Below are 72,089 nucleotides of genomic sequence, written 5' to 3' on the forward strand. Positions count from 1 at the left end.
CGTCTCAGACCTGAGCTGGATAGAACCGGGTGCACTCGGCCCCGGTCTCCCACAAACGACCCAGGTTCAGTAGAACTGGGCCGGCCAGGACACGGGTCAGACCTTGACCAGACGTGGACCAGACTTGGCCATGGGAACATAGAGCTGTGGAACATAGAACTGTGGGAACAAAAACACAATGATTCTTCTGGATTTGTGCTTTTTGCATGTTTTTCTGTTCTGTACATTGAAGGTAAACATTTGCTTTTTAAAAAAAAAAAAAAAAAAAATTTATTTATTTATTTAACACGATAGGAGCAGCGGTACCTGAAACGGGAAAATGACACAACTCCTAAATATTTAAAGCTTGTTTCATCCCTTACATTGTACATTATGTCGGTAAATTTAGTCAGCTAAGATTAGTTCATATGTAGTTTGATTTGTTCTTAATGGATCATGTGTTTCTTTGCAGGGTTCTGTGAAGTATGCTCTGTTTTCTGTAGATCTAGACAAAAGCCACCTCAACAGGCTCTAATACTGACTGGTTTTAATGTGGAACTCACTGACTTTAGATCGGAGGTCACTGAAGAAAGATTTGATACACATTCTATCGTTAATTCTCACTATTTCACATTTCGCAACCAGCCAGCATTTGGAATGAATTTATATTTATTAGAGACTTAAACGGGGCAAAGTTTCACTACTTTTATTCTGGCGTTTTTTGTTTTTTTTAAATTATCGACCAGTGAAACCAGATAAAACAAAACCTTTAAAACCCAGTGACTTCAGTTCATAAATGTTATTTGCCATAATTAATAGTTCATCTGTTTTCCATTCGTTCTTCCAATCCTGTGTTTAATCCATATTATTGTCAAACAGATCTGTTCATTAAATTACATCTGATAAAACATTAACCTCTTATTGCTGGTGTTGGTTTTACTCTTTAATCCCAGGTTTTATTTCTTTTAAACAAGTTGTTTTTTTGTTTTTTGCTTTTTTCTTCCGCGGCCTGGATCCAGTGTTCCCCGGCTCCATGTCGCCCCCTGCCGGGCCCCCCCCCCCCCCCCCCCCCCCCCCCCCCCCCGTCCTCTCCAGTCCCAGACATACCGCCTCCATTTTGCACCGACACCCGGCGGAGGAGCATCGGCTTGCAGCGCACTGTGCGGCCGGCGGAGGGACACGCTCTGGCGGCGGGATCGGCTGTGTGAACCGGCAGTTCTTCGGTTTCGTGGGGCCTGAATCAGCCTTTTCTCGGATGGCGGAGCCGCGGTGGGACGCGGCCCAGGCGGCGGGGGAGCAGTGAGTGGTCGGCGGCTGGTTTTGTGCGGAGGATCGGACTGGGCGGCGGATCTTCGGATGGTCAGGTACAGCTTTATGTTAATTGGTTTATCGGTGCCGCGGCTTCATCCTGCGGGACTCCGAAAGCCGCTTTGTATGATCTACTGAGGGGCCGCAGGCCGCGGCCGCAGCGCCTCCGCCGGCCTGGGCCGGGGCTCCGGAGACCGGTCCGCCGGACAGCATCCATCAGCCTCCGCACGGCTCTGGTGTTTGTAGAAGGGAGGAGGATAAAAGGGGGTGTGGGTGTGTGTGTGTGTGTGTGTGTGGGGGGGGTGTTACATAATGTGTGCGCAGAGGACACACGGACCGTCCGCCCGTCCGTCCGGGGCCGCAGCTTTTACGGCATCGGCCTCCGTCGGGACGTGGTCGCAGTCGGACGCGGCGTCCGGATGCTGAGGCCGGACTGCAGGTGCAGCAGGGCCGGGGGTGGGGGGTGGTTTGACCAACAGGAACCAGGTCAGACCAGTCACATGTCATATGGATCCAGCATCAGCATCCATTTAATAAACAGTTAGACCTGATCTTCAGATCCAAGTCCATGTACGATCCTGGTCCAACGTCATATCCAGGTCCAGATCAGATCCACGTCGTCTCATCTGTTTTAGTCACATTTTTTAGCAAAAAATCTGATAAATATTAATATTTTCACAAGGAACACTTCTGTCTCTGAGATGTTTAATGACATTTAGATGCTAAACTGGATAAAACTGAGCAGAGTCCAGGTCTAGGTCTGGGTCCACCAGGCCTTAAGATCAGGGACAAAACATTTTAAAAAATAACAAAACCCTCAGACCGAATAAAGTAACTTTACATTTGAAGAACAGAATGAAGACAATTTAATAAAGAACCTATTCGATGAATTGGTCTATTGAAGACATGAAACGTTTAAATCTGCTTTAATTGTTTGATGATAAATAGAAAAAAATAAACTGATGTAGCTTCAGAAATGAAGTTCATGTTTAGATGAAACTGGAGACATTTCAGTCAGTTTGTAAGTTTTATTCTTCCTTTAAATTCAGCTTTTGATGTGATCAAATATCAAACTGTTCAGTTACTTTTTATTTATCACAGAACCTGAATAAAATTTAGATTTTAATGATGTTGCATAAAGTCATCCTCTGTGTGTGGAGATTTATCCACATCCACTCATCAGGAAATGTTCACATTGACAGATCTGCATCAACCTGAACCACAAAGACTGAATCTGGACTAGGTCTGATTGATCTGGTCCATGATCTGAATCAGTTTTAATCCAGTCCAGTTCCATCCAGAGCTGTTCCAGTTTTCCTGTATTTTGCTGTGGTTTGTGTGTGTTTAGTGTGTGTGTATGTATGATGCTTTGTGTTGTATTTGTGCATTATTTTGGTCCATATGTGGTCCATATATGTATGTGAAGTAAATACTAGTCCACATGTTCCTAACTGTACATCCATCTGTGACACTGACCTGTTTCATTCATTCATATACTGTGGCCTCCTTTGTCCAACAGAGTTTTACAATGAATCCAAATGTTTTTAATTCTAATGTAACTCTAAAGCATCTGGGGACATCAGGCTCAAAATCTGGACCAAAACATCACGGACTCACACTGACTCTACACTGAACCCAACCTGTGCAGGTTAAATACAATAAAACCAACACTTCAGAGCAGACCCATGAACCATGTGGTTCACAAACAGGGTCGCTAGGCCCAGAAGGGGTCACATAGTGGCATCTATTGGATCTCCTACAGCAGAGGAATGATAACCTGACATGGACTGGTTTTCTTCATATTCTGGAAGAGTTGACGAACGTTGACATAAACAAAACCACATGGACTGTAGAGGAGACGGATCAGAACCAGAGCAGGATTCGGTGTGGATGTGGGTCTGTGGGGGTCCAGAACCATCTGGGTTTGGGTCCAGAGGAGATGAGGCCGGACCTGGACCGCGATGAGTCTGAGTCTGGCACTTTGTAGAGTCGTATCGTGTGACCTTCAGGATACAGGACTGGAAATGATGATGCTTAGGTGTTCACAAGTCGAGAAGCTGCTGGGGGTCATGGGGGGGGGGTCATGTAACCACCGCTGCTCTTTAATAACATTATCTGAGCATCTTCTTCTTGTTCTGTTGTTCATGTAGAACTGGCACAGTTGTACTTCATTCAGACGTTGTACCTGAGTGGAACATCTCACTAATTCTATTCATGTCTCATGATTAATTAAAGACAAATAGGATTTTTTTTTTAAATTTTACATTAGCATTCAATGCAAATAATTGTCTCTTCTGACAGATATGGTTGTAGTCGTATCAGGATCCAAATATGACACTGACGTTTGATTAAAAATGAACAGGTTCTATTCACATTATCCCGTGATTTGTTTCCAGAGACTGGGTCAGGGTGTAGGACCACTGTTCTGGTTCTGACCAGGTCAGTGGAGCAGGAGATCATCAACTGGATCTGAGAGGAGTCTAGTTCAGATGGCGCCTGAGCTGGTGCAGGTTCTATTCTACCAAACCTGTCCCTGGTGAACCTGGATCTGGTGGATTTGTTTCTGCCCCATTTCCTGTTTGTGCTGACATTAAATTCAGCCTCTGGGTTGTTGTTGTTGTTTGTGGGCAATGCTGTGAAATCCAACACCAGAGAGTGGACTGTGAAGCAGCACTGCCTTTACTGACCCCTGTTGATCCCGATGGTGGCTCAAATTCCTCAGGTTCAGTCTTTGGGAAACACAGAAGAACACAATGACAAAGGGCTGCATCTGGAACTGGTTCAATCCAGACCATATGAACCACAAATTTTATTTCCCTGAGTCCGTTTACATGACCATGTCAATCCAGTAACTGTTAGTAATAAGGTAATTGCAATAATCAGATCGGATGCATTTACATGCACTTCAGAAATACGATAATCGATAAACTCTGGTTTAGAAGTTTCAGTCCATTATTGTATTTCTTTTGCAGTTCGTATGAATGTAGTAATGGCAGAATCAAACTGCCTGTTATTGTCTTCAACATCACTTCTGTTTTCTATGATTTAATTGTTTTTCCACATGTGCAGATGTAAAAGAATGAAATAAATCAGATTAACAGGTATACATGCATGAAGACATCGGAGTGTTGGAGTGTCACTTTTTGTGTTAATCGGATTTTTCATAATCAGATTACTGCTGTTTTCTGATAAAACACATCAGATTACACTGTTTACATGATCACTAATAATATGAAAATTCCACAAACCAAATAATGATATGAGTTTTAGTGTGAATGTAAATGGGTTCAATGAGTTAATAATTATACGACTGAAGGAAACTGGTATGAATCTGAACTGGACATCGGCCTGGGCCACCAGAACCCTCAGATTAGTTTAGTTTATAGCCGATTGTTGGTCGAGAGAACAGATGTTAGCAGTTATGGGATGGTGGGTTTCCAAACTTCAAATGACAGTAAATGAAGTGAACAGTGAGTTATTGTTCAACAGGTTGAATGTGGTGTAGAACATCAGATTTATGAGACCTTCTCATTTGAGATACAAGATCAGTGTGCGGCTTTAAACTGTTTGGGTAAATGAAACCACAGTGATGGTGACGGGTGGCAGCACTGGTGTTGACGGGAGCCTCTGGTCAGATGATCACAGTCTAACAGTGGCTTCTTATCAGTCAGATGCACAACTCGCTGTCTGACAGACTTAGCAACACAGAGGCCTTGAACGCATCGTAGCAGCAGATCAGTAGGTTATCCCTTGAACTTCTTCTGCTTCATGTCATTTATGTCACTAAGTTCATGTTTTACTGAACTCAGATCAGTTTAATTCAATGATAAGAAACGGACAAATCTCAGAACAGAAGACAAGTTCATACGGGACAAAACCGAAAAGCTATTACTTTTACTATGTCAAAGACACAGAAGGACAGTCCAGTTTTTGCATCTGCTTTTAACAGGTTGTGGAACATGTTTTTTGAGTCGTCTGTTTGTCTTCTTTGCTGATTTTCGCTCAATTTCCTGATTCTTTTTTTCATTTTGGATGACTGTTCTTTTAAGACTCAGATTTAGTGATGTGAAAGGCAGTGAGTTCAGTCTTTAACTCTTTATTTGTGACATTTTTCACATTTACAGACAGACTGAGATGTTCAGGTTATAATGACTTTCAGAGTTTGGATCCTGATGAGACGGTTTGTTTGTCTTTTAATCTAATGTGGGTTTGGGTTTAGTGCCTTTAACCTGCAGAGTTTGAGTGAATTGACGATGTCAGGCAGTGAAGAGTGTGGTTTACACAGATAAATCATGTGGTTGATGATAAACGTCCACAGTCTGGTCCCAGATAGTTGTAGAACATTTGTTTCACTTCTAGTGTCTCCTGATCCAGGAGTAGCAGGGTCAGATGGTCCCTAAATATGACATTAACCATAAGAGCCCAGATCCAAAACTCATCGAAGCCTGCTGATGGTTTGGTTGTAGCTCCAGAGGTGGTTCAGGTCACAGATGGAAAGATGAGTGCAGTCAACTGATAACCACTGAGATGACCACAAGTGGAAAGACGACAGGAAAAACAACAGTTGGTCTCCTGAAGCCACATCAGGTCTTTCATTCAGTCACAGTGATTGATGTATATATGTATATGTGTGTGTGTGTGTGTGTGTGCGTGTGTATGTAGTTTGTCTGTTTTTACTGGATAATGACACAGTGACACATTCAGGTACAGGGTTTAGATTTTACAAAGAAAACTGAGTTCATGACAGAAAATCATAAATCATCACGAAAATCATAAATCATCTGTAACACTGAAAGGAAAAATCCAACATGGATGAACTATACAAACATTTACAAGTCTACCAACTAACAGAGTAGGAAAACCCAGTGTCAGTTGTGTGACGTCATTGAACCCTACACATATGGATGCCTGTTTACATACATGTACAAGTTGTGTATGTTCACGAGTCTTATCTTCAGCTCACAGATGGTGGTTTGTCCGGGATCAGCATGATGCAACTGATCTGAGACCTGTTCACTCCAAGAAAAAAAACAGACACATTTAACGTCCACAGGAAATTCAGATCACACACTGGAAGGTTTCTGATAGTTTATTCAGAATTTACTCACTGTTTGACTGTGTGGTGCATTTGGGTGGTCTATTGTGATGCATTTAGTGCTCTTTTTGTGATGTATTCAGGTATCCTGCAGTGTGCTCAAGTGCTCTATGATAAATTCTGGTGCTGTGTGTTGCATTCAGATGTCATGGGGTCTCTTCCGCATTCTGGTGTCTGTGATGTGTTCAGGAGCTGTGAGATGCATTCAGGTGATGTGTGATGCATTCATGTGCTCTATGATGCATCCTAGTACTCCATGATGCATTCAGATGCTGGGAGCTGCATTTAGGTGCTGTGTGGTGAGTTCTGATGGTGTGTGATACATTCAGGTGCTGTGTGATGTGTTCAGGTGCTGTGTGATGCTCTGTGCAGCTTGTGTCCCAGTCATCCTTCAGATGAGTCATGCTGCACCATGACAACAGAGGCAGGGAGTGTGTGTGATGTCATATGACCGCTGCTGCGTCTCTCCATCTGTGAATTCTGTGATGCGTGATGGAACCAGACTGTCTGCAGACCTGGGATCAGCTCCTGTCACTGCTTTCCTCCATCTGACACTAAACATCAGACAGAAACTGATCTCAGTTCAGTGATTTCATGACCTACACTCACTGTCACTGGATCAAACTGATTTCTAGGATTTACACGTCTGATTATTGAGAATGTTAAATGTGTCATTTCCATGGTGATGCTGATGATATCTTGTCTCTTTGTTTGGATGGAGGCGGAGTTCTGTGATGTGATGTAACAGTGACATCATTAGTTAGAGTGCCGTCACTGTTGGTTACCAACAGACCACCATCGAGCTGTAAAAACTGGGTCAGACTTCACTGCCAGGGTTTCCGTGGCAACAGGAGCAGTGGGTCACAGAGCAGGGAGGTACAGCTGTTTCTGAGGCAGGCTGGGAAATGTAGTTACCCCCTGGTGTAACGTTGTTGAGCTTGAGTTGAGTTTTTATGGCATTCTGAATCTCAGAGAATGTCAAAGGACTCATATAAGAGACAGTGAACGTCGCACAGGACCACCTGACGCCTGGTGACCAGCAGATTTCAGATCTATGGATTTCAGATCTATGGTGTGATCCAGGATGAGGTTTGAGGTCTGATGGCTCAGTGTTTTTCTTGGTTCTATCCTGGTCACATGTATCCTCCAACTGCTGAACTTTTTAAAGCCAATGTATGTTAAATAGATGGAAAAAGTGATGGTCACATGACTTCACTGATGCCTCAGAAACATGCCTTCATGTAAATAGTCAGGTGATCTTTCTGGAGTCTCTGGTTCAGACTCATGAAGGAGGTGAAGAACAGGAAGTTTCGTAAACCCTCTGCAGGTCCAGAGGTTTCCATGAGGAGCCTCACCAGGGTCCAGGTCCAGTTGTTTGATGTTAACCCTTTATGACCTGGAGCATTGGTGCTCTGAGTTGTGTATCCATTTTCAGATGGTAGAATTCCAACCTAGTCAGACAGATGAATATTTTTTTTCTTGTAAAAGAGTTGGAGCTCTGCTTCCATATTCGCACTGTTTCCTTCCACTGATGGGTTTGCTGTCTATGACACAACAGGAAGTGACCTCATTTTCCAGACTTGTAGTTTTTGGGTGGTAAACACTACTCTTGTGTTGTAGTGTCGCTTTTTATGGTCTTATTAAAGATATATTTGTTCATAAGTATCTGTCATCCTTAGAGACTTGACGTCACTGTTGTAAATAGTTCATTTTGATGCACATCCTGTCTCCCTGCAAAATGGGCACAATGGACATGTTATTTGAATTGGTGTTAGAAATTAGAAAAATGAGTGGATATCAAAAATTATCAAAATTTTCAAGGACTCGCCACATACAAGCATTTAATCCATCCCCCTCCTCCCCTCCCACCTCCGTCTGCCTCACAACATTCTTCCTCTCTTCCTGTCCCCCTCCCACAACTGAATCCATTGAAAAAGTTCCATCATGTGACCTTGTGTACTGTGTTTATAATGTCTTATGTCATATGTATGTGCATGCATTATCTTGACTGTAATTCTTTCGAAGAATTTGTGTTGGGCGCATGCAGCAACTGACAGTGAGTGAGAGCTTGGCGTTTGTGTTTGTCTATATAATCCCACTGAGGCCTTGAAAGTTGAACTTAAAGAAATGCTCACACAGGCCAAGGAAAAAGAGTGGATAACTGAAGCAGAATTGGATTCCTCTACAATGAAAACCCTAGAATGGCATCCTTTTCCATGCTTCCCAAAATTCACAAGGATATGACCAATCCCCAGGTAGACCTGTTATTTCAGGCAATGATAGCCTTACTGAGCCAGCGGCTAAATGTATTGATTATTTAATCAACTGTTTTTACCTTCACTTCCTGCTTATGTTCAAGACACTACTGATGTTCTCAAAAAAAATCAAAGACCTGGACAATATTGGCACAGAGTCACTGCTAGCCACCTTGGATGTTGAATCACTGTATACAACCATAGAACATACACAAGGGCTAGAAGCACTTAAACATTACCTTAAAAACCATCCTGAGTCTGAAATGCCACCTAATGATTTTCTTTTAACTCTTACAGAATGGACTTTGAACAATAATATATTCATTTTTATGGATAAGGTTTTCAGACAGACGAAAGGATGTGCAATGAGTGCTTGCTATTCCCCATCTTATGCAGGACTCTACCTAGGTAAATGGGAAGATTTTGTGTTTAATCAGGAAAAGAACAGCTTTTTAAAGCACATTGTCTGGTGGGGACGTTACATTGATGATGTATGCTTGTTTTGGTCAGGGTCAGAGGCAGAACTTAAAGCTTTCCATGGCTCCCTTAATAACATTAACCCAAACATTAAGTTGTCATTGGACTACAGTAAAGATATCATTAATTTTCTGGACCTCACTATTTATAAAGACAATTTAGGGATGTTACACACATCCATTTTCAGAAAACCCACTGACAGAAACACTGTTCTACATGCCAATAGCTTTCATCCCAAATGGCTTAAAGAAAACATCCCTTATGGCCAATTTCAGAGGGTGCGGAGAATCTGCGACCAAGATGCAGATTTTGTGAGTAAATCGGGGGAGATGTTTGCATGGTTTCAGGCAAGGGGCTACAAGAATGCCACATTACAAGTAGCTTACACAAGAGCTAAACATCTGGACAGACACACCTTACTAGAAAGGAATCCCCCTAAACAAACACAAAACAGAACAGTATTTGTCACTGCATATAGTACAGAAGCGGACCAAGTCAAAAGAATAATTAATAAAAACTGGGACATCATTCAGAGCGACGAACAACTCAGACGAATTTTTCCACAGCCTCCACTCATCACCTTTAGGAGATGTCCTACACTGCAGGACAAACTGGTCCACAGCCATCTCCAACCCAGAACTCCACCATCATGGCTGGGTCAGAAACCTAAAGGGAGCTACAAATGCGGCCACTGCAATCACTGTACAAATGTCATACAGACCAAAACTTTCATGGACTCTACATCACATGAACAATACACAATCAATCATTTTATTAACTGCAAAACAACAGTCCTCATTTACAGACTGGAATGTCCGACCTGCAAAGTGTTCTACATCCGCCGGACAAAAAGACGTTTACAGGACAGACTGTCAGAACACAAATATGTAATAAGAACTGGAAACACAAACTACCCAATGGCAAAACACTACCTGGAACTCCACAACAGCAACCCATCTACACTACAAGCTATTGGCATCGACCACATTCCATTCTCCTTAAGAAAGGGGGACAGGCAAAAGACATTAAACCAACGAGAAGCTTTCTTGATTTTTAAACTCTAAGCCACTGTACCCCCTGGACTGAATGAAGAGTTGGACTTTTCTGTTTTCTTATAATGTATTATCTCTTTCTTGTTTTAAAGACTTTACACTGGTTTAATCTTAATATATAAATTTTGCACTGTTTTTTATTCATGTATACTTGTAAATATTTCTATTTTGACCTGCAGTAACACCATCTGCTGGCCTTTTACATGTGGACACCCTCTGCAGGCCATTACCTTCATGCCCAGCTGGCAGGTTCCTATTGGTTTGACCCTACTATATAGGAACCTACAGTTTTTCAGGCTCCTGTTTGACTTCCTGATGAAGGCTTGAAGCTGAAACGCGTTGAAGTTTTTTAGGTCTAGATATGACCATGCCATGATAATAAAGGTATTTTAATGTTGAAAGAGAGTGCCTTGGATTCTTCTTCCAGTGTGATAAATAAGTTTTCTGTTGTTTGAAAGGATTTTGTGCATCTTTGTTTCATTTATGGTTTATAGGGATACAGCTATGACATTTATGTATTTAAATATGTATTCAGTCTTTTTAATAGTTATTATGGACTTACGACATACATATTATTAAAATTGGGATATAAGGGTTGTATTAATGTATAGCCAGTCAAAATGGTCCAAAAATGTGTAAAACGGTACAGATCTGGTCATATGGTCAGTCTCTGACCTGTCCTCTCCTCGTCTTCTTGTATCCTTTCCTCTTTTCATTGTCTCCTTCCTCAGATTCTCAGCGAAGATGCGGCAGTGAGCATGCTCCCAGTGCTGATCGTTACCATGGCGATATTCGGCAGCGGGCAGGCGTGCAGCGGTCAGGACAACTGCTCGTCTCAGAGCGGTTCTAAGGACTACTGTTACTCGGCTCGGATCCGGAGCACGGTGCTGCAGGGGCTGCCTTTCGGAGGCGTCCCCACCGTGCTCGCACTTGACTTCATGTGCTTCCTGGTGAGTCTGCACATGCTCAGTAACACACAAGTACAGGGGGGCGGTGCCACAGTCACCCGTTCCCTTTGGCTACAGGAGACACTGAATAATCTGCAGATGTTTTACAGTGGTTAATCATCCATTAACCGGGTCATGTTAACTATTAGTTTTCAGAACCTGGTCATTAAATGTCACTGTAGTAGAGCCAGAACCTGGACCAGTGTCACCACCTGGTCATGGTCTGATCTTGGTCTCAGTTGTGGGCCAAATGAACAAATTACACCCTGAATATCGCAGATCCACCGACATCCTGATGTTTAATGACCTTAAGATCATCATTTGTCTTGTCATGTAGTCTTCTTTAAAGCTATACCATATGATGTGGCATTTTTACACTTTTCTCGTCATCTTAAAATACTCCTAATAAGCGTGTGTCAAACTAAATTGTAAAAAGAATCCACCAGGTATTGAAACTCAAAAATGTTTAATTTTCATATATTGCTTATATTTCTGATGAAATTCTGTCCAATCATTTTATTCGGTTTGAATGAAATAATTGGCCGAACCTGGCTGAGCCTCCTGTCAATCATCCATTACCGCTGTCCTGCATCTGATCCATTATCGCCGTCCCCGCATCCGATATGGGTACCTCTGAATCTGACACTTCACTCACGCTGCTTCTCCTGTCACTGACCACAGTCTCTTGCCTAGGATGTGAATGGATAGGACTGAAATGCACATGTGGTAGGGAAAAAACGGATTTATTAACAGAAACAACAACCAAGGGGAACAAACAGAAGACTCCGACTGCAGCTGTCAAAGTCCAGTGAATGAAGGATGGAGATAAAAATCCGGAAGTTGAGTGTACTGGACTCCACAGACAGGTCTGCACAAAGGTCAGCTTTTATGACCGTCGAGACTCATACAGGTACATGTACTTGGTGTCACACAATGTAGGGTGATAAATGTATGGACTATGAAGCCTCAAATGTCCACGGAAAATTCGCGGAGCCTGCGCGTTCACAGTGCACAGGCCCATCGCCTAGGCACCTCATCACCCAGGTGATGAGGTGCAGTGAAGACACTGACCCAGTGCTGCACAGACCAGACCCTTAAATACAGGGTCTACTGATGAAACAGGAACCGCGGCAGGTGAATGATGTATCTGATTACTGAGGGAGGGGTCTGCAGCCATGCCAAAGCGGACCGGACTTCCACAGCGCACATCAGGTAAGAGGAGGAGAGCGTCAGAGCTCAGGCAAGGGAAAGTGGGAGGGGCTTTGGAGGGAGGCGGGTTGTTCATGTTGAAATTTTTACTAAGTGCTGTGAGAAATGCCACATCGGTCAGTATAGCTTTAAGTGGTTGTTACTTTTTTCCCCACTATTGGTCCACATTAGTCTGGAAATTGAAACAGAAGAACCAGAAAGTGTCACTGGATCTAGTTTGCCTAAAACAGGTGTTAAACGTGCGGCCTGTGGGCCCAAAAGATGAATTTGTAAAATTAAAAATTTACACAGAAGACATTAACAATCAAGGATTAAAAACAAATTTTTGTTCACGGGCCACATACAGTAAAATAACAGACTAATACAGATGAGATAGGATAAACAGTTATGAATTGACATCAGTTTGTTTGAGAGGTGGTTTTTTAATGAATTTAATGTGGACACTCATGTCTCCTCCATAAGGAGGAATTTTTATAAACAGGTTTTCATTGGCTCTGTGTTTTGACTTTTCCAGAAAATTCCACAACGACACATGGTAGAGGGGTGGACAAGAGATAGGCTTACTGTCAACTATTAATTGACTTTGTGAATTCACATGTTTTCAGTGACATTTGTTTCAGACACAGGTACCACAGGTGTTTTCTTTCTTGGTTGGATCTTGTCCCACAGGTCATTAGTGGTTATCAGGTGCACCTGCCATGTTTCTCCTCACCTGGCTATAATTAGTCAGTTGAAGTCTTTAAAAGGACATTGTCCCTCCCACCTCAGTTTGCCCCACCCCCCATCCTGACCACTGAGTCCCATTTTAAATCCTGTTTAAGGCCCATCTTTTTGTTTGATCTCTCTCTGTGATAGACTCAGTGGGTGATTGTAAATTGTATTTTGAGTCTACTTTTAGAACCCCTTAAAGGGCCCGTCATTGGGTTGACCCCTTTTCATGGTTTTTGTACAGTTTCTTTTGTTGCTTTCCCAATTTGAAACCCCAGTCAATGAGTTGTGTTTTTTTGTTTCTGCTGTTTTGTGATTTGTAAATTTAGGTGTTGAAAAACAGTGTCAATAATTCAGCTGATCCATATTTTTTGTCTCTTTCCTGTTGTGGTGTTGCAGTTATAGCAAATATTTTTTGTCATAAATAAGTTGTACATACAAATACTATGTGGAGTAACATAACTGTCATTCAAATATATGCAGTTCTTTATTTATAAATGGTCCTTCTTTGGTGCTATTTTTTGCTTTTACATCGCACCTAGCCCCAAGTCAACAAATCCGGCTGGAGGCAAACACATGGATTACATTTCCTTCAGGAAATGTGAATGTCTAGTTTAAACTTACTTTTTTACACTAAAACAAAGACACATTTTTGGAGCTGTCATTATTTCTAGGTTATTATGCCTTTTATTTTACTGGTCTGATGCGCTTGAGATCATATTGAGCTGCATGTGCAACCTGAACTAAAATGAGTTTGACGTCCCTGATTTAAAGCGACTGTTTCAAACAATTGGGGCGTCTAAATGTAGAAGGCTGATTTCTGGTCCTCACTGAATGCTAAAGAAGCCAAACAGTGAATTATGGTTTGAATTGTAAATAAGATGAGTCAATGGTAGTGACTGAATTCAACCAAAACTATCAACTAAAATCACTGAAATCAACTAAAACTAAAGAAAATTAGGTCTTATTCAACCAGATAAAAACAACATAAAAGTCTTGAGGAATGCTGCACTGACAGTAGAGCAGTGGACAAGGACACACAGACTGGATGATCTGGGAACAGTGGAGAACATCATGCAGTGGACAATTCAGCACCTCATTCATCTGCTGCATCAGACTGAACAGCACCTCAGTCTGGGAGAACATCTTTAGTTTTATGTTTTATTTTCTTCAGCAGATGGAAGAAGAATTTCCTTTGGGGATCAATACAGCTGACCTGTATCTGGACCTGAATCTGTACAGATGCTGTTTTAGCCGCCTCTGTCATGTGACCTGTTCGAGTCCTATTCTTCCCTAATTTCTGACCTGAGGAAACTCTGCTCTGAAAGATAATGGTCAGATTCTGGAGTCTGACACCCACATGACGATGGTTACCTGGAAACACTGACTCGGAGGATTTCAACATCACAACCCGTGAAAATTGATTCAAAATTAGCCCCACCCCCTACCTGTCTACCTGTAGATGTTTCCTCCATTAATCAGATCCCCAGTCTAATTGAAGCTGTGTCATTTTCTAAGTCTTTCGGTGGGATCAGACTTTCAGAGCTTGTGTTCATTGAATAAAACTCAGACAGCTCCGCTGTAGTATTATTTAACATGTTCCACTAACAAGATATAAGACGACTTTGTTACACAATGTTTTTGAAGTTTACCATTTTACAGAGCAAGTCAGCTAGCACTTAGTAATAGCTCACTTTTGACTCCTGGGCCTCTTTTCTCCAAATATGGCCACCTTTCATTCATTCATTTTCTGAACCCGCTTTATCCTCACTAGGGTCACGGGGGTTGCTTGGAGCCTATCCCAGCTACATAGGGGTGAAGGCGGGGTAGACCCTGGACAAGTCGCCAGTTCATCGCAGGGCTGACATACAGAGACAAACAATCACTCTCACATTCACACCTATGGGCAATTTAGATTAACCAGTTAACCTATTAGTGCATGTCTTTGAATGGTGGGAGGAAGCCGGAGTACCCGGAGAGAACCCACACAGACATGGGGAGAACATGCAAACTCCACACAGAAAGGTCCCACCCCCCATCGACTGGTGTTGGAATCATATGGCCACCTCTGGGTCCTAAAAAACAACATAGAGACATCCAAAACCCAAAGTACTGAACTCTGACCCATGTTCAAGGACTGGTTGGAGATGTGATGGTGTGGACCATTGTGTCCTTTGTGTCTTCATGTTGTTTCTTCAGACCCGGGCCAGGTTCTGTAAACAACTGTAGATGTGTCTCCTTCATATAAACTTGTGTCGTTCAATATGTGTTACAGCTTGGATCTTTGTTCCGTTGCCAGTTGTTTCAGTGTTTTCCTCCTAATAACTGGTTATTAACCCCTTGTTTGGATAAAACTCCCCCTTCTTATACTCCCTCTGATCTGGGACGTTCTGGTCTCTTTGTCCTCATCCCTCTGTCCTGTTTATTCCATCTTCCATTCTTAGTCTCATATGAGTGATGCTTTCATGTTCTGTCCTACAGCGTCAGTCCACAGAGACCTGTTGAGTCTCAAAAGGCCAAACCTGTGTCGATTGGTGGACTGTAGCCTAGATGTTTAACCGTTGAACCAATTAGGCAACAGGGGGTGGGGCTATGCTCCTCAAACCTCATGGAGTGGGTTTCATTGATGCCTCTGAGAAGAAGCAAAAGCTGAGAATGAGTTCTTCATGGGCAGGATTAAGACCAGACAGAAGTTTATATTTAGCAGTGTCTCGGCCTCTGGGGTTAAAACTGAACCTTTAAACTGACTCCAGTCCAGCTGAAGACCATGCACAACGCCGCTCTAACAGGGTGCATTGTGGGAGTTTCAGAGGGTTTTTCCCTGAGGTTATGTTCACTGACCTTTTGGAAAAATCAATGGTGCAGTTTCCAGCTGGAGGAGATGGGTCGACCCTATTAAAGGTCCATTCACTCTCCTCAAACCTGTCATGTTCCTCGTGTTCATGTTCACTGAACACGATTTTTCAGTGTTCAGAACCTTGTGTTGTTTTCACAAAGTACTGAACCTCATCAGAACCAAGTAATGCAGCTCAAAATACTTCATGACTGTCCTGAGTTTACTATTACTTTTAGGCTTAAGGTTTAATTCATCTGAGGTGAATTATTTTTATTCAGCTTCGTTGTGCGTGTGATTTCATAAATGGATGAAACAGTGAATTGATGATTAACTGGATATAAGCATCAGGATGTTAGGAGTCAATTCATGTTCATTATTTTCAATCGGATGTTTCTGATTTGATGTTTGAATGGTTTAATGGACTGAACATTTGACTAATATGACACTACCTCTTCCTCCAGGTGCTGCTCTTTGTCTTCTCCATCCTGCGGAAGGTGGCGTGGGACTATGGTCGTCTGGCTCTTGTTACCGATGCTGACAGGTGAGGTTCCTGGTTAAGTCGTATCGTATCGTTATGTTATTGTTCTTTTTTTTCCTCCAAACCTGTGGATGAAATATTTTGTTGTTGTTGGACATGATTTGAACTCGTGTCGTCTCATTTGTTTCCTGAAGACTGAAGAAGCGTTTCAGCGACCTGGAGGAACGGGAATAGTACGTTGCAGCTTCCTCCATGTTTGGTTTGTCCTCTAACATCTTCCTCCTCCTTTTCCTCCTCTGCTCTCATTAACAGGGTTCTGTGCTGTGATTGGTTGACTAACATCACTGGTTTCTTCATTTCAGTTTGTCGTTTTGTGTGTTTGGAGGGTTATTAGTGCAGCGTGATACTGACACTGAAATGTGATGTGTTAACCTTTAGAAATACTCAAAAGTCCAACCTGTTGATTGGTTTTAATACGCAGAATGAGGACGACTGTGATTACAAATTGTTTATTTTAAGTCATACAATTTATAGTCTGAGTTTTTGTCAAACTTGTGGAAGATTCTCAACGATAAACAGAGACAAAACTCAATGAACATAAAATATAATCATGTTTTCAGAAGGAAAAAGCCATTGAATGAAGTTACTTTGATAAAGTGTTTGACTATAGTTCAGTTTTTCTGTTTATAAATCAGGTCTTCAGTTTATTTGACATCAGTGAATTGAGTCTGAATAGGTTTTTAAGGAGTAAAACAGCTTCATCTTTGACAATCAGGTCAAATATTCTTGTTCTTAATGAGGCATCAGCTCTTTTATCAGTGAAATATATGGAAACCATCTGGTTTGGCTTATAAATGTCAATGATTAGTTCACTTTGACAAATGATGCAGCTCTGTTGAATTACGATGAGTATCAGGTTGAAATCAACCAGTTTTTATTCTCATCATGAGTTTGACTCATTTTTCAGTAACATAATGAACATATGCTTTTCATATCTGTCCAGTTCAGATGCCTTCAGTTTACCCTTCGTTGGTGAATTTAAAGAACATGTTCAACTCAGAGGAACAAGTTAAAGTACAGTGAAGATATTAACTGCATCATCTTCACTGGTTTTCATTCATCTGTGTTTATTTCACTGTTTAACTGAGTCAAAACTGACTCAACCAAAAAATATACAATCCAAGTTGAGCTTCAGCAACCAAAAAAATCAGTTCTTATTCATCAGATAGTAATCTGAAACCTGCTCTGATCACAGATGTCCAGTCTTCAGAAGAGGCAGTGATAAGACGACAGTGAACACATTTTTTCTGAGTTCTTTGAATCCGTACAGTCCTTAAACGTGGCACTAATTACCCTTGGTTTGTTAATCGCTGACTGTAACTGACACTGTTTCATTTTTAACATAAATTCAGCCGAAGACGAGAAAGAGAAAACTATGAACCGGTGAAAAGGTAACGCAGTGTGTGTCTGTGTGTGCTCTGTCGATCTGGTCATGTGTTAGCTCGTTAGCTAACCTGCTAAACCTGTAGCCGTGGACACGTGTGTGTTGTGTTCAGGTGTTACAGGAAATGTAGAACCTATCAGTGTTTGGTGTGTACTTGTAGTTTTTCCTCTGGCCTTTAGAGAACTACGTTACCATGAGCCTCAGCAGCTCAGACTCTGACTGAGTCTGCCTATAGCAACTCAGTCAAAAGCTCTGTGATAAGTATTTCATTTATTTTAATCATATTTTTACTAATTTTTTATAGGAATAATATTTTGATTATAATATTTTTGTACCATATTTTCAGATGTAAAACATTGACAATTTCATTTATATTACACAGATCAGTGTTGGTTGTTGATTGTTGGATGATCAAACAGATAAATTGAGATATATGCGATGTAGGTTCATTTTAACTTTCATTTTCATGGATATCTAAAATGCTGTAAAATGTCAAAGTATTTCTATTTTTAATGTTTATAATAAGTTTATGATGAATTCACACTTTGATGTTATCAAATGAGGTCCAGAGCCGAATCCAGACAAAATACTGGCTCTGAAAACATGTCCCTTTAAGAGGACACCTTAGGGGTCAAAGGTTACTCTGCTTGTGCCTAACAGTGTGTGTGTGTGCCTGTGTGTCTATAGCGTTGCCTCGGCGATGCACTCAGAGACGCCGGACCGATACGAGCGGCTAACATCGGTTTCAAGTTCTGTCGACTTCGAACAAAGAGACAACGTAAGAGACTCACCTTCATGAACCAATCGTCATCTTCATCATTGTCACCATTGTGTCGACACTCTGGTGCCTTATGTTGGAGTAAAGTCACACTTCTTCCAAACAGAGTAAACACATTGTGAGGCTTTTCAAACTCTAAACCCATTGAATTAAAAGAAATATGTATACGGTCATTTAATGAAACATACAAGTGAGAATTATGGTAAAATAGTAACTCACAGTTCTAGTTAGTTTGTGTGTCAATACAAATTGTCCTGATTCTACCACAAAATGTTGGAGAGACAAATGCACTTCCTGTCATTTACATAGTAACACTGACAGTCATGAGAAAAACATTTACCCATACATAAAAACCATGTCCACCTCCTGGTCCGATGGTTTACAGATCCACCTTCAGCAGCAGGAACTTGAAGGCATCGTTTCCTGTTTGACTCAGTCTGTGTTATCACTGTGGAGGAGTTTTGATCCACTCTTCTCTAAGACATTGTTCAGTTCAGTGAGGTGAAGGTCTGATGTTTGGTTGTGGTTTTAGTTACAATGAAATGTGTGGAGTCATGTTCCTGTCGATGAAGATCAGCCACTTCACTTTGGATTTAATCCGTCACTAATCACTTTAACACAGAGCAGCTCACACTTTAAAGCCCCACCCACTCAGCTGAGCTCACACCTTCAGTGTGTGACATCACACATCACCATCAGATGAAGCTGCAGATGTGGAACTGACTGGTTTTTGTTTGTAATTTCAGGGATTCTGCTCGTGGCTGACAGCCATCTTCAGAATAAAGTGAGTATCAGTCTATGAGGGTTTCAGCTGGATCATTCAATGGGTTGAGTCAGACCCAGACCCTGGTCTGGAACCTGACCTTGACCTGGACCAGGGCCTGGGTTTGGGGCTGGGGCTGGACCCGGACCCAGACCCAGACCCAGTCCTGTTTGACCGATGGTCTTCTTCTGTCTCAGGGATGAGGAGATCCGGGAGAAGTGTGGTGAGGACGCCGTCCACTACCTGTCCTTCCAGCGTCACATCATCGGGCTACTAGTCGTTGTTGGCGTCCTCTCCGTTGGCATTGTCTTGCCCATAAATTTTTCTGGAGACCTGTTGGGTAAGAGCTGTACTTACAGATGTCATCATCAACAGCCAGAAATGTAATGATACTAACGATGTGAGTGTGATGATCAATGAGGTTCCACCTGATGGAGGACACGTGAAGAGGGAAGCTTCCAAAATTTGTCTGTGAAGACAAGGACATGTTAGATTAGATGATAGATCACCCGAGTTCAGGTCCATAGGTGTCTTTCACTTGTGTCAAGGCGTCTTGAGGTGTATTTAGGTGTGTCCAGATGTTTGTTCAGGTGTCTCCAGTTGTCTTCATTTGTTTGTTCAGGTGTATTTAGGTGTATCCAGGTATCTGTCCAGGTGTATTTAGGTGTGTTCAGGTGTCTCCAGTTGTCTTCAGGTGTTTGTTCAGGTGTATTTAGGTGTATCCAGGTATCTGTCCAGATGTATTTAGGTATATCCAGGTATCTGTCTAGGTGTGTTCAGGTGTCTCCAGTTGTCTTCAGGTGTTTGTTCAGGTGTATTAAGGTGTGTCCAGGTGTGTTCATGTGTCTATTTACATGTGTCCAGGTGTCTGCCCAGGTGTATTGAGGTGTGTTGAGATGTGTCCAGGTGTCTGTCCAGGTGTATTAAGGTGTGTCCAGTAGAGATTATTGAGGTTATTGTGACCAAAATTATCATGGATATCATTTGTATCGCAGTATTGTTGAAATGTGCTCAAAATGTTCAAAAAGTAGTGCAATAATTTAACCAAGTTGCATTTTGAAAAAAAAAACAAAAACAACAACAAATAAAATAACATGCACAATGTACTTTCTGTTGGCAGAAATATTAAAATATTAACATGTAAACATCAAACATACACATGTGCATTAAAGATGGCACCTTTTGGCCATAAGAAATATCTGCACTAGGGGTGGAAATTCATAGGATTTTATCAATATCAGTGCCATTGTTGATTCTGCTTACCAATCCGATTCCTTATTGATTCGTGAGTGTTTTTTTAAGTGGGAAAAAAAAGTAGTTAGACAGGTCATAGTGAAGCTTGTTTGACCATTTTCCATGTCAAATCATTCATAATGTCACAATGAGCGGACTGGGTCCGTGCGGGAGCCCGATCTCCAGAGTGCTGTCCGTGTGGCTGCCTTCAGCCGTGTTTTCACAGGCCAAACATTGCAAACTGCGCATGATCGCCTGGAGTGCTGCTGCTGCTTCTCCAGGAAATGAGCAGTATCACCATGAGTTTTCAATTGAGGCTGGTTTTAATGATAATTAGAATTTAAACAGTAATACTAACTGTTGGGAATTTTACTGCGGTTTATTGTTATACCGGTAAAAACTGGTGTCCAGGTGTCTGTCCAGGTGTATTTAGGTGTGTCCAGGTGTGTCTGTGTGTCTCAGTGTCTCTACCTCTGTCTCATTGGTTTTAGTCCGTATTCTCAGTGTTGATGCGTTCCTAAACCACGAAGCTCCTGGACCTCCTTCCAAAGAAGGTAAAGGATCAGATGTCGTTGGTCCTGTAGACTTAGATGTGTCAGATGGTAGACCACCAGGATCTGGATCCAGATAGTATAGAACCTACGCAGGTGAATTAACCCTGTCATTTCTAGTCGTGAGCTCTGTTGAATCAGCTAACGACCTGGGGGTGAAAGGGTTAATGTGACATGTCCTGTTTTAATCCATTGTGTTGTGTTAAACGTCAGATACATTTTTAAAGATATACCTCCTGTTTGTGATTTGCTGCTGATGAGTGTTTCCTGTTTTTCAGAAAACAACGCCTACAGCTTTGGACGCACCACCATAGCGAACCTGAAGTCAGGGTGAGTGTCCTCAAATGCACTGCCACAGGTCGGGTCACGTGACTTTATTTGTACCTGCATTATGACACACATTCAACCAACTGTGATCCACGGTTCAGAGATCAGATCTGGTCTAGAGATCAGATCTGGTCTAGTAGAAGCAGGTAGGACAAGGTCTTCAGGTTCTACTGGTCTGGATCTGGTTTTAACTTTATTTAACATTAATGACCTCTTCATTAACCAGGACTAGATTCGGCTGGTTCTGGTGTCTTACTGGACCACAGAACCGGCTTTACTGGGTCAAACATTTGTTCATTACTTTCATAATTTTTTTTTTTTCATTTTCTTGATTATTTTGATCAATCTTGTTGTTTTTAAAAGTTTATCATTTTTGATCATTTTTGTTCATTGTTTTTCCAACTTGTGAAAAAGTAATGCAGTGTGTTTCTGTGTGTGCACTGTCAACCTGGTCATGTGTTAGCTCGTTAGCTAACCTGCTAAACCTGTAGTCATGAACACGTGTGTTGTGTTCAGGTGTCACAGGAAATGTAGAACCTATCAGTGTTTGGTGTGTCCAACGGCCCGAGAGGGTCCAATGGGGGTCCAGTGGTCTACTGGTATCAGTTGTCGTCCATCTGTTGTCCATCGTCTGTCCATAAACAATTTTTCAAGAAGCTTTGTCTCCAAAACCGTCCGTCAGAATGACTTGATATTTGTTGGGGAACATCTTTGGGGTAAGGTTGACCAAGTTTCGTCAAAGAATTGGGAAATATTGATATTTGAATTTTTTTATGAATTTTGAAAATTTTAAAAATCCCCATCCCTGTTTCAAAGTGCTATAACTTGAGAACACTTGAAAATATTGACATAATTATTATTGGCAATAGATAGGAAACCACATATGGACTTTCATTTGGTGCGATGACCTTTGACCTTGAGTGACCTTGATACATCAAACGAATGCAATTAATGTCTTTAAATATGCCATTGGACTACAGGACCCTTGGTCCTGTTTTCTTGCAGCAGCTCAGACTCCATGATTGAGTCTGCCTAGTGACGCAGTCAGAAGCTCTGTGATTAGTTGATCAGTTGTTTTTATACAGAAGCAGAAATTATTTTTATGAATAAAGATTATATGATAAAGATTTTCATAAATTATAACATGTCAAGCTCTGTGATAAGTATTTCATTTATTTTAATCATATTTTTACTAATTTTTTATAGGAATAATATTTTAATTATAATATTTTTATACCATATTTTCAGATGTAAAATATTGGCAATTTCATTTATATTACACAGATCAGTGTTGGTTGTTGATTGTTGGATGATCAGATAAAGTGAGATGGATATCTAAAATGTCGTAAAATGTGTATTTTTAATGTTTATTACAAGTTCATGATGAATTCACAATTTGACATTATCAAATGAGGTCCAGAGCTGAACCCAGACAAAAGAGTGGTTCTGAAAACACGTCCTTTTAAGAGGAAACCTGAGGTGTCAAAGGTCACTCTTTTTTGGTTTTTTTGCCATTAACATAATTTTGCTCATTTCCAGTATTCCTTTTATATCATTTATTCATTTTCTTGATTATTTTTGTCATGTTTGCACATTTTATTGATGATTTTTATTTGTTTTTTTTGTTTTTGTTTGTACAGTATAGTTCATACACAGGGTAATTCAAAGTGCTTTAAAAAAAAATTAAAAGCAAGTTATAAATACACGGATAAGAATAAAGATTAAAAATAGTCACATAAAGAATTTTAAATAACATGTTAAAAAAATTAAAATGGTTAAAATAAAAAGTGCACAGATAAAAGTATTTCAGTTGTCAAAGGAAAAAAAGAAACCTTCAGGTCTGTGTTGTGAGACCTGGTCCAGGTCCAGCTGCAGGTCCTGACGTCTTCTTCCTGACCCCGTTGTCTCCTCAGACAGGCGTATGAGAACTGCATTGTCCTGGAGGCTCGGATCTGCTACAACGTGGCCAAACTGATGTCTCTGAACGCCGATGATTTATTTTTTTAAAATAATTTTTGTTCTTTTTATCATCTGCAACAATTTGTTCCTCTATCTTGGTATCTTTTCTGTACTGAAAAAAAAAAAAAACCCTTGATATTTTGCCATCCAGATTCTCCAGGTAGAATGAGTCGTCTTCCATTGCAGTTTGTAAATCGTATCTCAGTCTCTCTCTTCAGTTACTGTATTTCCCTCCTGTTCCATCTCTGCTTTACACTGAGGGTGTTAATAGTCCTCAGAACAGCTATGTAATAATATTTTTAGCTTACCGGCCGACAGGCCGTAAGCTATTGTCGTCATGTGGCGTCCGTCGGCGTCGTCTGTTACAAAAATTTCAATCGTCTTCTTCTCCGAAACTACAATTCCGATTGACTTCAAACTTGGTATACAGCTTCTGTATGATGATGTCAACAAAAGTTACTGAAATTATTTGGATCCTGATCCGATTCTGGATTTGGTGCGACTTTGAAAAATGTCCCCATTATAAGCGATAGGAAGTGGATTGATGCAATAACTCAGTAAATATTAATGATATCAAGTGTAAATTTCAACAGTCCAGCCCTGATGGGGAGGTGACCAAAACATAGTGTCCACATGCTGATCAGGATCTTCTTCTGGATCTGGAACTGACGCAAAATTTAACATGGGCTCTTATGGGGAAAAAATTTCTATCGTCTTTATCTCCCAAACTACAGTTCTGATTGACTTCAAACTTGGTTTACAGCTTCTGTATGATGATGTCAACACAAGGTATTGAAATTTTTTCCATCTGGATCTGATTCTGGATTTGGTGCCACTTTGAAAATTTTCCCATTATAAGAGATAGGAAGTGGATTAATACAATAAATCAGTATCAATGATATCAAGTTGGAATTTGAATTTTTTACTGATCTGATTGGAATATGACCAAAACATGGGCTATTTCTGTAATATAATAAATACACATAACTGGGTGATAATAAATGGCATCTGGATACATTTCCCAAAGCTTTTAATTTGGTCGGTAAGCTACGGGGCCATTGGTCCTATTTTTGTTAATGTTTTAGTGATAAGTCATTAGGAATATCTTTAGAATGGGATTGTTAGTGTTCTCTGAATATTTCGTCAAACCATTTTCTCATTTGTAGACATCTGTAAAAATCCTGCAGAAAGAGGAGAGTATTTCTCTACACATACTTTAATCTTTTATTGTGTGTAGTTCATTTAAAATCAGAGTCGTAATCACACCACCGGATTTTCTCTGTCATATCCAGATGATTATTTTTTCTTATGCCTTGCCAGATCTTTTTAATGTTGTATTTACCCAGGGATTATCTTGTGGCTGATCCGTTTTTTACTTGCTGTCTGAACCTGTTGTTTGACCGGGTCTGGACCTGGTTCTGTTTTGTGTTTCAGGACAAACCTGTTGTGGCTCCACACGACGTTTGCCTTCATGTACCTGCTGTTAACCGTCTACAGCATGAGGAGACACACATCCAAGATGCACTACAAGGAGGACGACCTGGTAATGCCGCTCCCATCATGCCCCGTTGCAGGACCAGATGCACCATCTGCTCACACTAATCCCACTTTGCTGTCTTGCAGGTGAAACGCACTTTATTCATCAATGGCATCTCGAAATATGCAGAGGAGAGTCAAATCAAACAGCACTTTGAGTAAGTCCTGAGTTCACCCCGAACGCTGCATACAGATCCAAACATCAGGTCATCACAGTGAACAACTGTTGCTGTTTCAGTCCAGGTACACCCATGTAGACCTGAGGCATCAAAAACCTTAATAAACCTCCTCATCTGACCACAGGCGTAGACTAAAACCTGTGTTTCTCCAAACACATGGAAACATAAAATAAAACCCTTCGGACAGTGTAAACCTTTGGCTTTTATCATGAATCCATATCTTTGTCCTGCCGTCTTTGAGTCCTATCAGTCCCATAAAAACACAGATCTAAAGGTGTGAACTCAAAAACCAAGACCTTTTAGACTCGAGGAAAATAAATCCAGGTTCATCTGAGTCTCCAAAGGCTCAAACTTGAACTCAGAGCTAAAGCTTAAATAAATAAATAAATAAATAAATAAATGAATGAATGAATGAATGAATAAAATGTATGTATGTATGTATACACCGCATCTGAAAGTCAGTGTTTTCTACCATTAGTTTATCTTTAGTCTGAAATCAATTTACCCAAAATTCAAAGTAGATGAATCCTGTTTGAGATACATCAGAACTAAATCGTTTTATTGACATATTTGAAGTAACTGCTCCATTCACATCTGATCTATGGTCCAGAAACATGGTCCAGAAAACAAATAAAAATACTCCTAACACAACTACAAGATGTATATTCAACAACTTAAATTAAAATGTGTAGTATTATTTCACTGCTGCATTCAGGTGCATATTGTATTTTACAACTTTGTGGCCTGTGATTGACTCCGCTCAAATCTGACTGTTCGCTGAGGTCACTTTGAAACTGATCTGTATCTGATTGAGGACCTGGACCACTTCAGACCTCTAGACCGTAAGGCAAGGGAAGTTTGTTTGTACAGTACAGTTCACACACAGGGTAATTCAAAGTGCTTTAAAAAAAAAATTAAAAAGCAAGATATAAATACACGGACAAGAATAAAGATTAAACATAGTCACATAAAGAATTTTGAATAACATGTTAAAAAAATTAAATGGTTAAAATAAAAAGCGCACAGATAAAAGCATTTCATTTGTCAAAGGAAAAAAAGAAACCTTCAGGTCTGTGTTGTGAGACCTGGTCCAGGTTCAGGTCTGTGGTGTGAGACTTGGTCCAGGTCCAGCTGCAGGTCCTGACGTCTTCTTCCTGACCCTGTTGTCTCCTCAGACAGGCGTATGAGAACTGCATTGTCCTGGAGGCTCGGATCTGCTACAACGTGGCCAAATTGATGTCTCTGAACGCCGAAAGGTGAGGTCCATGTCCGGTCCTGGTCCAGTGCAAGTCCATCCATGTCAGGCTGTCTGTCTGAACCCGGTCTCTGTTTCTGTCCAACAGGAAGAAGACTGAACGCAGCAAGAAGTTCTTCACTGACCTGATGGCGAAGGAACATGTTCCCACTATGATCAACCCCAAACCCTGTGGACATCTGTGCTGCTGTGCCATCACCGGCTGTGAAGAGGTGATGCCCAGACACATTCCTGCTCTACTTTGACTTAATTAATGCTCATGGTGGTTGCTGTGATGCTGAAGATGTAGAAGTGTTGTTTGGAGGATGGACAGGATTGTGAGGGATACATCAGGTTGGGTGTTTGGAGACAAAGTAAGATTGTTACATATACACTTATTAGGACTGTCAAAATTAACAAGTTAACGCAGATTAATCCCTTGTCATGATTCATCTGATTTAAAATTTTGACTCAATTAACCCATCTGCAGCACAGAGTGACTGAACGTCTCTGGCAACGCATTTAGTTCAGTTTGTCCAAGTAGAGTTAGCATCACGCATGCGCAAATGGGCAGTTGATCCGGTACTGACAGGCAGCAGAACCGACCCACAAAGATAGAAGATGCTAAACAGCATGTTGATCCTCTGGATGGAAATATGAGGACAAAAAAAAATAACAGAACAGTTGTTTTAAGTTGTCTTGTTCAAACTGTTGGTGTTTAGTAAACATGTTAAGTGCATATATTCCCTTCTTTCTTTCATGTTTAGATGTATCCCTCGTCCAACACACCCGATTCAAATGATAAGCCTATCATCAAGCTCTGCAGAAGCCTGATAATGACCCATCAGGAGTGCTGGAAGAGGGAAACATCTAAAACATGCAGGATAGTAGATCTCGTGGACCGGGGTTGGTGACCCCTGGATAAAAGTATTAGTATGGATGTAAACAGACTCAGTGACGTAACATCAGTGGCATCACATGACTCGTAGCTACACACCTGTGGCTGTTACCTGAGTGCTGACTGGGAGGCTCCGCCCACTGGACTTTTACTCCACTTTTTGTCACTGTGGTGTCGTTTTATTCCATCATTAGTGGTTTTCTTTGATTGGATGTGACCAGTCCTCCTGTCCAGGTCATTAAACATCTAATGTGTCCTCTGATTGGATGCTTCTGAACGTCAACACCAGCCGATTGGTCAGGTAGTTCTCTGACCCATAACAGATTCAAGGAGTTTACTGTGTTGTGTTTTTGGCATGGGTTTGGCATGGTATGGGCATGTTCTTGGCGTGTTCTTAGCATGTCAGCAGCGTGTGTTTGTGTTGCAGGAGGAGGCGGTGAGCTACTACACCAAGAGGGAGGCCAAGCTGAAGGAGGAGTACAGGAAGGAGAAGGAGAAAGTCCACACCAAACCACTGGGCATGGCCTTCGTCACCTTCCAGAATGAAGCCATGACTGCCATGTAAGCCCCGCCCCCAACACGCTCCACACCTTTACGTTTATTGGTTTCAGTTGTCATGGATTGTAGACCCGAGTCCTGATGGTCCAGATGTGATCAGAAGATTTAGATTCAGTTTAGTATGAGTTTAATGTTTCTACCTGAGTTTTTCTTTAGGTTTTTGTTGTCCTTTGGAAGAAAAACCAAAACCAATCTCATTGTACTTCATTATGTTTTCTGTTATTTAATGTTTGTTTGTTTTTTTGAGTGCTAGTTTTAGTTTTCGTTTAGGTTCTGTTGACTCTAATAAACCAGACGATGTTTGAACCCATGAACCATGTAGAGTAAACCATCCAATCAGCTCCTTTCTGGGTGGTCCTGAATTATGGTTCTTTTTTTTTACTGTTAAAAGTGACTCCACTGTCCCCGCATCCTCCCCCTTGTAACTCTGCCTTCCCACTGGCCCCGCCCCCTGTCTTTCAGCATCCTGAAGGACTTCAATGCCTGTCAGGTCCAGGGCTGCCGGTGCCGCCAGGAGCCGCAATCGTCCCAGTTCAGCGAAGTCCTCCATGTTTACAACTGGAGCGTTTCATATGCGCCCGACCCGCAGAATGTCCGCTGGTAAGCTTCATCCACACAAACCTCACCCACCTAATTCTCAGCTAATGGGAGGAGCTGATGCAGCATCCCCTCTGGTTTATCATGCAGGGAGCACCTGTCGCTGGGTGGGATCTCCTGGTGGATCCGCTGCTTCATCATCAACTGCATCCTTTTCCTCCTGCTCTTCTTCCTCACCACGCCTGCCATCATCATCACCACCATGGATAAGTTCAATGTCACCAAACCCGTCGAGTATCTTAACGTAAGAATTGCCATCAACCAATGTTCACATTAGTGTCTTAGACTGTTATTATTCACACTTGAAGGACGTCCAAACCAGTTGGTTCTTTGTGATTTTCACGACAAACATTTCACTGACGAAGAGGTCGAACCTTCAGCTCCATGACATTAAAATACATCAAAATGCACAGGAGTAAATCCAAAGATGACAGGAACAACCTAATTTATGCTGAAGGAAACTCAGCTTCTGGATGGTGAACGTTGAGTGAAAAGTGAATTTGTTAGAAGTTCCAAACTGATTCTGATTAAATGGGACTCAGTCTGTTTACTTGTCTTTTATTTATTTATATGTTGGTTTATTTTCTTTTTTTTTTTTTTGTTGCTTTATTTGTTTATTTGTTGGTGTGTTTTGCTTGTTGGTTTATGTATTTATTTGTTTGTTTGTTTCAGAACCCCATCATCACCCAGTTCTTCCCCACTCTGCTGCTGTGGGCGTTCTCTGCTCTGCTGCCGACCATCGTATACTACTCTGCGTTCTTCGAAGCTCATTGGACCAGGTAAACAAACCCTGCCCCCAGTCTGTGAAACCTGACCCTGAAACCTGATCCTGACTCATCCGCCCCTTTTCCACCAACATTCACAGGAACTTTTATTTCCAGGTATTTATTTACCTGATAAATGAATTCCTGGTAATCTGTGTGGTTTGTGTTTCCCCCTCAAAGTTCTGGTAAATTTCTTCAGATCAAACTCGGCCATTTCCAGTCACCGACTCAAAGTCCTGTTGAATTTCTTTTGATCGTATTCTGTAAATACATTGTTCGAGGTCCAGGCTTATTCAGAGTGTATTAAGATGGACAGACACATTCTTGCAGTGGCCTTGTAGGAGACGAATATTGGTCAGATGGACATCGTTGTCATCCACTTTTCATAGCTTCTCTTCTTTTGCTCCATTTAACCAATGATCAAAACATAAACCAAGTGAATCTTGTAGAAATGGAATAAACACATTTACAGACAGGACTGGAATAAACATGGAGGGTGAACAGAAGTGTGGAACGCAGACAGTGCGATCCACCAATGAGCCTTCTTCAGCACATAGCCCCATTCCCAAGAATCCTGGGTTGTCTGAAAAGCCCCCCCCCCTTTGAAGAATGTAAATGTATTTGATAAAAGGTTAATGTTCAATAACCACTAAAACCAAAGGTAATGATTCTATTCACTGTCTTAAATCACCAGCAACTGCTCAGTTTTTCAGAAATACTCCTCCATTCAGATTCAGATCGAGGACTGAAGCCTCATCCTCTTTATCTTTTTACCTCTGACCCTGACTGGTTTCATGCAGGTCTGGAGAAAACAGGACGACGATGCACAAATGCTACACCTTCCTGATCTTCATGGTTCTGTTGTTGCCGTCGCTTGGACTCAGCAGGTCAGGAATATAATTTGGTGTAAGAAACTGCGTGACCTCTGACCTCTGCTAACACAACTCTCTCTGTTTTCCAGTCTGGATGTTTTCTTCCGATGGCTGTTTGATAAGAAGTTTCTTGCTGATGCCAAAGTCAGATTTGAGTGAGTTGATAAACCTTTCTCGTGTTAACTTTATTGATTCACATAGAAAACTACAAATGTTTTATGAACGAAAAGGAGATGAAGAAAAGTTTAAAGTCACATTACGCAGAGAAAATATCCTCAAATTAAAGTACTGAAAACTGAGAATTATAAGAAAGAAATGTGGATTTTCTGGGAGGTTATAGTGAGAAATTTATGAAAAACAAACCTCAGAATCTATGTTTATGAGGAAACGGCATGGAAAGTGTTCGAGGAAAAAAACGTAGATGTATAAATGTGAGATGAATTGAAATAAAGTGACCAGAGTTAAACAATAAATAAGTTATTGTCATCCAGGCCCATGATTTCATCAGTAACATATCAAAACGTTGATGTCAGCGTTTAATATTGTTGCTCTGCCCCCTGCAGGTGTGTCTTTCTCCCTGATAATGGAGCGTTCTTCGTGAACTATGTCATCGCCTCTGCATTTATCGGGAACGCCATGGACCTGCTGAGGATCCCAGGTCTACTCATGTACATGATCCGGCTCTGCCTGGCCCGGTCCGCTGCCGACCGCCGCAACGTCAAGAGGGTGAGGGCAGTGCTCCCACTGCCAGACACACCTTCACACATACACAACAGCACAGGCCTGTTGGAGGTTTATCTATCACATTGTTCACACCATCTGGAGGGATGTGACATCACCACAGTCTGTTTGGTCAAGAATTGAATCTCAAATGCATGTAGGAACCTTCATGGAACAAAAGTCAAAAATAAAAACATTCCTCTACTTAGATTGTATAAATATGAAGATGGTGCCGTATTTGCTGCAGCTGTGATTCTAGTTTTGATGAAACTGTGAAAACATAAAAAACAGAGGGCTTGTTTAAAACTCTGTTTGTGGAGCAGGTGAGTATTTCACTTGGAAAACCTCTGATGTAGCAAAAACACACTAAACACCAGATTTAAAGTGGGATGCGGACATTTGGGGACGTTGAGCTGAGATCAGTGGTGTAGTGGTCCCTGGAGAAGTGGGTATACTCTCAATTTTTGCCTTTTTTTAAAGTAGTCCAGAAAAATGCCATTTTAGAAACTGACATGTAAGACTACTTTATTTAGTTTACCCAAAAATCTGTCAATAGTATTTGCTCACTATTATAAAATTATCATGATTTGATCAGGAGCAGTTTTTAGGTATTACTGGTCACACAAGCAGCTGCATGAACGTCTAATGGATTCAACATGAGGCAAACATAGGATAAAGTTAGCTTTTCATAACGTTAGCTGACTCACACAGTTTAACTATTGGTGACAAAATCTCTTCTCCTCTAAATGTACAGTCATATTGCCTGTAGTTTAAAACAGTGACCGATTTGGAAACCTCCGTAAAACTTACCTCAGAATTATGTATTCATGAAAGTAGGTTCTCTCGATATGTGTCACTCATTTGATAGACGTTTATTCTGCCCTTCTCATTCACATTTCCAATAATCACACATCTTTCAACGAGACATGCAGTGACCTGTCAATCAACTGGGGTGGCACTGGCACCTGAGGTGTCCAATCAGGTTCCAGAGGTGGTCAGCGCTAGTTAGCAATATTTTCCTTGGAATGACCCGCCCTACTCTGCCTCTGATTGGCTCATCAGTCCTCATGCCTAAAGTTTACCAATCTAATCAGTGAAGACACCGAGTACTAGCCAATTAGAGGCAGAGTAGGGCGGGTCGGGGCTTCACCATCCTAGGAGAAAAAAATGGGCAATTTGGCTGCAGATACTACTGAATGGTGTGCATTAGGGGGATTTAGAAGTGGGTATACACAATGCTGACTGAAAAATAAGTTGATATACACCGTATACCGCTGTATACCCTGGACTACACCGCTGGCTGAAATGTTCCTTCATCTGAGTCTGAAGCATTGGTTCATGTGTTTTTAACTCTGTGCGGTCTCTGCAGCATCAGGCCTATGAGTTCCAGTTCGGAGCGGCGTACGCCTGGATGATGAATGTCTTCACCGTGGTAATGGCCTACAGCATCACCTGCCCCATCATTGTCCCCTTCGGTCAGTTTGGACTCTCACTGTCACATCACAGTTTATGTCTTTAATGCATGTGTCAAGTCCTGGTCTGGTGGAAGCCCTGCAGTGTTTCCTCTAGTCCTGTAAGGTTCTCCAGATCCAGATCATCTACACACCAGAGGGTGAGTGGTGGATGACCAGGGTGTCCACGTGTTGTGTCCCCCTGCAGGTCTAATGTACATGCTGCTCAAACACCTTGTGGATCGATACAACATGTACTACGCCTACCTGCCTTCAAAACTGGACAAGAAGATCCACTCTGGAGCCGTCACTCAGGTGGTGGCCGCGCCCATCCTTTGCCTCTTCTGGCTGCTGTTCTTCTCCACGGTTCGGACAGGTAACCCCCCTTTTGAAACGCGTCTGTAGTGTCAGCCATGGATCGGTCCAGTTGTAGCAGCTGAATGCTAACAGATGCTAATTGAATGCATTGTCAGGTTTCGAGACTCCGACCTCCATGTTCACTCTGGTGGTGCTGATTGTCACCATTGTGGTCTGTCTGTCCCACGTCTGCTTCGGACACTTCAAGTACCTCAGTGCTCATAATTACAAGGTGCAGCAGCTCTTTATCAGTGTGGTTCATTGGATGTTTAACCATGTCTGTATTTTATTTCTGCTTATTTCATTTATTTCATCTCTGTTCCTACGCCTCAGATCGACACCAAGGAGAATGACATCGACACCGTTGAAAACGGACGTCCAGCCCGTCCTTCGTCCTCCCCCACCACCAAATCCCAGGTGAGATCATTTGCTTTTGGCTCAGGGGAATGTGTCATGAGCCTGCTGAGACAATTTCATTGGTTCTTATTTAAAGACATATAATGATGTTAAACTCATGCAGTAATGTAGTCAACGTTCATCTAAAGCGTTTCGTGTCCTGTCGCGGCCGTCGGTCTAACGGTTGATGTTCTCTGGTGTCAGCAGCAGCAGCAGCAGCAGCAGCAGCAGATGTACATCGCCCAGGTTCTCCAGGACCCCAACTCTGACGAGCCCGGTGGCGGCAGCGGCGAGGAGGACCGGGGCTCTTCTCAGGATGAGGAAATGCTGAACGGAGGGAACAGCATCAATGAGGCGGATTTCCAGTCAGGGGAGGACAGTCTGATTGCCAATGAGGTCCGCCAGTAGCTGGAGGCGGAGCTAAAGGGAAGGGGTGGGGCCACTCGTGGGTTCATTCCAACACAACAGTGACAAAACTCTGCTGACTGGACATCAATTCAGTGCACATACACACAAAACAAACATGTACAAATGGAGAGGCCAAGTCCCACCCCTCCCGCCGTGGCCCATGGGACCTAAAGGAGGATACATATGGATGGTCACCAAAGGTGGGATTTGGTTGAATCACGCCATCAGTTACATTCAGTTTAAAGGTTAATGTTGCAAGTGAATAAAACCAGAGTTTGTGGTCGGTTTAGTGTGAGATGCCATCAAAAACATCAGGCCTGGTCAGTAGTAGATGCAGAGGTCCGTGTAAATCAGGGGTGTCCAAACTTTTTTTCAAGAGGGCCAGATCTGATAATGTGAAGATTGCCAGGGGCCAGTGGTCCCTTCGGATGTTTTTTAAACAGTAAAAATTACATATAAAAGCACTGTTCTACAACAATTTAATTTTCATTGTCACAATATCATTTTTTTAAATAGCAATGTAACCAAATCTAGGCCACTCAGGTCTGAACAAATTAAAAAAAAATAAAAATCTGCCTTCCTTTTACATCTGGAGTCAGATAACATAGAACAAACTGTGTGGAGTACCTTAAACTTCCAAGTTGGTAAAAATCTTAACCCCACATTCATTTTAAACATTACTTATATGAGTAATCATTACTCATATATTACTCAGTAATGCAAAGTCTGTTAACATTTAAGATGAAAACATATGACTCTTACTCTTGTCTTTCACAAAATCATTCAGAAAGTAATATTTTGTGTCACATCTACAAGTACACAACACCAGCAGTTAGAGGCAACTAACCTGGCAACTTGGTAGCCTACCTTGGTGGCGAATTCATCGAACTCCAGGTTCACATGAAGAGTCACTGTTGAGTTTAAAGCAGCTTGAATTGCTTCACTCCCTGCTAGCTTGTCGTATGCGTTAGCATGTTTTGTCTGCTCGTGTCTCTTTACATTGAATTCCTTAAACAAGGCAACAGTCTCTTGAAAAATTAGGCAAACACAATCGCCTTGATTTTCAGTGAAAAAAATTATAAGTCCCATCTCTCCTGGAAGCGGCGGCCTTCACTGTCAACTTTATTTTTTTATTTACAGGTGCCGTGGTTAGAACTTAGCGAAAAGGGTTCATGACGAGGTCAGAGAGCCAGATAGTTAGAGTGGTGCTGCCACCATGAGGTGAACGGAGAAACTGCATTTTGAACCTTTTATGATTCATGTACTAGGTTCAACAGTCCAAGCGGGCCATGAATAATACATTCTAAAACCCAAGCTGTGGGCCGTATTAAATCTGACCGCGGGCCGTGATTGGCCCCCAGGCCGGACTTTGGACATGCCTGGTGTAAATAGACCGTGGACAGGAAGTTATGATATGTTGTAATTTTCATCGATGGCGTATTTTCATTTGATAGTTAACCAGTTAAACTCTGACTTTATTCATTTGTTTTAAACTGAAAACATCATGTGATGATGATGTAACTGACTTCATGATTCGCGTAAAACCTCTCACCATCGACCACTGGTCCCATGAAGGGGGAGGCACTTTACCCTTCCCTATAATGTCATGGTTGGCTCCACCCCCTCCCAGCTCGAAGACTTGACCCTGACCTTTGACCGTGGCGGCTGGGTCGCCAACATCCAGACCTTCATGGAACCTGTGACATCAGACTCTGCACAGGAAGCCACTGTATATAACCACCAAGCCAAAAGTTTTCTCTTTTATTTGGGGTGGGGGGCGGGTTTAAATCTCGTGCCTGGGCTGGATTTCGTCTACATTTGTTTGCACTTGTGTTTCTTCTCAGTTTGTTCAACTCCTGATCCCAGCACGGTTAGTGAGTCGAAGCAGACAGATGTTTTTCTGGTGAATGCAACGCCTCCGATGGACTCTCGCTGCCGTTGCCATCGCTCTCCAATATCAGAGAAACAACGCAAACTCACCAACCGCCAACTCTTGTAGTGGTAGATGCCTCGCTTATGCACTCCCTTTCCCTGTTTGCTTTGTTTTCGTGGAACCTGTGGGTCATGGACTGTCGCTGTTATGGTTGATGCCTCACCTGGAAGCTTTTGCTGCATGTAGTTTAACGTGCTGTCTGGATGATCACTGCAGAGCTGTAGTGGCCAATCAACCCCCTCGATTTCCACCTTGATCTACCTGCTACACAAGTGTTTTGGTAACACTTTGCTCCTCGATGGCTCAACCACCAGACAGCGAGGCATGGACGCTTTCTATTCTCGTTTTGACTTCACCTGAACTACCTTAAAGGGACTGGGGATGTTGTGTCTTTGTAGGGTTAGCAATCAAAACTCTTTTCACTCATACAGACTCTCAGAACTTGTAGGGTAGTTTGAGCTTGGGTAGATGCAGAAGAGCAGAGCTTTTCATCGGATGATCTACCCTCAATGCCTGAAACTGTCAGGACTCTCAAGGGAACTGTTTTCTGTTTATGTGTTTTGCAGTGTGCACTGTCTGTGTCCAGTTGCTTGATGTTCACCAACGTTCAGAAATGTCTCCACGTAACCAAAAGCACCACAACATCTGGCAAAAAAGTCTCAGTGCTTCTCAAAAGTGTCCAATATTTAGGGGTGAAAATGTTTAGAAAGACGCAAGTTCCATCCTGTTTTGTGCTTTGCAGCTGCAGCCTAAACTAAAGCCTCCGTTCGATGGTCAGTACATCGATAAAAATCACAGGTAAACTCAACACTGAGACAAATCTACAAATGAACTTTCTCTGTCTGATGTCTCCTTACCTCGTTAGTCAATGAGCTAACTGATTCTAACGTTTGCAAGGCTTGGGTGGATGGGTTTCAAAGAAACCAATAAGAACTGGAGACTTCTATCTTATTACGCTAAAACACAATCACGCGGTCAAGCTACTTTTCTGCCATTTTTGACGTAAATCAGTTAAAGTCAGTTTTGTCTTTTTCCCTTGATCCTTTTTATCGAACACCTTGTATTGATGAGAATGTGTTCATCAGTTGGGCTACAAGTTAAAGGTCACACTGAGTTCAAACAAATCTGCTAATCTCAAACTAACTGTTAAAATGAAAACAACCAACTCAAGGCTTCATGTGGCTAAAACTCACTGAGCATGGATTGACAATACCTCCTATCTGAATGATCAGTCGATTATTTTGGTGCCATTTATGTTTATGTCCAAAATATGACAGCAGGTCAATAACAAACACTGTTAGCTTATTAGCAGTGAGCTAATATTTGGTTTTAATGATGCTCCTGTCAGAATAATACACAGTCATAGTTTACATACAGTTTAACATGAACACAGACATGTTAGCTCTACCAAAAACACATTGTCTGTTAGCATACTGAGTGCTAGAAGGTACTTTAACTTTGGGCTGCAGCTTTGATGCAGATTATCTTCAGAACAGAGGGGGTTTTAGTTGCCAGTTTCCCATGAGCCTTGTGGTGTCTGGTGATGATGTCAGCCGCGGGCTGTTTCCTGTGACTGGATGGAAAATGGCAGCAAATACAACTATTGTCCACTGATGAGTTCAAGGGTCAAACCATTGCTTTTTCAGGCTCCAGTACATCAAGTAACAATCATCTTCCAGCCAGTCAGAATCCAGTATTTATTCTAGTACACCTGGTCTGAGAATAGGTCTGTGCTCTGCCCCCTGCTTGAAGAAACAATTACAAAAAATTATTAAAGAATCCTCAGCACAGCAGTGGGTTTCCATGGAAACAGGAAGCTGAGCTCGGCTGGGAGCATCATGAACGGAGGGAACGTTTTCAGATCCACCGTTGGTCATGAAATAGTCTCAGGTGTTTGTTTTCCTCAGATAATGTTTACATCAGTTTTTGTTGCTCATTTGATTCTGTCTCATTGTGAGTGTGTCTGTGTGGACACAAAGCTGGACTATGAAAGCTGTAGTCACTGGTCGGGTCTGAGTCTGGGCATGGGTCAGAGTCCTAGTTCCAATTCCGGTTCCGGCCCCAATCTTGATCCTGGTCCAGGTCTTGGTTTGGAGGCTACATGCTGGAGAACCTGCAGTGCTTGTGTCTATAGATTGCGTTCGTCGCTGTCGGACGCTGACATCATGATTGTACGCACATGAAGCTGAAACAGGAGGATGGCTGAAAGGTCAAAGGTCTGCTCAGCAGCTCTCGACCCCACGATCCTCTGGTCCCCGGTTCTAATCCTCATTGGTCATGTTTTCATAAAATTGTTGAGCAAATGGGAAGAAAACTGTAGAAAAATGTGGCCTGGTTCCATCAGCAGGGTTGCAGAGAATAATCTGCAGATAAAGGGGACATCATGTGTGGCATGGTCTAGGGGGTGCTAGTGAGCCACATTCATCCCATCAACCAGTAAATACGAAACGATTAACAAAAATGTGTTTTTTTCATGGCAATACATAAAAATCCTTTACATTTTCAAGAAAATGTTTGGATCAGTCAAATCATAAAATGACGTAAATTCAATTTTCATTCATTAATTGAAATAAAATGTAAATGTCTTGACTAATTGGGCTGCGAATCTTAACAATGACAGTCATTTGTGTTGTGTAGCTAAAATATTAAATAAAATGTAAAAACAAAGTAATCAGTAAATAATTGTAAATAGTCAGTAATCAGGGTCTTTAAGATCTTTAACATGCTGATTAATCCAATGTCGTCCTGTGCTTCTTGTATACAGTCATGACTCGTTGGGTCATATGACTCCACTGGCCAATGAACAGGTGGCTATGGGCGGGAGCTGCTGGTGCGTTTGTTGACCATGGGCCGTCCCCAGAGTGTGGAGTATTTTTGTATTTGATACTGTTTTAAAGCTATCATTCATGTGATGCAGCTGTTTCAGCAGCTGCTGCTTCTGTTTTTTAGTCTTTAAGTTGTTTCTGAAAAAACTGAAGGTGAAACGAGTGAAATGTCTGCGGAAAATGGAGAAAAAAAAAAACAGTGTAAAAAGTGAAATGTGTGTAAATAGCTATCGAACTGCACTGATGACTCAGCCTCTCATCTCACATGACTTCCAGCGGACGTCCTCATTGGTCCATTTCATGCATTTAATTTATTGCTGTGACACTATTTATTTTTATTTGCTCTCCAGGTCGTATGTACAGTGAAACCTTTGTCCTGTTTATGTTACTTGATCAATAAAACAGGCTTCATCTGTTCAGTTTGTTCTGTTTTTCAGTCCAAAAAAAGGAGCTTCTCAACAGAGGTTACATTATATTTCACAATAAAGCATTATGTGATGAAATGCAGTGTAAACTAATTATTGTATAAATGACTCAGCTTCAGACATGTGTATTTCATCCCAGTTCACTGCAGCAGAATTAACAGGAGAATAAAACAAATGCATATCATGGAGGTGGTACAATCAAGGCATTAGCTTTGAGCCAATGCGGTTAGCAATAGTTATAGCTTAATAAATTGTAAAACAATAAAGTTGATAAAACATGGAGTAACGAAGACATTCTCCATCCTTGCTGAATGTGTTCACTCAGATACAGTGGAGATGAGTTTCATTAAATTCACTCTGAACGGCAGCCATGAGCTGTCAATCAGCTTCTCCTGGATATGAAGCGATTAGACCAGACTGACTCCTGCAAAAACATGACTTAGTTTTTTTTGGTTCAGTTTATTCAGGGCTTTAACAGCAGCATCTAGTAGCCGTGGGTGGTATTACAGCTTTAAGTTTCTACATTTGCTTCATATTGTAACTGAGGTCTTTGCCCTTTGGGATGTAAACGCTGCTGGTTCTGTGTTTCTCTGGATGTATAAATGTCAGATGAGCTGTTTCACTGAGGTTCATCTGTTTTATCACGTTTGATGAATCTGTGTTTGTCGTTTGTTTGGAGATGATGTTTCACACTGAAGATGTCTGGGTCTCATTAATGCAGAAGCAGGACAAATAACATCACCGGACACCAACAGGTCACGGATGTCAGGATATGTTAGGTCTTCTACTGGACCCACCTCCCCTGGAACCAGATCCGATGTGGTCCTGGTTCTGGGTCTTCGAGGACCAGAGTTAACCCTTTGTGTTCCATCCACACTGTTATGTAACACCATCTACAGACAGCACATGTACACACATCGTCTGTGTCTTCACTCAGTATTTAACATCAGATGAGAAAAACTAAAACACTTTAACTCAAAAACCTTTAACTAAAGAGGACTGATTTCAGAAGTTCAGTGGACTTAACCTGTCAACTCCAAAAAAGATTTAAGGAAAAAAATCACAAGGTTTATATTCAGTCATTTTCAGATGAAATGTTAGTGTTTAGTACTAATGGGATCTTCCAGATTTGAGGGTATTTAAAAGGTTTATACAAATATTATCAATATTTTCATTTAATTTCAAATTCATATCTTGCCTAGGGCGCCAAAATGGCTACAACCAGCCCTGCATGGAGGGTTTCACCCTAAATCCAGCATCATGAGGCTGTACATAAAGCAAAAGGAAGTGGAGGACTACTAAGTGAAAGAGCTCCTATCCAGGAGCAAACGGCAAACCTCCACGAATATATCAAAAGGATGGCTCCCAGTGACCTACTGCTGAGTGAATGCCTCAGGCAACAGAAGTTCAGTACGTAGGAGGAGCCAGTGGGGCTATCATGGAAGGACAAGTCCTTGCATGGCATGTACCACCGGCAAATTGAGGAAGTGGCTGACATCAAGAAAACATACCACTGGCTGGAAAAGGCTGGACTGAAAGACAACACAGAGACACTACTCATGGCTGAATAAGACCAGGCCCTGAACACCAGAGCAATAGCGGCCGGGGTCTACCACACCAGACAAGACCCCAGGTGTAGGTCTACCACACCAGACAAGACCCTAGGTAAGAGGGGTCAGCAACCCTGGTCCTAGAGAGCCACTATCCTGCATGTTTTAGATGTATCCCTCTTCCAACACACCTGATTCAAATGATAAGCCTATCATCAAGCTCTGCAGAAGCCTGATAATGACAGTCAGGTGTGCTGGAAGAGGGAAACATCTAAAACATGCAGGATAGTGGCTCTTTAGGACCAGGATTGCTGACCCCTGCCCTAGGTGCAGGCTGTGTAGAGCAGTGGCTCTCAAATCTGGTCCTTGAGGACCCCTATCCTGCATCTTTTAGATATTTAGATATGTTTTTGATATACTAACCCTAACCCTCTTCCAGCACACCTGGAAGCCATTACATCGTTGTCAGTCTTCTGCAGAGCTTGATGATGAGCTGCTCATTAATCGAACCAGGTGTGCTAAAACATGCAGGATAGGGGTTCTCAAGGACCGGATTTGAGAACCACTGGTGAAGAGAAGCCCCTGAGACGGTCCAGCACATCACAGCAGGGTGGAAGATGCTGACAGGCAAGACATACATGGAGCAGTATAACCAGGTAGCAGGCATAGTGGATAGGAACATTTGTAGTACTGAGTATGGACTGGAGGTCCCAGGGTCAAGATGGAAGACACCCCCAAAGGTGATCAAGAACAAACAGGCCAAGATCCTGTGGAACTTCCAGATTCAGACTGACAAGATGGTGATGGCCAATCAGCCTAACATAGTGATGGTCGAATAGGATCAGAAGACAGAGGTAGGGGTTGTATGGCAATCCCGAGTGATTGCAAAATCAGGAAGAAGGAACACAAGGAGCTTGAGAAATACCAAGAGCAGAAGGAGGAGTTAGAAGGCAACAGTGGTGTTAATAGTCATAAGGGAACTGGGGGCTGTCAGTGACAATTTGTTTTGTAAAATCCCTATTGTGTTGGCGTTTGGTTTGGACTAAAACCAATTTTATATAAAGTATTATGTCAATTAATTTCTCTCTTGTGTGAATAGAATGAGAGTGACTTTGGATATGAAGAAAGTCAGATTAATTTTAAAGATATAAATATGACTTGATGAACGATATAATGAAAACCAAGGAAGGGCATAAAACTATATTTAAAAATACATGTACATAAATGAAAGGGCCATTCCACCAAATGGGTGCCATTTGCTTGTTATAACTCTTCCAAATTAAACTTCATTTTTTATCTTTTTCAACACTGAATCTAATAACACATATTTAACTACTCAAAATGTGTATTGGTCCATCTCAGGCAACTTTATTTGATTTTTTACAAGGTTTTTAAGCAGAATATGATTGCATTTTTCTCAGTCCTGTTACCAAAACTCGTGACATTTAAAAGCACACTTAAAAGCTTGTCAGCTAATTTCGTTGTTTTTCTCTCAACAAAGCGTTCATTTTAAAGAAATGGTTGGTTACATGTGTTGAAGAAAAATCACAAAACGTGGTTCAAAGTTTGCTGTGATGAGTGTAGCTTTATTTAGTGTTCCGGAACATGGTGAGAGTACCGATGCAGACAGAGTCTGTTTCAGTAGTCTGACCCCGAATCTACGTTTTCAGCTGGTATTTATACAGTTACTTCAAAGCAGTCAATAGAAAAACAAAAGACAAACAAAGAAATAAAGAAAAAAACAGGGGGTGTACTTCAGGAGGGAGCCAAGGGAATTTACATTCAAGGGAAAGGGGAGGGGGTCACACTCCAGGAAGGGAGGGGGGCATTCACATTAAGGGAAAAAGAAGGTAAGTCTGTCAGACCTGGTGGAGACATCTTAACATATCAAAACATCACTGGTTAATGCTAAACAGGTTAGCTCGACAGGGAACATGAAACAAAAGGGTGCCTTCTGTGCTCTCAAACAAAAGGGTGCTGTCTGTGTTCTCAAATCAGAAATTTTCTTCCTCACATGTTAAAATAATTAATATTTGTGACTAAAAAATCACTATATATGCATGCAAGTTGTAATTTTCTTAAAACTGCAAAGTCATTTTTTCATTTTAAAGGAGACCCAAACCTCAAATTTATCAAAATTTTTATGATGCAATTCATTAAATACTTGGACAAAGAATGGACCACACATAATTGAAAAAATCCAGTGGTTTATCTTTATTTTTTAGAAAAAGTTATTTAGTAACAGGAGTGTGTGTGTGTGTGTGTGTGTGTGTGTGTGTGTGTGTGTGTGTGTGTGTGTTAGAGTGGTCCAAAAAAATATTTTTTTCAGATTCTCTGGATTAGAACCCTGCATTTGTTTCCATATCTGGCCAAATTACCAATTTTAAATTTCAAATTTTATGCAAATTAATTAATATTCAGAGGTTGCACAGACATGTGCAGATTGCTCTATATACTATAACATAACTAGCCAAATGAATATAATAATTTCAACTGTAAAACTTTAAAATCAAGTGAATAGTATTATATTGACTAAAATTCACTAATAAATCAATAAACCAGAGGATGCTACTCACTTCCATTACTGTTACTCAGTCCTGTTACTCTTTATTTGAGTAACAGGACTGAAAGTAACAGGAATGACTTTTTAGCACAGAATTAGCAAGTTCATGAAATACAGCCACATGGCATTCATGGTAATAGCATGATGACACTGAGCACATTCTTGTGATTTGCAAAAAATATGTAATTTTTATGATAAACAAATAACATCTAAGAAATAATTTTGGTAACAGGACTAAGCGTTGAGATTAACTTTCTCAGTCACAGTTACAATATCATCAAATAAATAGAAAAAAAATGAAAGAACTTAGTTTTGATCTTCCCATGGCCTTCAGAAAATCCATCTGATGTAACTTCCTGCTGAACATGGGACTTGTGGAATATTCAAAATTTTTCAGAGGGGAGAATGTGTTAAGGTAACAGGACTGAGTGAGAACCCAGGGACATGACTAAAATGTATATTTTCACAAAAATATTATGGATTTCTCATGAAAAAAATATATTTAAAGCATAGATGGAATGTGGAGTCACACAACAATACAAAAAAAAAAACATTTCTGAAGTATTTTAATCATTATATTTCATAGTAAAGTGTGGCATTACAGAATGGGGACAGGCAACAGATGCTATTTTTCAGTGTTCTAGGTAGTTTTTATTAATGTTTTCAATAAATATTTGAAATTTGCAATTAGATCAATGTGCAGGACACTTTGCTTAACAGTTAAATGTATTTTGGAGTTCATTTTCATGCACATTTATACATATAATGTCCTGGGGACGGAAATGGCACTCATTCAGTGGAATGCCCCAACACGATAAGACTGACGGTTGAACAGATACAACTCACCTCCAGTGGGGGCGCTGATGAGACACAAACACCTCAAACCCACGAAGAAGAAGTAATTGTAGCGTAGAAGAAGAGCCGCAGCTTTGCTGAAAGCAACTCTGTTAGCGGCTGTAGGTAACGTGATGTCCACAACCTCCAAAGTGGTTCTGGGAGTTTCTGTGGTTCTGACTCTGAGCACCGTGGGAGCCGTGCACCTCAAACAGTCCTGGGACAGAGAGGTGAGCCAAGACGAGCTGAGCCGAGCCGAGCCGGACAGAGCTAACGTTGCGGCTAACAGAGCTAACAGTGAGGTCACAGAGTCAACGAACGGACTCTTTCACTTAAAATTAAAAGATTAATCCCTTCACAACAAGAAACTGCAGATTTTTTCAGCAGCTAGGGAAGTTCTACTTTTGAGAGAAATTTAAACTGTTTTCATTGTTTTCTAACATCCGAATTTAGATAATGAGCCATATCTAAACATAAAAAGTCCATTCTGAGTTAATAGTTTTATATAAAATATGGGCCTTTCTATAAAATATAAGATTTGTAGGAGGCAAGTGGTCAGAGGTTCAAAATGGTTATATACCATCACATGCAGTTATACAAAGACAATGTAATGAGTAGGATCAATAACATCAATGTACAAAATACACAAATCGAAAATAATAAAGTCCTCAGTGCCAACCAGTTATAGCATAATTCCACTGAGACAAGTATCCTGATTATGGACAAAAGATGTTAAATTAACAGATACTATTAGCAAGGTTTCCTTCTATTTTAAAACACTGTCACAAAGTAAAATTACTTTTTTGGATACTGATGATTTTTCATCTTCAGCTTTTACAGTCACAATGGTCCTTTTATCATTTCTTGATTTTATTTATGTATCTAATAATTTCTTGTAGTACTCCAGAGCCCAGTCCAGAGTGGTTGATCCTAAATCCAGACACGACACTGGGTATCAGGTTGAAACACATGGAGTAACATGCAGATCTCGATCGTTTCCTCAAAATAAATAAACAGAACAAGACATGGTACTGTTGAACATTCCTATGATGTGCAGTATATGTAACAAATAAGTTAATTTAACAGAATGAATGATGATAATAATAATAATAATGGATTAGATTTCTAAAGTGCTTTTCAAGGCACCCAAAGCACTTTACATTATTAATCCATTATTCATTCGCTCTCACATTCACACTGTGATGGTGGTAAACTATGTTTGTAGCCACAGCTGCCCTGGGGCAGACTGACGGAAGCATGGCTGCCAACATTTATTTTGACTAAACTGATATAGAATGCATCCTCTGTCCAACTGCCTTCAGCTCCTGTCATCAGGTCACTTTTATAAAGTCTCTCTAACCTGGAAACATACATACAAAAACTCTTTTCTTCTCTTTGCCATAAAGAATCTAAATGAAAATTTTTTCTGCCTCTATTTATTTATTCATCAACTCAATCGTTCACAAGAGTATGATGTAGATTTTAATTCATAATTTATATTTTTATTCTTAAATCAATTTTTATGGGGGGGGGCTAATAGTAGAAGGGGCAAGGGGGTTGTGTTCTGTTCTGATGATATATGCAGTTTTTCGGCTGTGTTTGCTTTAAAAAAGTCATGAATGGGTTCCAGTTGTTCTCAAAGGTTGACATATGCTTCTTCTGGAGAGCTTATTCTTTCCATTGAAATATAGTCAGCCATGAGGTTGGTCCAGTGAGTGATATGACATGACTTCTTGGATTTCCATTTTGGAGATACTTTTTTGGCGACACCTAGAGAAATGAGTAATGGTTTGATCTGGATTTTGCCATAAAGAATCTAAATGAAAATTTTTTCTGCCTCTATTTATTTATTCATCAACTCAATCGTTCACAAGAGTATGATGTAGATTTTAATTCATAATTTATTTTTATTCTTAAATCAATTTTATGGGGGGGCTAATAGTAGAAGGTTCTCAAAGGTTGACATATGCTTCTTCTGGAGAGCATTATTCTTTCCATTGAATATAGTCGCCATTAGGTTGGTCCAGTGAGTGATATGACATGAATTCTTGGATTTCCAGTTTTGGAGGATTACTTTTTTGGCGACACCTAGAGAAATGAGTAATGGGTTTTTTGAATCTGGATGGAGGTGTACATTGGATATGTCTCCAAGAAGACAGAGTGGTGCTGATGCTGGGATTCTGGAACTCAGGATGGTGATAGTGTTTCAGTGACCTTTATCCAAAGGGTGTGTACTGGTTGGCAAAGCTAGATGGCATGAAAGTAGTTGTCTGTGCTCCCTGATGTGCAATGTAAACAGATATGAGTTGGCCAGTCCCATTTAAACATTTTGTTTTGAGTGATGTGAGTTCTGTGAATGGTTTTATATTGTATAAGCTGTAAGGTGGTGTTAGTGGTCATGGAGAAAGTGTTTTTACAGATTTTCTTCCCAGAAATCGGGGTTGGGAGAAAAGGCCAGATCATTTTCCCACTTGACTGTTGGGAGCGTTACTGTACTATTTAAGGTGGATATGAGTGAATACAGTTTGGATGTTAGTTTCTTAGGACTACTGATTTGGAAGAGTTCTTCAGTTAACTAGGATGGCTGTAGTGTGTTATGCTCAAGTGAACTTTTTCTTTAGTTCTTAGTTTAAGCAGTTGATATTGAATCAATCTTAAACAGTTTTTATTCTGTAAGTCATCTCTGTAAGCTTGCGGTCTGATTGTGAATGAGCCACACTGAAGATAATTTCTTTCATTACAGGTAATAAAACATTTGGTTTATGAGTTTGAGAGAAACTTATTGAGGTGTTGCACATATGTCACATGATCACGTGGTTTTCTGTTCATGACGCCATATTGGTAGGCAAGCTTTCCTTGGATCGTACAACGTGTTAAACGATGGACCTGCTAAACTCCTGTGTGCCGTTTATTACTTAGTTTTCACCAAGTATAAGTTAGGCAATAAAGACCGCTCGGTTCCATTGGTGGCAGCAGTGGTTCTGTTCTGCCGACCGTTGTTTATAGTTATTACCGCGGTTAGCGTAGCTTCTCAGTATAGTTAGCCTGCGTGTCCGTTGCGCTTAGCGGCGTGGAAAAAAAGAATTGTCATCATGTGCTACGGTGGTGAAGACCCCTTTAAACCTACCAGGAGGGCTTCCCCTGACCTATCACCCTATAGAGAGAGAGTGGTTGTGGATCTACCTGCTCCCTTTGCCGGCGATGGCAGCCAGAGTTTCCTCAGCAGGGTGAAGCAGCTGGAAGTGGCAGTTGGAGCTACGGCAGGCGACACCGGTGAGTTCAGTGGGGAGCTGGTGACAATACTCCCCACCCGTTTGTGCAAGTCTGCTTTTCTACTATGGGACAGCGTTCCCGATGCGGTCAAGTCAAATTATGCGGCCATGAAGGAGAAGATGGGATCGGCTTTTGGACAGAGACAGATAATGGACCGTTTTAGCGCTAACATATCAGCTTGTTCACGAGTTCCAGGGGAGAGCCTGGAGGTGTACGCGGCTGATGTGGGCCGGCTGGTAGCTGGTACTCGTGTTTTTACCTCCGAGTTGTGCGGGCATCACTGTTGTTAGTTAACATTGAAACTCATCTATGGTGGCTTTATCACAAGCAGACATACTCGCAAATGACGAAACGCGCAAACACGAGTCCAAAGAAAAACACGATATAAAGCAACAGTTCTGACTTTCTGGATCCAGATAGCGTGCCTACCAATATGGCGGTGTAAACAACATTCACATGACCAGTGACGTCAGCTGCAAGTCCTCAATATATGAATGTACACATTTGGTATAACAAGCTTAATATTGATCGAAGTCTGTCCTTAAGTAGTAACAGTAGGATTATGTTTGAAATACATGCAGCTGTGTCACTTTCCATAGGACTGAAGAAAATTAACTCATTACATACATGTAGGTTAAATAAATGCCTTAAAGACCATCTGGTTCTAAAAAAAAAATCACATCTCTCAACAGACTGTTACCCTTACAACACTCCCACTTAGGTGTGTAGTCTATGTATTAATGCACATTCACAGTCTGATGACAAACCTTCACTTGTACGATGATTGGTGACATGATGCACAAATGCTGACAAATGCTCTTGGTGCTGGTGTTGCTGTGCACGATCTATATCATGTTTGTTTAATGATTTGTGCAGCGTCTCCACGAGGGTGTGGTCAGGGATCTGGAGCGAGTCCAGAGAAAGAAGGAGAATCTGAGGCTTCTGGAGGAACAGAGGACTCTAACCCGACAACTGGAGGCGGAGAGGCGGAGCAAAGAGTCTGAGCTCCACCCACAGGACCACACCCACCACTAACGCAGGTAAATGCACATTCAAAGTGTAACAGAGTTTATCAGAGGGAGGTGACAAGGATGTGAATATCCAGGAGATCCATAACCAACATCCGTGAGCTCCTTTACCAATGGTAGTGTGCGTCATATATATTATGTCGTTCCTCCTTCACCTCATAATCAACCGGTTGTTTCTTACGGGGAACTGAAGCCTCTTCAAACCAAACGTCCAGATGCTTTGGAACTGAAAAAAAATACAGTAAGTACTGGATCAATAAGCAGTATTGATAGAGTAGTAGTATCATCTAAATAATACCGATATCCATCCCTGCTAAGGTTCTAGTTCAGTCTTCTAATCAGTGAACATGGAAGATTAATAAGAAAAAAATATCTGTGATTTGTGACACATTGTGGGGATAGACACCATCAAGTCCTGTGTTAGTGTTGACCTTTCTAACTGTGCAGGTGTGTCAGTCACGGATTGGACATGGACAGCGGCAGCGAGCAGCTGGGCGGAGCTGATGACGAGGCGGCGTGCACGTCGGCCTCGGAGGGTCTGGAGGAGGGTGAGGTGGAGGGCGAGACGCTGCTCATTGTGGAGTCAGAGGACCACGGCTCGGTAGACCTGTCACTGACAGAAGCGGGGACTCGCTAACCAGCGATGTGGGTGAGGAAGGTGACGGCGCCTGGGCCTGCGAGGACATGGCGTTCTACTGTGACCGCTGCCACAAGTGGATCCCGCTGGTAAGACACAGACCCAGTCCATGAGTAGTAATGCAGATACCATCCATCCATTATCTGTACTGTTTAGTCCTTTAGTCTCACAAGGGTAGCTGTGGCTAATCCTGACTTTAAATGCAGATATTGTTTCCCTCCATTTTAAACTGTCCACATGATTTTCTTTTACAAAAAATTTTAGTTATCACAGCATCTTCCTGGCAATTTGTGTTCTAATTGGAGTCAAAATGTGTGGTCAGGTTGAGACAGGGTTGATTCACTTTCTTTGAAGCAGTTAAGTTTGCATTAGATTTCATGATCAGATGTACAACCTGCAGAGTTTTTGGTTTTTCAGAAGAAGCCGTGTGAGCTGAGGTGTCTCCAGAATGCATCAGCTGCTGCTCTGTCATTGGCTGAATGGGATGTTTCTGTGTTTTCAGCCTCAGCTTCGTGGCGAGCAGCCCAGTTACCTCAAAGGAGACAACTTCTTTCAAGTTCATCTGCTCTGACTGCTCAGAGGATGGAAAGGAGAGCTTTGAGAGGATGAGGCTCACCTGGCAACAGGTATGGATGAACTGTGGTGAATAAAAACTAGCATTGATGGAGTTCTGCTTCAACCATTTTTAACCAATATAATAATTAAAAAAAAAAAAACACGTGACAGAGCCAGAGCAGATCCCGTGTTCAGTGTCTGGGTTGACGAGTGTGGACTGTTTCAGGTGGTGATGTTGGCGATGTACAACCTCTCTCTGGAGGGGACGGGTCGACAGGGGATACTTCAGGTGGAAGGAGGGAATCTGCGCCTTTATCGGCCGCCACTGGAACTTCCTGCTAGGAACAAGGTCATAATAATACTGATAATACCTAATAATACTACTTTACCATTAGTGCTTCTACTACTAATAATAATAATGATGATAATGATAATAGCATTATCTGTATTTGAAACAAAAACATGAATAAAATGTCTTTGCTTTGAGGACATTTCACTTAGTAATAATATATACTACTAATTATAATGATAATTTATTAACCCTTTTCCAAGTCCAAAGTGTTTTACAAAGGAAACTGAATAAAACAAAGTAATCCAATGCAGATGGTTATAGATTTAAAACCATATAAGATAATAATGACAGTTGACCTCAGTTTTCTGATGTCATCGTTGGGGTCATTGCTCTGCATTCGTTGTAGATTTGTCTGACAGTAAAACATGTCGCATTGCTACGTCATCCAAACCATCCCAGACGCCTCTGAAGTGGTCGTCACAGTTGGGCATTAATTCAGGAAGGAGTTGAATCCAATCCAGTTTTGTCCTGTAGCCCCACCCCTTTATTTCTGACTGTAGACGTGTCTTTTAGAGGCGTTTCCACTTTCTTGTCCTCAGGAAGAAGACGTCGACATGGTGGAGCACTGTCGCTGGATGTCTGTCTGTGGGGAGTCCCACCTTCTTCCGGTCTGGAGCGCAGGAGTTCGGCGAGCCTGGCTGGTGGAAGCTGGTTCAGAATCGACCTCCAACCCTGCGTCCAGAGGCTGACAAGTCCACCACCAAGGCCAAAGGTAACAGCCACCACATTGTCCTTGAATAGATGATTCACTTCTACGAATTTATTAGGACTCGATATTTATCTGAACAGACACTAGACGGCTCCTCGTCTATAGTATTAGTTTTATGACTGTTAACTGTCAACTAAATTATGTGATGATGAGGATGTCAATGACTGCCCCCAGCGTCCAAACCCACCGTGGACCCGATCATCACCGTAGAGGGTCTGAGGAACGCGGCGCCCGGAACCCGGTGGAAAACGCCATGCAGCTGAAGGAGAAGCGTTCGCGCACTCAGGAGGCCAAAGACATCCGTCGGGCTCAGAAGGAGGCGGTGAGCGGTTACACTGACCGCAGTGCCTCCTCCACGCCTGTCAAACTGACTGGAAGCCGCGGCGTTGGAACCACTCGCCGTCCTGACCTGGTTCTGGAGAAAGGGGAAGTTATAGACTTCTCCTCCCTCAGCTCCTCAGATCGAACGCCACTCACTAGCCCCTCACCATCGCCCGTCACCTGACTTCTCTGCCCCGGGGACACCAGCCTCACACTCGGCCACACCCAGTCTTCTGTCAGAGGCTGATCTGATCCCTGACGCCATGCCCCCACAGGCCCTGTTCACGGTTACAGAAACAAGAATGGTTTAAAAATTAAAACACACTTTACTAACTAGCACTTTACACTTTATGAGTCATCCAGTGTCAGTATCCCCCTAACTTCAATTCACCCACTCACAAAGTTCTTTTTTGCACTCTATAAAAACTCTGACTAATTTGCATCACAGTAATATATACATAAACATATTTTTAATAGACTGTATCCCTGTACACATCCACTCACTGTATAAAACTCTAATTTGCCCTCTGTACATATTACATATCCACTGTAAATCTCATCCCATTGTGGTCCTTGTCTCTAGTCAAATGTCTGTCTATTTTAGATCTATGTTTATGTTGTTTTTGGGTTCATGTTGAAACATGTGCAAAGAAAAAACGAACCCAAATTCCTTGTATGTGTTCACATGTTTGGCCATTAAAGCTGATTCTGATTCTAAAAGTAACGGATAAAAGCCAAATTAACAGCACTTGAACTAATGCCAAAACTTATCAAAACTAAAGGAAAACCAAATGTTTTAAGTGTGTGTGTTATTTGATCCCAAAGTGAGAATATTTTAGAGCCTTATTTTTTATAAAAAAGTTTGTAATTTGTAGGAATATTCCATGGCCTATTTTTCAGAAAATGAAACCTAGTTGAAACGTGTGTTAAAGGTTCAGTCTTTCTGGCATCAATGAGGTCTGTGTTGGAGGTAATTCCATGTCAACAAATAGACGACTCGGTCAGTTTTTACACAAAAATCTTTGTAGTCTTCTCAGTTGAGACTGTAAAACCCTTGATACCATGATCTTAAAAACACAGTTGACTGATGTCAACAACCAACCAAACTCCAACGCAAACCTCCTGAAAGCAGAATAGCCTCCTTCACTCCAGGTCTGAGCGATGAGGTTATGATACGTGTGACATAATGTTAAGGATCTTATTCATAACAATAAAACAGTATCTGATTGAGTTAATAGTCAATTTCTCACACCAAATACGTACAGACTGTCTAAATAGTGTAACCAAGGTCATTGGACATTTTACATTTTGACGTTGATTGATTCATTTTCACATATTCATAAACCTCTGTTTTATTAGTTCTGTTGTTCATGTGGGACAGATGTGTTGCAGAGGTGAACATCTGCTGTTCTGTCAGTGTTGAAGTTAAAGATAATCTGTAGATCACAGCCTAAAGACACGACCAACTAAGAAACCAGGTGTGTGTGTGTGTGTGTGTCTGTGTGTCTGTCCATCCATATTTTCCACTGATTCTTCAAACTGCACCTGGTGATTTTTGTGAAGTGCATCAGTTGATGTGTTCCCAGTATCTTCATAGTATCACTGATGTTTTCAACACAGGACAAAAATAAACCAGTTGCACAAAGTCTCAACTGACTTTGAGGAAAGTATGAATAAACCAAGAAACAAGTGAAGAGCTGATCAAAACCTCTTTAACTGATAGTTAAATACACACCGATGGTAGGAAATGTCAATATGAATATGATGAATATGTCCTTTTCCTGATTTTTAAATGACATTGTTTTGGATAAATCGATGAACTGCAGTCCTGATTCAAATTCAACTGTCTTTATGTTTAATATCTAGATGACGAGGAGATGGACACGGAGGGCATGATCGACCCAGGAATGGAGTACATACCTCCCCCGAATGCCAACCTCATTGCCCGTAAGAAGCTCCGCCCAGTGCCCCCGCACATTAAACGTGAAGCTGAGAGCGAGGATGAGGAAGGCTGCGAGCGTGAGGATGACTTTGAGAAGCCGGTGGGTCAAGGTGAAGGTCCACCTCTGTTGGCTGGAGGCAGTTCAAGTCCTGAGCGGAGGAAGATGGTTCACTGTGACAAATCAGAAGGAGGCAGAGTCCCACAGACACCTCGCTTCACTGCCCTCAGCTTGTACGAGGAGAAGATGCTCCTGCGGCGGGCTGGATGCCTGTCCTCTGGCACTTGCTGTCACCCCACAAGCCAAACGCCTCCACAGGAAGCTACTGGTCCGCCAGGCCAAGAGACAGAGAGGGCTCCCCCTGCTGGACATCGACCGAGCCGTCAGTGCCGCCCTCAGCTTGGTGGGAGGGATCTACTGTGCCCAGGAGGTGGGGCTACTGATGGGATGCGGAATCACAGGGAAATACCGTACCAACAGCCAGGAGCTGCGTGTCCTCGACCGATTCCAGGTAAAGGTTCAGACTGTTTTGGGACACCTAGTGGTGAAGATGCAAGAACACGCAAACAAAATAGTGGTTTTTAGTTCAGGAGGTAAAACCTGGTCCACATGGAGACCAGAATCAGTACTAGTACTAGTGTATTGGAGTAAAACTGATAGATGTGTTTAGAGTGGTTTATGGCATTTTTGCAAGATTCACTTGGTTTGTGTTTTGATCATTTAGAAAATGGAGCAAAAAAGAGAAGCTATGAGAAATGGCCGACGACAACGTCCATTCGACCCATATTCGTCTCTACAAGGTCATTGTCATAATCTGTCTGTCCATCTGAATACACTCTGGATGGTCATATTTTCGGAATACTATCAGAAGAAATTCAGTATGACTATGAGTTGATGACTGGAAACTCCTGAGTCTGATCTGAATAAATTTCCTGAAGTTTGATGGTGGAAACACAAACTGCACATATTAACAGGAATTCTTTACCAAGTAAATGAAATAAAAGCTCCTGGAAGTGTTGGTGGAGAAGGCGCTCCAGATTCAGATTGAGGATTACCAAATCTGGGTCTTAAACTGTTTGACTTCATCATTAATGTTTCACTTGTGTCGTTGGTCTTAAATATATTTACCTGAAGTCCGTTCTTACTAATAAATTTTTCCACTTATTAGCGTTTGTCCAAATACATTGAAATGACACCAGAACAAAAAATCGATGTGTTAAATTCTTTATCATCGAAAGTCTTCATTTACTTAGATGTGGTTGAATCCTGCTCTGTAAAAGAACGAGCAGTTTACCTCAGTTTGACACCAGTGTCATAAAGATTTATTGGATTCAACTGAACAGAAAGACACAGTGGAAGATTTCAACTGGTTCACTGTGATTGATTTAGGTCTGATGTGTTTGTGTCCAGACCAACGTGTCCAACAGAGGTGTCCACAGCAGTCGGTGTCCTTCTGGCACCGCCTCATGGGAGCAGAGGGAGGTTTGGACCAAGTATCAGAGCCCATATACGGCCCGGATTCTGAAGCCTACATTAGGTACTGAATGTTCCTCAACCCTACAGCAGGTCCAGAACGCCCTTCATATTAAAGTCCTACATCAGGGACGTTTCTGTTTCATCTCATGGTGACCTTCTGGGGTTCTGGACTCATGTTCTGGACTCTTGTCCTGGACCGGTCCGGAACTTTGTCATTGTATCGTTTCAGGAGGGATTACGAAAGTCGACCAGTGAAACTGAGGCTGCTGGCGGAGATCAGATCGTACTGCCCACAGGAAGGACCCAAACTGGGTCTGTGAAGCCGACGCCCCCATCGACTACTGCTAAGTCCGGCCCAATCACATCCCATCGGTCAATGCAATGTGTCATGACAGCTTCTGGCCAGGTAATGGACCCCTCCCCCTTTAACTGTGCAGTTCCTATAGTAAACGTGAAGAGGTGATTCTCTTTAATGATTTAAGTCACTGCTAATTTGAGTTAATTTGTTAATAACAAGTGAATGAATAAAACAAAATGTAATCAAATATGAATCCATTTGTATAATGAACATGTTAATAAATGAACCTTGTCTCTACAGAGGAACACACATCAACGGACAATGCTCTTTTATTGATAGGTAACAGCGAAACACAGAGGGTTCAATCTACGCCAAATTAAAAGTGGTGTCATGTAACCTCAGATGCAGTATTTCATACTGTTCTGATGAATTAATCTGTAGTGATGCTGGTGCCACGTAAAGGAGCATCTGCAGCCATAACTGTGTTTCTCATTTTATCATATATGTCATGTTTAGAATTATGTTTTAACTCTTAATAGTTTTACTCTGAGTCACAGCCTTTTGATCACATTAACAGTTGAAATCTGACTCCTCAACTTCGGGTCAGCTGGAAATGGTATTCACTCAGTGGACACGCCCATTTCATCTCTGACCTGGGTTGATATGTGTGATGTCTGTCCCTGTCCAGGTGTTGGACCTGTCCGGTGTCTTCAGTATCCTGACTTCAGCGTGGTCGTTCTCTATAAGAAGGTGGTGATCGGCTTCGGCTTCATGGTCCCGGACGTCAAATATAATGAGGCCTACATCTCCTTCCTGTTGGTTCATCCAGAGTGGAGGAGAGCAGGCATCGGAACCTTCATGATCTACCACCTAATCCAGGTCTGAAATGGTCCAGGTCTCAACGTCAAACCCATATCCACTGATGACCCACTGTTAATCTACAAAGGGTTAATCCACATTCTGAGAATGTGACCATTCATTGAGTCGATCAGATCGTAATAAGATTATAATGAATCTCTTTTTCTCTTTAAGGCTGAAGTTTGTTTTAACGGATCTTAAATGTTCAGGTTAAACTCTGTTTCAGACACTAGTAGTCCAGTTTTAACAACTGATAAATTTACTGCTGTAAATAGAATGTTTAATAAATTTTTTCCTAGTTTAACCTGTTCTGTCCACTTTAAGGAGTGATATTTGCTTTTTTAAATGGAATTATGCATTTTAAAACATTTCCCTGTGGTCTACATAAACTGTAAATGCTATACTTGGGTCTGAATTCTTCATTAATTCAACTCCACAGGTCCATCTTCAACCCTATTTCTGAGTAATGACATTAGAAAGGTCGTTTTGAGTGGTGGCCCTTTAAATGCAAATGAGCCACTTCACGCCCCACCCCCTCCAGGTTGTTAACTGTGCTGCTCTGTCCCATTCAGCCACTTATGTTCAATAATAAACCAACAACTGAACATTTAGGTAATCGGCTTGCAGTTTGGACATATTTTCAGTATGGACTACAACCGCTGCTGACAAACCATTATGTCATACTCGGAGAAATGTTCGTCAGAAGTCTGGACTTTATATGTGCAAATGTCGTGATGTAACTAGTTTTAAAATGTAACAAATTAAGAAGGAATTAAAACTGGTTGTAGAAATCCACTCGATTTTTACGACGATAGCTTTGCAGCACCTGGAGGGTTCAAATTCAAGTTTTTTTTGTTAAGTTAGGGCAGGGATTAAAGTTCTCCGTCACCACGAACGGATTTCCGTCAAATGGAAAAATTGATGGGGGAAAAAAGTCATACTGAAGTAACTTCCCCACGTGTTTCTCGGAGTCCAGTCGTGCACCGCGATCCTGTCCTGGGTCTGCTGTCCTGAATCTGCAGGTGTGTTAACACAGGCACGCCACGCACAGGGGTCTGATAGGTTTAACATTGATGATAATAAGATGACTTCCTTTATTTTTATGTCGGGAGGAGAGATTGATGACTATTTATCTTTGGAAGGAAACGCTGCTCATTCTGTGCCTCAGAAACACATGGCCAAGTTCAGCTTTACCGAAGTTCAGCCTCCAGGACGCTAACTTAGGGCTAACAAGTAGCTTTCAGTATGAAAGAACCACAGCGAAAAGGGAAGAAGACAGAACTGATCTACATGTACCTTCATGTTTGGGTTCATAGCTTATCTCCTCTTGCCGGTATATGACTAGTGTGTGTGTTGTGTGTGTGTGTGTGTGTGTGTGTGCCCTTGCCGTGCGTGCGGCTGTGCGCGCCGCGGCCTTACGCGGTTACGCGCCCGACTGCATAGGTGCTTTATTTTGACCCGTTTAGCATCTTATTTCTATCTGTGTGGTACACTACGAAGATAAAACTGAATGAATGAGTAACACCCTTGGTATTTGCAAAGCCACTGCATTTTAAATACCCTCAGAGAGTATATGTAACGGAATATAATTTCTGTTTCAGTTGACGTAATTTCTTCCAATCAAAAGAGAACATGATATTGGCGGGAGGGGGTTGTGGACGCAGGTTTGACCACGTACAGATTATTTTGGCTAGCATATACATCATGGACACGTTTGTAGAGGAAGGTGCTGAAGTGGTAACTATTGAGAGATGCGTGAAAAATAGATGGAGGTGGGCATGGCTTGATGAGAAAGGAGACGATGGAACTCCAATTAGATCATGGTGCAAAAAAATGAAGCAGCCTGGTGCGTGCATGTGCGTAGTTTGCCACAAGAAAATTCTGTTGGTTCCAATGGTAAAAAAATCCTGATCAGCCATCAATCTGAGAGCTGAAGATTAGTTGGTTAGGGATACATTTACACAGACATTTTCCCCAAAATTCATGTGCTGTTGGAGTTATGTTTTAGGACTTCCTAAATTGTCAAACAAAAAGTTTTTCACTCATTTTTTGCAGAAAGGTTTTCTTCTAGTTATTTTCACTTGCTTCAAAGGTTTTCATACCCTTTAAAATTAACCAGAGAGCACCAAAATTGACCTGAAGCTTTAAAATTTTCTGGGGGAGGACCCCCAGACCCCCCACCATACCACTGTGACATTTTTTCTATCCATATTACTAATCTTCTACAACCTGTACACTCTCCCCATTCAGTGTGTTTTACAGTATTGCCAAATTTGAATATAAACTTGTACGATACAGTCGTATTGTATTGCATCATTTTTTAAAAGTGGCCAAGATTTTGACCAGAATAAAATTTTCAGTCAGATGAAAAATTTTTGCTTTAATCCCTGAGTTAGGGTCCAAATACACAAATAAATGTACCGAAGACTAATTAAAGTGCATTAGCAAATATGACCCCTGTAACTAGTGTACTTTCCCTCTTATTTACAAGTCCAAGGCTTATACTTTGAAGAACCACAAGGACAAAATCAATCAATGACACCTCATTTAACAGTATAATCTCTTCCTTCTTTATTTTGTGGATAAAATACAACCTGAACTACATACATTAGTCCCATTAGCTTCCATCTCTCTGCAGGTGATTCTTTCACTAATATGTTTAGTTGTTCATGAATACTGTAAAATAAACTTGGACTCAACTGTAGAGAATCTAATCTTTCAAACAGGGTATAACATGAATATGTTGTTTTTTTTTCAGACGTGTATGGGCAAAGATGTGACGCTCCATGTGTCGGCAAGTAACCCCGCCATGCTGCTCTATCAGAAGTTTGGCTTCAAAGCTGAGGAGTACATCCTGGACTTCTACGATAAATACTATCCTGTGGATAGCACAGAGTGCAGACATGCCTTCTTCCTCCGACTGCGACGCTAAACTGCTGTTGCCTCGTGGCCTCCGCTGCAGGACCATCCCGGATCCAGACATAACCGCTCAACGGCAGGTCAGGACTGTCAGCGGTACCAGCTCGACCCATCTGATGGTGTTCGGTGCCCGGTCCTGGAGGTGATAGAATTGTGATATTTTCAGCACTGGTTCCTAGTCAGTTCTCTTTTCAAGTCATCTTTGTTGAATCCATTTTAAAAGAATGTGAGATTAAACGTGTTAACCTCTATAGTTTTAAGTTTGTGGCTTTTTTTCCAATCCACTTCAGCAACACCTGTTTAGATAAGATGTTTCTGTGAATGTCATCAGTAAAAACCGTCTGTCAACCCAGGGCTTTGACTGGCCGGTGTCTGTGCTGTTTCCATCTCAGGTTCAGTGTATCTTAGTGCCATCTCTTGGTGGAGTTGTGGACTCAGTCCTTCCTCAGTGCTGAGGTTTGATCTGATTTAGTGACATTACTGGAGGATTTTAAAATAAGGCTGGTGTGGTTTATGTTCACCTTGTACTGTGTTGTTTTGCTTAATTGCTGCAGGTTCGTTATGTCTGAACTCAACTGTGATTATGACACCACAAAAATCGTTACATTCAGCACCACGGCGAAATGGACAGCTCCTTCTCTAGTTGACTTGCTTTGTCCATGGTCCTAAAGGTTCTATAACATAACCTTTGCATGTGTTTCATTTCACTGTTGAACAGATGCAGTCTAGATTGGGGATCGTTTGTGCCCAAAATCTTGGATGGAGGAAGACTAGGCTCATTCAGAACAACTGTACTCTGAAGTACACGTCTGTACTCTGAAGTACACATCTGCACTCTGAATACACTTCTGTACACTGAAGTGCACATCTGCACTCTGAAGTGCACGTCTCCACTCTGAAGTACACGTGTATTTCATTTTGTTTTTCAGAACAAAGTCTAACAAAGAGAATTAAAGTCTGCTTTAATGAAATTGTTCTAGTTCAGTAGTGACTCATGTCCTGTTCATCTGTCATCATATCTCATTCAGCCCGAGGCTCAGATACTGACCCTACAGAGAAAAGTTCCATTTTGTGAGTATGTATTTAAAAAACAAAACAAAACAGAGAACGTTATCTTTTTTAAAATAATGTAATTTTGTTGAGACCCTAAAAAGTCCACTAGGTGTCACTAGATGGACTTTATTCACAGTGACAACGTCAGAAGTGAAAACTGCTTGACATAAAATTTGATTTTATTATAATGTAATTGAAGACAAAACAAGGTTCAGTTCTACTGATGAGTGTGAAGATGAAGACAGTGAAACTACAAAATATATTTACTGATTTTTACTCTACTTAAAGTACTATAAATAAGGTCATGATTCTAATATTGTCCTAATTCCATGGTGCTATGTTTGTGTGGTAATATTACTGCAATTAAACAGTTCATGGGTCATTATGGCTTTTCTTTATCATTTGATCGGTTCAATTTACATATTTAAAGTCTTTCGTAGTATTTGTACATCATTTTATTAGATTAAAGTTTCAGCTCAGCTGGTTGAAAAGACTCCCATGTGGTAAATGTAGGAGCTGTTTCTGCAGATCTGTATGCAGGTTCCACTAGAACATCTAGACCAGGCTGCAGACCTCTAGTTTGTTCTACCACATGATATATGGATCCGAGCTACAATTTGGAAATAAAAGCCGCCAGAATATAGCTATTCAAAAGAAAGTACCAGAGCAGATGTGTTGTTCAAATCAAAGCACCATAGCAATTGTAAGGTGATGATGTTTACACAGGAATGCAATTTCACAGGAATGTCGATAGCAATGAGGACAGCGGATAGTATTTTTTTTTAAAAAGTAAACAGTGGGACATTTGATTCCATTAGATGCAGTAAGTAAGTAAGTAAATTTTATTTATAGAGCACTTTTCACAGACAGAGTCACAAAGTGCTTTATCAATTCAAATCAGAATCAGATTAAGTTTACAGAGACCCAACAGAATCCTTCAGGAGCAAACACTTGTGATTGGTGACAGTGGCGAGGAAAAACTTCCCTTTAACGGGCAGAAACCTCGAGCAGACCCAGACTCCTGAAGGATGGCTGTCTGCCTTGACCAGTTGGGGTTAAAGAGAGAGAGAGAGAGAGTAAAGGAGAAGAAAAGAGAGAGCGATAGAGATATAGAGAGACTTGGGGGGGGGGTGTGACACATGGAGTACATTATGATGAATACATAGAGTGTAATCAGTTTGTGGTGGTCCTGGGTCAGGTGGGAGACTAAAAAGCCTTACATATGAATCATACCATATGAGCAAATGGGGACTTCAGGCATCTTAAGGGGACATCTATACAGCAGACCAATGAAAACGGCCTTATCTGAATGGGACACCATTGTCTAAACATAAGGCAATGGTCTGACACCATTAAAAATAACACCAAAAGTATGGTAGAAAGGAAAAAGGGGCATGTTTCATGGCCATATACACCCCATACACACCTACGTCTTACATTATAAAAGGTAATTTTCTGTTGGTAAAGGTTCAGTTGTTCTGCAGAACTGCTTGGACTAATAGTTGTACTTGGCTGACATCCAGTTGAATCTCCTGTTAGTTTTGCTGCACCTGTTGGGGTGGGGCAAGTTTCAGCTCAACGGCACTGAAAAACAAATTTCACTGAGATCAGATTCTCAGTGTAGTTGATCCATGTCCAACAAAACAGATTCTCACTCCACACTAATGTGAGAAATACATACTGAGTAAATAACGAGCTGTTTGATCCACTAACGTACAAACAAGACAAAACCTTACTGTGAAAATGTTTAAATCTGTAAACACAATATGCAGTCCAAGAAGCGCTAAGATTTCATGCTTCAAACTAAAATAAGAAGCAAATTTTTGACTGCGCTTGAAGATGATGTAAAATAAGATATCTAAATAAGATAATAAAAAAAATAATAAAAAAAAAAAAAATACCAGCACACAGAGCTCTATTGTTGGTGCATAATAAATATAAACCCAAATATAACTTTTATAGAGCTGGACTTTTACTTTACTGTTTTCTCAATAAACCTTTGGAGATGATTGACTTTCACACACATATTATGCTGGTTTTGCATTGATGAAGATTTCCATAGACTGCCACTGAAACCCAAGTAGTAGTTCAGTAAAAAGACGGCTTAATTAAAAAGATTTATAGTTATATGTGTGTGCATCTGCTGTCACCGCTGGTTTCTGTCTTTTCTCTCTTTATTCAACACAGTTCTACAATATTAGCCTCCTTAAAGCACTTTAGAAAAGTGTGTATAGCAGTGACGAAAGGATGTTGCGTCAGTGTTTAGTGGAGTTTCAGTGGATTTACCTCAACTATTTCCATTCTTCTAAGCATCAAGGTATCTTTACTCATAAATCGTCCCAAAATTAGTCAGTAAATTAAAAAAATCCAGTATTGACAGTAACCAACATCAGTCATTCAACAACAGCAAATACAGACAATTCTGAGTGACTTACACTGCGTCATTTACAAGGCTCATTGCAATAGGAATAAGTGACTCTTGGATCCTGTTTGTTCTGCTTCATGATAGACTGTATTTGTGCCCTGATGATAATAACAAAAAATCACACCATAATGCAGTGGTTCCCAACCTTTTTTGGCTCGTGACCTCATTTTAACAGCACAAATTTCTGGCGATCCCAGACATTCAAAACAGAGACTTTTTTTTTTTGCCAAAATCGATTTGTTTTTGGTCATGTAATAGTTTGCTATACTATGTTGCAAATAAATGTTAATTTTAGATGACATTTAGGCTATATAATGTATATAATTCACCTTTTTGGTGACTGCTTCTCAGTTTCTCTTGGAGATATCTTAGCTGCGACTTGTGACTGCAACAGTGTTGAAGCGGTGGTAATGCACATGGTCACATGATTGGGTCAATCAACATATGCCCCCTCAGATATTAAATCCTGCATTTTATTTGAACTTAATTTTTACTTGGAAAAAATGTGTGCTGATTTAATTATAATGAAACATATATTGAATCAATAAATAATATTTTTTATTAGTCTTTTTTTTTTTAATCAATTACTAGGAATTTCAGGCGACCCCATTTGAATTTCAGGCGACCCCACATGGGGTCACGACCCTAAGGTTGAAAACACATTGTACTATTAAACAGAAAGTGACCAGTGCCAGAAGGCAAAAGAAAAGGGAAGAACAAATTCAGAGAAATAAGAATACATTTCCATAAATACAGTGTCAGCATTAACTCCTTGTAGATTATTGTTGTGTCGCTTCAGTAAATGTTTATGATGCTATTCAACACTTGTATATATTACCTGGTTATCTATGATCCCTGACGTTCACAGATCAATTTCAACACCCTGCTTCTATAACATTGGGGATTTTTTTGTTGGTTTTTTTTAGTTTTAGTTAAGATTTTTTGAGGAAGAAGGGCAAAAAATAGACACAGGTGTTGTAACTGACCATAAAACAATGGAATCACTTTACAATAATGGTTAATGTGATTGATTTGACTGATTGAATGTTAGTGCCCTGTTCAGGGTCAGTCCAGGTGAAATCTTTGGAGGCCTGCATCTCTGATTTGCTTCATACTTTCATAAAATGTTATTAGTCCTAGTAAACACCATATAAAACTTTAGCCACGTAACTGATAACTTATTAGTTCTTGATATTTTGTTATTGCGCTATACAAATGTGTGTGTATATATATATATATATATATATATATATATATATATATATATATATATATATATAAATGTATAATAAAGTTAATAATCATTACTTTTCAACTGCTCTGATAGTTGAAAAGTAATGATAGATGCATGACATTTTCAGGAGGTGATCAAAGGTACAAGATATCTTCAACTTCTATAAAAGAACATCCACAGTTACATATTTGCCAAGACCATAACAGTGTTATTAATTTCATGACATTCTGGTGTTTTGTTTTTCTAAATCATTTCTGTTTTGTTTGGAATGTTGACTCAAATAACTGATTAACAGCAGCATCAGTAAAACAATTGACATACCTGAAATTGGAACATTTGTTTAGTTACTATTATGACACTTATGGCAATTATACCTAATGTAGACACTATATTCAAATTAATTCAAATTCAAATTATCTACATTTAATAGAACAGAATAGAATAGTAATATTAACAAACACCAGTGCTACAGAAAAAAAAGAACAGTAGTGCAGCAGACAGCTGAAACAATCTTTCACTTGGTGATACAAGCACCAAATTTGGCACAAACATGCTCCAGGAGCTACTCTTTCACAAAAGTCCGCTATCCAGGTTGAAAAACAAAATGGCCGCCATTTTTCAAGATGTCCGACTTCTGAACTGGTTGAACCGTCATTTTTGCAAGATTTGAATATTTTGACAGCCCTTTAAAGGTCTGAATATCATTTTAGAATGCAAAAAATGAAATTCAGCATCTCTAAAAAAACAAATGAAGAAATCATGGCAACTAGGGTAGAATATGATTAAAATAACACTGTATTTTGTATGTCTTGAAAGTTCAATGTCGTAAAAAAAGGGGAAAAAAATAGTTTATCGAAATAGGTTTGTTATTTGACACAGGAAAACAGGAATCAGCTCTCTCTTATGCAAAAGTTTGACATCAGTCTTCACATTTGCAGGTGCACAACTGTGTGCACTTCAGACTGAAACGATAGCATTTGCATCTGCCTCGACATTCTGTCTTGCACCCACATTTTGTCAACTGTTGACAACTCTCAGCAATTGCAGGGAGCTCGGTCCACAAAATCTGCCAGACTTGTCCATCTTTCTGTCACCCCCAATTGGCAGGGCTTTCCATTTGCATTTTGCAAATAGTGTCCTGGCCCCATATACAAGCAGCTTGGAAGATGGAACCGCTTGATATGTTGGAGAAGTGACGCACTTGTTGGTGGTATAGCGTCATAGGACCTTTGCTTCCGTGCAAACAAGTCCAGTCTGACTTCATCAACCTTCTGTGAAGAGCTGTTCTTGTCATACAGGTTAACAACAAACTTCTCCAGAATACTCAGGTCGGCATCATCTATGACAGCTGGATATCTACTCAGCTTTTGGAACACGGGGGTTACTTCAGGGAAAAATTCCCATACTTGCCATGCAGTTTTTTTGCCCTTTCCTCGAAAAGCGGAAACAACATCACAGCCAGTGAAAGCATGAAAGAAAAGCATTCCACTTGACTTCTCTGGACCAAGATGCAATACTATATCATGTATTGGCAACCACCTGATTGACTTGCCCTGGCCAAATTCAACCCAAAACACCTCAAGGCCAGCAGCCTTAAGTGTTTCGAAAGCAGTGATAGCAATAACAAGAATGTCTGTATCACATGCTTTGATCAATACAGATTTTGCCTGTTGCTTGACTGCATCGTATGTGCAAATATTCGCGAGTCTGCTTCTTCATGATTGCATGGGCTTATCTCATCAAGACTGATGGGTTTGTTAGAGATAGCCAGATCACCCTTGGTCACAACTACGACGCTGTCAGGACACAGAGCTACTATCTTTTCAGCTAGATATCCGAAAAGTTCTGTTTTGTTGTCGCTGTCATGTAGAAACCTTTTCCAATTTGGTGGGAGCTTGGTGTTGTTCATCACCCTACGCCGATCTCCTTTGCCCCTCCTTGACCTAGTTTCAGCCTTCAGGCTTGAAGTCCAGTAGACATCAAAAACTATGTCTGTCCTCTCATATTTTGATGAGTACATCTGTACTTTGGGAACTACTTCCTGGACAGTATATTCTTCAAAGGTTTTAGATGTCCTAGGAGAAAGGGAATACACAAGAGAGGAACCATCAATGACAATGGTATCACATTCAGGTTGTGTTTCAAGAGGGGTAATGGTTGCTTGATCCATTCTTGAATAACTGATTCTTGATCCATTGTTCCCATGCTGAGTCTCACAGCAGTGATGTCATCATGTGCCCTGGTTGTGCTTTGACATCACTCTAATATTGAACAAATGAAAGAAAGGAAGCTTAATACAGTAGGCCTATCCTGAAGAGTGATGGTGGAGTTGATGGTACAAAGGTACTTCGCTATATCTGCAATTAGAGTGTTGCGCCTAGAACACACATTTTGGAGTAAATATGCCACTTATTCAAAAACTAAGGGGGTATTTTGGACTTGACTGATGCTAGTTACTTCCTTTTCACAAAAAAATTCATTTGAAGTTTTCATTATCCAAATGATTGTATATCTATAAGCATTCTGTGGTGGAAACGATGTTTTTCATGTTCAGCGTGGCGGCCATCTTGAAAAATGGCGGCCATCTTGTTTTCAACCTGGATAGTGGGCTTTTCTGAAAATATAGGTTCTAAAGCATATGTGTACCAAATTTGGTGCTTGTATCACCAAGTGAAAGATTGTTATGGTATATTGACTTAATCTGCTGCACTACAGGGCAATATAACATTTCCAAAACTAAAAATAAGATAAGAAAAAATAATAAAAATGTACAATTTAACAAAGTAACATAAGAATAGAGCTTAGTATAACAAAAAATAAAACTATAAAATATGAATAGACACAATTTACATTATTAACAGTATGTATATCTATGAACAAAATTAACAGTATTTAATACCATGAATAACGCTGTGTGTGTGTGTGTACATATATATATATATATATATATATATATATATATATATATGTACACATATATATAATAAGGCCTGTAACGGTACACGAACCAAACTGTTTTGGTACACAACTGTTCGGTTCGGTACACAGCTGTACTGAAACGGCACAGTATGATGACAAAAAGAAAAAGGAATGAAAGACGTCGTTCGACGCGGAACTTTAAATCCGCGCAAGTTTCACACGGACTTAATAAAGGAGCACACATTGACCCGAAATATGAAATAGCAGTTCATATAAGGTTAAAAAACAACAACAAATATGATGTGAACCTGGAAGGAAGAGACTGAAGACCCTCCACCATGATTACAGTCCAGTTTGGATCAGTTCAGGTTCAGGTGAAAGACAACAACGAGGAAAGAGATGTTAATAAGACGGATGTTGTTTGGCCCCTAGGAACTACGGTAGTTCTAAAACACTTACACTAGCTCTGTCTATCTGTGTGTCTGTCTGTCATGCACGCTGTATAATAGAGGAATAAATAGAACGTTGAAAGTATGTGAAGTTTCACTTTCGTTTCACAACAGCGTTCGTTACGTTAGTTATGGACTGCACCCCCAGGTATATAACTGCGCGCCCCCCTACCCCCCAGCTCCGACAAAAATAAATAAATTAAAAAAAAAAAAACTCCCCCGTGCGCACAGGCACACACAAATACACAGTGTCCTAAACAGTTTGCTCTCTGTCCTAAAATCTGGCTGACTTATTTTCTATTTTTATTCTGTTATTTATTGCCTGTAGCACTTTGAGATTTTTAGATAAAAATATAAAGTGCATTACAAATAAAATTTATTATATTATTATTATTACTAAAATAAATAATTTGGTTCATTGTGTTGTCGAAGTTTCTCTTCAGTTTGTTTCAACAGAATACCAGTTTACCCTCTTGTTAATGTTGCACTTCATGTCGAATTTTATGTTGTTTTTATGCAGAATGTGAACTGACAGAACTGTGATTAGATTTTTCTTGTTTGTTCAAAACTACCTTTCAGGGAAAGTGCAATACTAATGTTTAAAATACATTTAGTAATATTAATATTTATTTTATTTTCTATTTGATTTGTAGCAGCAGAATTATATTATTCCTGTTTTTCTATATTCTATTATCTCCAAAAATTGAGGGAAAAATGTTTTAAAAATTCATAAATGCATTAATAGACATTTTGAGGGGTTTTCTTTCTTCCCGTACCGAACCGAAAAAAAACGAACTGTGGCTTTGAAAACCGAAAACGTACCGAACCGAAAATTTTGTGTACCGTTACAGGCTATATATATATATTAGGGGTGGGCAAGTTAACGCGTTATTACCGCGTTAACGCATTCATTAAATAACGCCGACAATTTTTTTTATCTCACGTTAACGCCATTTTATTATTGTTCTGCCTTTCAAGCAAGTCTTAGTTGATTTATACATACGGACTCTTATTTTGAAACTCATGCTTTTATTTTGCCGGTCCACACCGGTGCTGTGTGTATGTGCCGGCTGAGAGGAGAAAACCGCCGAACTTAACAAGTAATGCTTATGTTTAAGCTAATTTGTTTATGCAAGCAGTCGGAGATGGGTTGCTAATTCTTTATGCAGGCTCATGCTAAGTTTATGTAAATTCATTGGTTGTGTTTAGGTCTAATATGTCAGCCTTTGAACTAACCTTTACTCATTTACGATGTGAATGTTGTATTAGCAGTCATTTTGTCTCGATGCTAACTTGAATGGGAAAATCCATAGACACGCTAACGATTAGCATTTACAGGTTAATTAAAGATTTACAACGTCTTTTTATTCAGCAACAAAGGTTCACATCAGAGATATTTGATACTATTCATTCTTACAACACTGAACATAAAATACTCACAGGCAAATGTTTTTTGGGCCATACAAACAAGAGTGAAAGAAACATGTCTGTTAGTTCTATGTCCGAACTGACTATGGTAACACGGAAAGGACAAAACATACGTTAGTGCCACTTATTCTGACCACTTCAGGGCCCCTTTTGCTTGCTTTGAACAACTGAACATCACATATTAACTCTTTCCCCGCCAGAGCATTTTCCAGCGAGTTGGTAGCCAGCGCCAGCCGTTTTGGTCATTTTCACTAATCTTTGGAGGCTCACTGAAAATGTTGTGTTAGGAGTATGTGAACACTGAATACATCAAAAGAAAGAACAGAACTTCAACTTTTAAACACAAAAAACTATTTTATTCTATCTTTATTCGTTCGTGAGATATAAACATTTGAATATTGGTCATTTTCAGGAAAAAACTGAATTTTGAGCAAAAGCTGAGAAAATTGCATTTTTTTCAAAGATATTGATTTTCAAGAGAAAACTGATTTCCTATTTACATTTTTGACTCTTTCTTATTTACCAACAGTAACACTGTCTTCAAATCACAAAATAAAATAATAATAACAGCAATAATAGTAAACAAACAGCTCTAAGATATCCCATCATTCCACAAAATGTTAGGGGAATCCACACCAAACTTTAGACCGAACATCTTGTAAAGCACCAGGTTCCTTCTAAACTTTGCACATTTACATACATCAGTTATAAGTCTAACACATAGTAGTTTAGCTTTTGGATATAAACACCTCAATATTCCTCATTTTCAAAAAAAAAGAAACAAATGCACTAAATACTGTAGATTTCTGGCCTTGGCTGCACCAGGTCCTCCTGTTGGACCAGCTGCTGTGTTGATCTGTAAATAATTATATGGACATCTAGTTATTTATCTCTGTATGAATATATGTATTTATTTATTTCATACAAAAGCCAAATCCAAAAGTGTCTTCCATGTGTCCTGCTGACATTCTACAGCTGAATATGTTCTGTGTCCTCTGTCTGAATCTGAACTCACTCTAACAGATGCAGACTAGCTTTCCTTTGTCTTGTCCCATGTCTGTATGTCTGTCTTCTCCTTGAATGTCCTCTACAAATGTCTCTTTCTCTTCCTCCTGTCTGTCATTTTCTCCGTGTCGCTCTGTGCCCCCCCCCCCCCACCCGCACCTCCGTGTCGGACCTGAGCCGCTCCTTGTTTCCCGTGTTCCGTGTCCGTCTCCCTCACCTTCTATTTCTCCGTTCCTGTCTCTAAATGGTTCTTCTGTAGCTCCATCATATATTGAATTGTCAGACTCTGTCTCCATAATCATCTTTAAGGCTTTTGAAACTGCGCGCGGTTCCTGCAGTCTCATTTCCTCATTCAGTGACTGCCGCTGGATGCGTTGCCATGGGATACGGAGACTCCAGTGCAAAAACGTTAAACCCGGCCCGTCATTTTTCCGAAAAAGCTGCTTAATTGTTTGTTTTTGGACTAAGGAAAGTAATTCACATGATCCACAACACCTCCAACTACAGTATAACAGTGAAACACGGATTGACGGAAAATCTCGTCATTGGCGGGGAAGCGTTGGGAAGCAATTGACGGAATATCTCGTCAATGGCGGGGAAAGAGTTAATGGGCTTATTAGTATTAGTACTGATTAGTGGCTTAAGACTCCTGTCAGTCACTCACAACTGTAATACACTGGTGGGGACATAAACATGTGTAAAAGTAGTGTTTTTTTCCATGGACATTTTCATTTTAAATGTCTTCAGATGGTGGGGTTGAGAAGGACACAGTTGTTTGGAAGCACTGACATGCAATTATTTTTATCACCCGAGTACTTCCAGTCTGGAATATCACTGAAAGGCAATACAGGCTGTTGATGCGTCCCCCCCCCCCAACAACTACACGATTAATCGCAGAAAGCCATGCGATTAATCGCGATTAAAAATTTTAATCGCTGCCCACCACTAATATATATATATGTGTATATATATATATATATATATATATATATATATATATATATATATTCTCAACCCCCCCAATAGTATATTGCCCACCACTACAATACATATATATATATTATATATATATATATTATATATATATATATATATATATATATATATTAGTGGTGGGCAGCGATTAAAATTTTAATCGCGATAGCGCATGGCTTTCTGCGATTAATCGCGATTCCTCCCTCACAAGTGATGAGAACACGTCATTCCCAGTCCTCTACTGCCCCTCCGACTGGGACCACAACTGACTGCTGCAAACTACTGCCCACCCAGTGATACCTGCCACCTCTGGCAAAACCCAACAGCACAGCTCCAGGGTCCAGTACCCACGCACCTAGATCTGGGAGATTTCAGCCTGCCCAAGCAATCACCTCCTTGTGAACAACCTGTACCACAACCTTCAGTGCAGGTCCTCACTTCAACACCTCTGGCCTATACAACACTCAGGTGGCATCGTCTCTTGAGTCACGAGGTCCAGTGGTCCAGCACAGGCAGCTAGTTCATACTTTAACCAACCTCCTGTCAAGCAAGGAGAGTCCCAGTCTTCAGCAGCATACCAACCCTCTTACAGCTACAGTCAACCAGCCATGGAGCCATTCAGCACTGCTCAGCATGCCAGCCAAGGAGCTCCACCACCTCTCTCGACTCACCACAGGGCAGCAGACTGCTCCAGTTTTCTCCGCTCCCTACTCTGGTTACACACCACTACCCGGAGCTGAGTTACTTCTGACAACAACCCTTGGAATCCCTCGACCTTCCTTGCCTATGTTTGAGAGGTGGCCGGGAGAGCGACTTTGCTCTGCTTAAGCTTGCACTAGACAACATACTGGGAAGCAACCTTCACCTCAGTGAGCATATGAAATATCACGTGTTGATAGGACTCATCAAGCTCCCAAGCGCACTACAGCTTGCCAAGTCATACATGCATGACCCAGCACCATATATGAGTGCACTGCAGGCTCTACAAGATAAGTACGGGCAGCCACGACAGCTCGTCCAGAGCGAGCTAGGTGCCATACTGAATGCGCCTGCTCTCAAGAATGGGTGACACCAATGCCTTTGACTCATTCGCCTTGCCCGTCCAGTCCTTGGTTGGCATGTTAAAGACCCTTGAGGGACAAAATGGATATGAGCGTCCACTGTGGCTCCCATGTGGATCGCTTGTTAGTAAGATGCCTCCTACTTACCACGATGCTTGTTGAGTACTGCCTGTGATACGGTATTCTGCAGACTGGCACTGACAGGACTTACAAACCCTTCAGGACCTGGCTACCTGGCTCCAAACCAAGTCTCAGCAAAGCGCATTTCAAGTAGAGCAGCAGCACTGCATCAAACTGATACCCCCCCGACCAGCTAGGAAAGATCAGCGAACTGCCCAACGCAAAGAGAAGCCAACGACTGTGTACTTCAATGTAGCTGAGAAGGAAACCAGGGAAGAGACAACTGGGGCAGAGCATACACAGGCAAAGTTCAAATCGAAGCCTAAACCTTACTGTCCATATTGTTACAGTCGTGACCACTACCTTAACTCCTGTGAGGAGTTCAAGAAGCTGAACACTGACCAGGTCTTAAAGTGCTCAAGGATGGCAAACGGTGTTGGAAATGTGGACGCAATCATACCGAGGACCGTTGTACTCTTAAGCGCCCTTGTAAGACCTGTAAGGAACGCACCTCACTGTCTTGCACGAGTCAGTTCAGGAAACCAAGCAGAAAAGTGTACATGGTCAGTCTACTCCCCACCAAGGTGTATCTGGACCGGCCCAACAGATTGCAGAGAGTAATGCGAAAGTGGTCAAGGTCATCCTTCATAACAGCAACTGGAAGATGGAAACTTATGCAGTTCTCGATGATGGATCAGAGAGGAGCATTGTCCCTTCCGCAAGTGGTGCAACAGCTTCAACCTCGAATGCCACCCAGAGACTCTACCCCTGCAGACTGTGCACCAAAGTGTTATGCAAATCAATGGCGCATCAGTCTCCTTGGAGGTGTCATCACCATTACGGCCATCCAGGAAGCATCTGATATCTCATGCCTTCAACCGCAGAGGGATTGGCTCTCACCGAACACACCTATCCCGTCGCCCATGCTGCAGCAGAAATACAAGCATCTCAGAGAGCTGCCCTTACCACCGGTGAAACCGTGCCCAACCTCTACTGCTAATTGGATCTGACATCCTCACCTGATTACCCCCAGTCCAACCAGTGCATGCAGGACCACCAGGTGGACCCATTGCCATTTGCACCCAGCTGGGCTGGTCACTTCAAGGGCCAGTTGATGCTGTCCATCTCTCACCTGGGGTCCAGCAATGCCTGCATATCGCTATCCGCCTCAGCTTTCCAGTGAGCTTTTCAGGAACGTGGAGCGCCTCTGGCAAATGGACACATTACCCTACAATGAGAAGGCTGCCACTCTCGCTCACGGGAAGACCAGCAAGCCTCTCACTCTACTCCAGACAGCCACCACTAGAGTAACAGTACATGGTATCCCCCGCTACGCCAACCCTCTTCTGCGTCATACGACTGACATCACTCTCCATGCTTCTGTGGAAGCAGTAATCCCCAGGCTTCGCAGCACAGAGCGGAGGCTAAGTAAGAATCCCACACAAGCTAAGTCTTACTGTGCTGAGATCCGGAGGCTGGAAGAAGCCGGTATATATCAAAGGTCTCACCAGGAGAAGCGGGCCAGTCAACAGAGTCATGATTTATACCACACCAC

General features: G+C 41.2%; 2 protein-coding genes and 1 pseudogene across 12 annotated transcripts; all 3 read left to right on the forward strand.

The window, feature by feature from the left end:
• Positions 1-1,093: 1,093 nt before the first annotated feature.
• Positions 1,094-33,712, forward strand: LOC115432781 (CSC1-like protein 2). Of its 10 annotated transcripts, none has more exons than XM_030153901.1 (25): positions 1,094-1,343; positions 10,898-11,116; positions 16,328-16,407; positions 16,539-16,577; positions 18,476-18,566; positions 19,313-19,350; positions 19,527-19,669; positions 21,054-21,116; positions 21,392-21,443; positions 24,834-24,942; positions 25,023-25,093; positions 26,290-26,370; positions 26,458-26,581; positions 27,674-27,807; positions 28,267-28,404; positions 28,492-28,645; positions 29,074-29,180; positions 29,966-30,052; positions 30,127-30,192; positions 30,601-30,763; positions 32,127-32,232; positions 32,417-32,584; positions 32,682-32,797; positions 32,899-32,982; positions 33,166-33,712. In XM_030153901.1, exons 2-25 carry the CDS (start codon positions 10,925-10,927, stop codon positions 33,367-33,369), a joined length of 2,610 nt encoding a protein of 869 aa, XP_030009761.1. In that variant the 5' UTR covers positions 1,094-1,343; positions 10,898-10,924; the 3' UTR covers positions 33,370-33,712. The 10 variants fall into 10 exon arrangements, with proteins under 10 accessions (XP_030009761.1, XP_030009680.1, XP_030009835.1 ...); XM_030153820.1 differs by lacking the exon at positions 16,539-16,577 and adding an exon at positions 17,757-17,795; XM_030153975.1 differs by lacking the exon at positions 16,539-16,577 and adding an exon at positions 17,757-17,795 and having other exon boundaries at positions 33,169-33,712.
• Positions 33,713-43,567: 9,855 nt separating this feature from the next.
• pet117 (PET117 cytochrome c oxidase chaperone) lies at positions 43,568-48,369 on the forward strand. Of its 2 annotated transcripts, none has more exons than XM_030154844.1 (3): positions 43,568-43,729; positions 47,649-47,812; positions 48,263-48,369. In XM_030154844.1, exons 1-2 carry the CDS (start codon positions 43,634-43,636, stop codon positions 47,805-47,807), a joined length of 255 nt encoding a protein of 84 aa, XP_030010704.1. In that variant the 5' UTR covers positions 43,568-43,633; the 3' UTR covers positions 47,808-47,812; positions 48,263-48,369. The 2 variants fall into 2 exon arrangements, with proteins under 2 accessions (XP_030010704.1, XP_030010781.1); XM_030154921.1 differs by lacking the exon at positions 48,263-48,369 and adding an exon at positions 47,984-48,006.
• Positions 48,253-58,116, forward strand: LOC115433800 (cysteine-rich protein 2-binding protein-like; annotated as a pseudogene).
• The last annotated feature ends 13,973 nt before the right edge of the window (positions 58,117-72,089 follow it).

Source organism: Sphaeramia orbicularis, chromosome 1, assembly GCF_902148855.1.
Source record: "Sphaeramia orbicularis chromosome 1, fSphaOr1.1, whole genome shotgun sequence".
In the NCBI taxonomy this organism is placed as follows: domain Eukaryota; kingdom Metazoa; phylum Chordata; class Actinopteri; order Kurtiformes; family Apogonidae; genus Sphaeramia; species Sphaeramia orbicularis.

Coding starts and splice junctions, on each gene's coding strand:
- pet117 (XM_030154844.1), top strand. CDS start 43,634: ATGTCCACAACCTCCAAAGTGGTTCTGGGAGTTTCTGTGGTTCTGACT. Junction 43,730..47,648: donor AACAGTCCTGGGACAGAGAG/GTGAGCCAAGAC, acceptor TGATTTGTGCAG/CGTCTCCACGAGGGTGTGGT.
- LOC115432781 (XM_030153901.1), top strand. CDS start 10,925: ATGCTCCCAGTGCTGATCGTTACCATGGCGATATTCGGCAGCGGGCAG. Junction 26,582..27,673: donor CCATCACCGGCTGTGAAGAG/GTGATGCCCAGA, acceptor TTTGTGTTGCAG/GAGGAGGCGGTGAGCTACTA. Junction 27,808..28,266: donor AATGAAGCCATGACTGCCAT/GTAAGCCCCGCC, acceptor CCTGTCTTTCAG/CATCCTGAAGGACTTCAATG.